General features: G+C 44.1%; 1 long non-coding RNA gene across 2 annotated transcripts; it reads right to left on the bottom strand.

Moving 5' to 3' along the window:
• Window positions 1–49,655: 49,655 nt before the first annotated feature.
• On the bottom strand, window positions 49,656–63,296 carry LOC142698005 (uncharacterized). 2 transcript variants are annotated; one of them, XR_012865637.1, is made up of 5 exons: window positions 62,909–63,296; window positions 54,122–54,356; window positions 53,326–53,528; window positions 51,947–52,041; window positions 49,656–50,160 (listed from the first exon to the last, which is right to left on the bottom strand). It is a non-coding gene; the product is annotated as an uncharacterized LOC142698005 (long non-coding RNA). The 2 variants fall into 2 exon arrangements; XR_012865638.1 differs by lacking the exons at window positions 54,122–54,356; window positions 62,909–63,296 and adding an exon at window positions 53,668–54,108.
• Window positions 63,297–72,089: the final 8,793 nt, after the last annotated feature.

Here is a 72,089-nt window from a genome sequence, read left to right as displayed (position 1 = left end):
GGCCTTAGCTATGTTCGACCAGTGCGGTCGCATAGGGCGCCTGCCGCCAAACGGCAAGGGGGGCACCAGCGTGTGTGTGTATCCCCGCGCCGTTGCAACTACCAGCGGGGATACACACATTAACTGCAGTCGCACCCGGGCACTTCTTCACTTAGTGGCCATCGCTACCGCTGTAGCAGCCATAGCAGTTGCTAGCGGTGACACCGGGCATGAGGGCGGTGGCGCCGCTAGCAGCTGCTGTGGCTGCTATAGCGGTAGCGACGGCACTATGGCAGAGCAGGGAGATATCTCCCTGCTCTGCTGTCTACTAGCGCCACTGTAGCTCCCTTCAGCTACAGTGGCGCTAGTAGACAGCAGAGCAGGGAGATACCTCCCTTGCTCTGCTATAGTGCCCCCCTGTAGATATCAAACCCCCCCCCTTCCAGGATAGCGCCACCGTAGCTCCCTGAAGGAGCGGAATCACCGTGTGACCGGGGATTACGGTCCTAGGGCGCTACTTGATGCCTCTGTCCATATATGGACAGTGACATCAGCGAAAACTCCTGAAGCGGAATCCCCGGTCACAGCATTGCAGACTCTATGATCGGGGATTCCACTCCAGGAGAAGCTAATGACGTCATGGACACAGATGTCAGGAGCATCTCCTGGAGTGGAATCGACGTTCATAGCGTCTGCAACGCTGTGACCGGGGATTCCGCTTCAGGAGTTTTCCCTGATGTCACTGTCCATATATGGACAGAGGCATCAAGCAGCGCTCCAGGACCGGAATCCCCGGCCACACGGGGATTCTGCTCCTTCAGGGAGCTATGGTGGCGCTATCTTTACTGGAAGGAGCGGGGGTTGCTATCTACAGGGGGGCTGTGGGCTGTGTGGCACTACATACAAAGGACAACTGTGCAGGAGCACACAAAATACCCAGCTTTCCTGGGTATAAAAAAAAAAAAAGTGTGGAAATAAACTAAGATATAACTTTTATTTAATCAAGCTAAAAGGATTAATCCTTTACTCAGACTAAATACAATTTATAACTTAGTTTATTTCCAGACATTTATTTGATAGCTGGGAAAGCTGGGTATTCTGTGTGCTCCTGCACAGTTGTCCTTTTTTGAATGTCTATTGCCCACCAGCTATCGGTCATTTCGTAGTCCTTGCACTACCTACAAGGGAGCTGTGGGCTGTGTGGCACTACCAACCAGGGGCTGTGGGCTGTGTGGCACTACCAACCAGTGGGCTGTGTGGCACTACCTACTAGGGGGCTGTGTGGCACTACCTACCAGGAGGCTGAGGGCTGTGTGGCACTACCAACCAGGGAGCTGTGGGCTATGTGCCACTACCAACCAGGGGGCTGTGGGGCACTACCTACCAGGGGGCTGTGGGCACTACCAACCAGGGGGCTGTGTGGCACTCCCTACCAGGGGGCTCTGGGTTGTGTGGTACTCCCTACCAGGTGTCTTTGCGACACTTCCTACCAGGGGACTGTGCGGCACTCCCTACAGGGGGCTGTGCGGCACTCCCTACAGGGGGCTGTGTGGCCCTCCCTACAGGGGGCTGTGTGGCACACTCAACCGGGGGCTGTGTGACGCTATCTACAAGGGGGCTGTGTGGCGCTATCTACAAGGGGGCTTTGTGGCGCTACCTACAAGGGGGCTGTGTGGCGCTACCTACAAGGGGGTTGTGTGGCGCTACCTACAAGGGGGCTGTCTGGCGCTACCCACAAGGGGCTGAGTGGTGCTACCTACAAGGGGCTGTGTGGCGCTACCTACAAGGGGCTGTGTGGCACTACCTACAGGAGGAATCTGTGAGTGGGGGTCTGATGGTCATTTTACTGAGTGGTGGGCTGATGGTCATTTTACTGTGAGTGGGGGGTTGATGGTCATTTTTCTGTGAGTGAGGGGCTGATGGTCTTCAAGTGGTTTCCACCTCTGACCTCCAATTGAAATTAATAGGAGGCAGAAGATACCTGCGGCGCTCGTTTGGAGATATTTTTCCTGCGTCTTTTGCATTCGCTTCAACAGCTGAAGAAAAAACACAAAAAAAAGGTCACACAACGCTGTCAGTTGCTGAAGGAATTTTGAGGCAGATTTTTTTTGCCTAACAAAAAACGTGTGTGAACATGCCCTACGAGTGGAGTGCTTGTTCTTAGCCGTTTTCTGTCTTTCTCAAAACAATTTTTGGTAGGGGGGCCCTGAGGAAATTTTGTTTTTCCAGTGCTGCCTCGAGTCCGAAAAGGTTGGGAAACTCTGTACTAGGGTCCTGTCATGGGAACGGGGCCTAGGTGAGTACAATTTATGTTTTTGTTTGGGGGCACTGTCTACAAGTGGCAGGTGTGGGGACTGTATGGCACAATCTACAAGGGGGAGGTGGGGGACTGTATGGCACTGTCTACAAGGGGGAGGTGTGGGGGCTGTATGGCACAATCTACAAAAAGGAGATGGGGGATTATGGCACTGTCTACAGGGAGGCTATATGGCAAAATCTACAGGGGGGCATTATACTGTGTGGGGGCCACTAAGCGGATATTATACTGTGTAGGGGTACTACAGGGGGCATAATACTGTGGGCACAATTAGAGGACAAAATACTGTGTCCTTGAAGGGGTTGTAATATATTATTAAATATTATTATTATACTGTATGGGGGCACTAAAGGGGCATTATAATTGTTTTATGGGGCATTTTTTTTAATGATGGGGTGGGGCGCCGAAAGATCATTTCGCACAGGGCGCCATCTATCCTAGGGCCGTCCCTGGTTGTAAATGATAGTAAAATTGTTGCCCATTTCTGCTAAGCCCTGCCCATTTTTTGCCCCCAAAAATGTTGACATTTGCGCATTTTGTGAATTTTCTACGCTAGTAAACTGTTGTAGAAAGGTTAATATATTCCCCCCAAAGGCTACAGACCGTAAAACAATATCTTAACGTAAGGATGTGTGCAGCAACGCTTGTTGTCTCCATTCTATGTCAGTGTGGGAAGTAGATGTCCGGCCTTATGATTTTGTGATATGTGATAGACCCAAAATCCCAAGCACCAAACCAAAGAAAGCACAGGCCGGACGGACCCTGCCACAGTGGAGGGTAGGCCAGACATGACGGGGATAGGAGGGAGGATCGTGTCACAGCCAAAGGGGAGGGTTAGTGGAGGGGGTGGGTCTAGGAGAGGGAGGGGATCCGGTGAGGGTTAGCAAGAAGTGCGCTGACTTCCCGTTCTTTTGGTGGGGAGCAGCGCACGGAGTAAGACATCCATCCACGCATCTCCCATCCGGCGGCCATCTTACCTCATGTCAGCGCAGCAGTTCATTGAGCAGATGCGGGCGGCGGCTGCTGCATTCGGCCCCGCCTGGTTGGAGGAACAAGCTGCAGCGGTGGCCAACGGTACCTTCGGCTGTCTCTCCTCCGCTCCGGGCCCGGCGCTCGCATCCTCCAAAAAAGCCTAAGCCCCGACGTTGCTCCTCGGACTCGGCGCCGCAGAGGGAGCTTTGTGAGGGACCCTCCGGCTCGGGCGTCTGGCAGCACTGATACTGCAGCCGGTGCCAGGGTCGGGAGGAATCCCGCTTCGCAGCGGAGTCCAGCGGAGGTGGGGGGGGTGCGGCCTCTACTTCCGGTCACCCCTCCACTCACCAGTTCTACGCCGGCATACCATGGTTCGGACGGCTGCCCCTGGTGATGTGCCGGCTGGGGGTGGAGCCCCACGGCAATCCGGAAGAAACAAGGGACCTGCATTGGGCTGCAGGCCTAGGTCGTCCGTTTCGAGGGTGACTTCCGGGCGGCGAGCTTCCGGACCTCCGGTGCCGGTCGACTGCCAGAGAGAGAGCTTGGGAGCCTGCCCCTCCCCCACCTCGGTTCCGGCCGTTGATCACACCTGTGTGTGCTGCCATGGATCGGGGACCAGATCTGCCGAAGACCTTGAGGATGGGGAGCTTCGTGGACAGGACGGTCCAGCTGATGGGTCCACAGCACCAGTGCAGCTCGGTGAGTCGTTTTCACCGTCTTTACCTTTTTCTGCTATACTTATGTCTCCTGTTTCGTGGGAGGGTTCCATGGTTGAGGAGCCGGTTTGTGATGTGGGGTCTAGGTTTGTGAATGTTGGGGGTGGGGGGATAGTCTGCGAGAGTTGGTCGGTTGCGTCAAGGAATTGTTAGGCAGTCTCCTGTGGCGGCGTGGGTGTGGGCTGGTGGGGTAGGGTTTAATGCCCCGGCGGCGGTCGCTGTGAGTGTAGGAGCAAATACGGAATCGGTGGCGGTGTCTGTTCAGACCGACTCGGCGGCGGCGGTTTATGGTGTTCGGTTGGACGATAAAGCCAGGGGGGAGGTTTATGTGTGTTTTGAAGGACCTTTGGGGGCACACTTGAAGCAGGAAGTTCGGGAAAAAATTTGGAAGGACGAGTACGTGGAAATTTTTTCATTGTTGCCCCTGGAAAAATTTAATCTGGAGAAGGGGAAGCGAGATGAGAGTAAGAAGGAGGAGGAGGAAAAGCATCATTACCGCCTTATCCCTAAGACATTTGTTAACTAGTTGCAAGCGTTCGCCATTTTGGCTAGTGTTATTGGTGAAAAGGCTCCGGAACATTGCTCCCCCCTGTTTTGCTATATGGATGCCATCGGGGAAGCCCATAGGGTATATAGGGGGTATCTTGGCTACGTTATGACGAGCAGTTTAGACAACGGAAGGCGGTTCGGCCAAATATTAGGGTATGTGCACACACACTAATTACGTCCGTAATTGACGGACGTATTTCGGCTGCAAGTACCGGACCGAACACAGTGCAGGGAGCCGGGCTCCTAGCATCATAGTTATGTACGATGCTAGGAGTCCCTGCCTCTCTGCAGGACAACTGTCCCGTACTCTAATCATGTTTTCAGTACGGGACAGTAGTTCCACGGAGAGGCAGGGACTCCTAGCATCGTACATAAGTATGATGCTAGGAGCCCGGCTCCCTGCACTGTGTTCGGTCCACTACTTGCGACCGAAATACGTTCGTCAATTACGGACGTAATTAGTGTGTGTGCACATACCCTTAGGTGGGACCACAAGGATATTGCCCTCTGGTTAAGGGTAACGGCTCCGGTTCGACCGGGCCAGTCCTTTCCCGGGAGCGGGGGGGCAGCAGGCCAATATGGTCAATCGAGCTCAGGGGCAACGCAAAGCTCGGGCTGTGCTGGCAATACAATGAGGGGCAGTGTAAATTTGGTGCAGGTTGCAAGTTCAAGCACCTTTGTTCTCAATGCAATGGGGCGTCCCACGGGGCATCTAAATGCTTGCACAAGGGAAAACGAGGTGGGGGAGGGGGTTTTAATGCCAGTCATGGGGGTGACGCCAGTGACGCTGCAAAGGATGGTCAGGTTTCTAAATAGTTATCCGGACAGGGCCAGCGCGCAGTTGTTGTTTGATGGTTTTAATGTGGGTTTTTGTATCCCCTCCTCTCCTCACAGTGTCCCCTTTTCCATAAAAAAATCTGAAGTCAGCTTACCAGGATCCTGACGTGGTTATGGAGAAATTGGCAAAAGAGGTGGATTTGGGGCGCATGGCGGGGCCCTTTAGTTCTCTCCCCATCCCGGGTTTGGTCGTCTCCCCGCTGGCGGTTGTTCCGAAGAAGGAGGCGAACAAATACCGTTTGATTCACCATTTGTCTTATCCCAAGGGCTTGTCGGTTAATGACGGGATAGATCGGGATCTTTGCTCGGTCGTGTATACGTCATTCGACGCGGCGGTGCAGTGGGTGCGTTTCCATAGTAGGGGGGCGTTAATGGCCAAGACGGATGTCAAGGCGGCTTTTCGGCTGTTGCCGGTTCATGCGGATAGTCAGCGTTTACTGAGGTGTTTTTGGGGGGGAGGTTTTTATGTGGATCGGTGTCTCCCCATGGGTTGTTCCATTTCTTGTGCGTACTTTGAGGCGTTTAGCTCATTTTTGGAATGGGTGGTCAAATCTGTGGCGGGGGTGGATTTGATCATTCATTATTTAGATGATTTCTTGTGCGCAACGATCTTGGGGCCTGCCCGTTCCGTTAGTTGGTTCGGGACATAAAACACGATCTGTTGCACCTGTGGTCGTTGTACCCGAACTTGATCACGGTGTGGTCGGATATTGTGCCTAGAAAATCCTGGCGTTTGGCACGGTCGGTGGAGCGGATCAACAAAGCCAGGATAATAGTTAACAAGGCGGTGTCTGCAGTGGCGGATTATCATTAGGGCGGTTCGGGCGGCCGCCCGGGGCCCAAGGCTCCCAGGAGGCCCATAGCCAACCAAACCCCCTCATGCGCAGTGGCGTCGCTAGCCATGGAGGGAGCCCCGATTCCTGGACTGCACCTGTCATTAGACGAACGGAGCTTCGACGCCTACTTAGCAGCCGTGGTCTGTGCTGCAATCTCTCCCTGTGCTGCTTTAGAAGTTCCCCCTCCAGCCCCCCTTCCCTGCTCTAAACATCTCTCCTCCTGCTGCTAGCTGTCGGGACATGGGGGAGGGGAGACTGTCGGCGGGGTCTGTGTCGGGCTGTGAGCAGGAGAAGAGCTGCAGTGAAGACTCACAAATATCCTACATAAAAGGTAAGTTCATGTGTGTTTACAATGTGTACTTTATATGTGTATAATGTGCATACTCGTGTGTACTTTATATGTGTAGACTGTACATACTCGTGTGTACTTTATATGTGTATAACGTGCATACTCATGTGTACTTTATATGTGTATAATGTGTGTACGTGCGCGTGTGTATGTATATAAAAAGCACCATTTCCTGCATTTTTGCTGCAGAAAATGTTGCATATTTTGCGTTTTCCTCAATGTTGGGAGATGGTGACGCAGCATTTCAGTCACTAGCCGCAGCAGGAATTGACATGCTGCAGTACGAGAAATACGCACCGCAGGACAAAATGTCTGGTCGGAAATTTTACGCAGCTTCTGGATGAGATTTGGTAAATCTCACTCACTTTGCTGCTACCGTATTCTGCGTATTTTCCGGGCGGAAAATACGCAGCAATTCCGATAGGTGTGGACAAGCCCTAATACAGTAGCAGCAGAGTAGATTAGATGTAAACAATTCTCATCACACACTGCGTAAATGATAAGTGGGGAAAAAAAAAGCTCAGAAATTGACCTGCGGTGCGTTTTTTTATTCCGCAGCATGTCAATTGTATTTGCGTAAACGCTGCTCATTTGTTTCGGGTTTTCCCCATTTAATTCAATGGGGAGGTAAAACCTGCAACAGATAACAGATGTTATGTAAAAAGGCAATTTACAAAAAATAAAAATCTTATACTTGCCCAGAATTCTGTTTCTTCGTCCGGGCCGGCCTCCTGGGATGACGTTTCACCCCTTGTTACCGCTACAGCCAATCACAGACTGCAGCAGTCATATTGGATAAAATGTCATCCCAGGGCTGCAGTGTAGCGACGCTGTGTAGCACTATATACAAGGGGGGGGGGAGCTCTGTGTGGCACTATATATAAGGGGGAGGGCTGTGTGATGCTATCTATAGGGGGCTGTGTGATGCTATCTATAGGGGGCTGTGTGACGCTCTCTACAGGGGGTTGTGTGTGTGTGGTTCTATCTACAGGGGGGGTTTGTGTGTGGCTCTAGCTACAGGGGGGTGTGTGTGGCTCTATCTACAGGGGGTGTGTGTGGCTCTATCTACAGGGGTGTGTGTGGCTCTATCTACAGGGGTGTGTGTGTGTGTGTGTGTGTGTGTGTGTGTGAGTGTGTGTGTGTGGCTCTATCTACAGGGGGTGTGTGTGTGGCTGTAGCTACAGGGGGTGTGTGTGTGGTGCTGTCTACATGGGGGGGTTGGGGCTGTGTCCCTGCACAGTGTGATACTGTCAGTATGTAGGGACACAGCCCTGTGAAAGGGGAATCGTAACACCCAATTGTTAATGCTTGTGCAAAAAGGTAGTGTTAGAAATAGTTACGGCGCGGCAGGGTGGCGGTGGAGAAGGGGGTCCCAAGTTTGGATAACAGCCCAGGGCCCATGGTCTTCTTAATCCGCCACTGGGTGTCTGCATTTGTTGCGCGGAATGGTGGCATATGTGTTCGGCATTGGGATTTGGAAGCTGGAGTTGGAGCGTATTGGAGTGCAGATGGTGTCACCTGAATGATGTGGGAACAGATTTGTGGTGCTTGGGCTTGCAGGATGGTATTGAGGGGGCTATTTTGTTGGGGCGGTACTCTCAGGCTTGAGGGGGTCAAGGCCTGTTCACTGTGGATGGGGAGTCCTTGGAGTTAGACAAATAATTATGGGGGGGGATGCATCGTGGGTATGGATCCCCCCGGGTTTTAAAGATGAAAGGACACTGTCTGGCGGTTGGATAGTGTGGTTTCCTTAGGGTGTTATCCCTTGGGAGAGGTGGCAGTTACCTTACGGCATCTGCCAGGAGTATTGGTGCCTCTGAGCCGGGTTTTTACGGCTGGGGGTAAAATGGTGGGGCAGATAGCCGGTAACATAAAAAATTAATGATAGCTCCAAGGACTTCTCCTAGTCTATGCGTTAATGTTTGTTTGTCAGTGGTGTCTGACGTGTTTGGGTTATAATTTATGGTTCGTGCATTATTGATTTATTATTGTTTTTGTTAATAAATAATATGGATATTATTTAATTATGGTTAATTGAGTTAACTAACTTTTATATTTATTTCTTAATAAAATGGCTGCTGTGGCCACTTTATCCAAACCCTCGGTGTCGAGTCTTCATGAGAGAAAGGTGTGGGTTATGAATGGGGAACATATATATAGGTAAGTGTAATTTGCATACACATACATCACTCGACTTACCCCAAGTCATGCAAAATAAAGACACAAAACATTATAATTGGGTGTTAAATGGTCAAAACTTTTATTATATTATATGACCAAACCCAAAATGGCAAACCTCCGACTCACGAAGAGTCACCCTCCAGCACGCAGGAAAGGAAAAACCCCCTGTGGGGGAAACCTCTAGGGAAACCATGGCTGGAGGATTGCCCTTCCTCTGGGCTTAGAAGGTGCCAAAATATCATTTGTAACAGAATTTGTACATTTTCTCAGATTTTCAAGGAAAGACAATACAATGAACGACATAAAACACATAAATCGGCTGATCTGGTTGGCTAGGCGGATGTCTCTCTTCCTGGGCACCCATTAAAATGAATGGGCGATGCTCGGTTGAGACGGGTCCTCCAGAGGGGTCCTCCAGATGCCTCCTTCTTGCACCTGTCTCCGCTCTGGCTAATAGGGGGGGATCTCCTGCTGGAAACCCCCCTCTATTACAGACAACCCGTATGAAGAGGATGGCATCACTGTGATGAAGAAGTGGTCTGGGGTGAAGGGTTTCCCTGCTAGAACCTCCAAATTACATCAGGTCGGCATTGGTGGGGAAGTCAAGCTCAAGGTCCTCAGTCCCATCCAATATGGCGCTGAATGTGGCAGTAAAACCTTCTAATATGGAATCTTCTTTATGTCATAAACATTTGTGTTTATGACATCAGCGCATTCATCATCATTACTACAGGAGTTTCTTACCACTGCCGCCTCTGTCATTGTGACGTCACCCACAGTGGTCAGAAGTGTTAACCCTTTAATGACTGGCAGTGTAGAGGTCATAAAGCTGAATAGAACATACCTAGAATGAACAAACCTGCAATACCAGATACGACCTGTGGATAGGTGTGGTGCTGTTTTTGGAAGAAAGCAGCCATATTTTTCTAATCCTGCACAGCCCCTGTTAGAAATAGTTCAAAAAAAGGGGGGAGAAAATAAATTTAAAAAAGGTAAAAAGAGGAACTCTGAGGTAAAAGAAATCAAACTAGACTGAAAGGAGTCTGCTGGAGGTGCCAGATGGAAAGACAGATTTCTGCCATGGGGACCAGATTAGTTGAAATGTATCTTGAAGGGGGGCTTCAGAGAGTGGGTTTTAACCCCTTCCCGCCCTATGAAGTGCTGTTGCATTGAAAAACTATGCAGTTCATCTTCGAATGCAGCGTCACAAAAACAAATTATTTTGTAAAAAATAAAACTATATAAATTTGGTATCACCATAATCGTAGCGACCCGCAGAATCAAGTTATCATGCAATTCATGCCGCCCGATGATCACTGTAAAATCAAAACAGAAATGGCGGAATTACAGGTTTTTTTTTAATTCACCCCACAAAATGTAGGTTTTTTAAAAAAAATAAATAATTTAATACATTATATGGTACATTAGTCCGCAGGGTAAATTCCACGTAAACAGCGCCATTCATCGGTTAACTATTTAAATGATACCAGTTCAAGTGACCTTTATCGAAAAACACCATAAGAAATTTTTTCACAATTAACCTTCTAATTGGGCCTAGCATGTGTGATACTGTCTGCTAAGCCGTTGTATCTAAGCATATTATATGTGATACTGTCTGCTGAGCCGCTGTCTCCTATCAAGTAGCAGAGCTATCAGGTGTCATAGTGTAATGAAACGGGGTAGGGAGACGGACAGGTGAGCCCTAATCTACACGAAACTCAGTCCCTGCCTACTTGCACGGCCCTTTCTAAGTGACGGCGTACAACTGGGTGACAGTCCCTACACTCAATAAGTGCAAGACAGACAACACAAGACAAGGGCACACAGAAGAAAAAGGGGGAGGTAGGGGCAGTTGCCCATGGAAACACTGTGAGCAACAGGCAGTGGTGAACCAGCCGAGACAAACCAGGAGAGTACAAAGTAGCAAATCAGAGCAGGAGAATAGTCAGTCAAGCCAGGATTAATAAGCAACAGTGGTCAATAAGGTAAATAGCAAGAATCGCAGAGCCAGGAAACCAGACAATCACAGGCAAGGAACATGCAGCAAGTGAGGGTAAACATAGACAAAGGGCGGGAGCTAGAACCGTCAGGCCAGGCTGTGATAGGTTCTCCCTCTCCTCAGCCTGCCAGCCTGAGTGGTAACAGATCGCGTCACTCTAGCAGACCTTGGAGCTGATGAAGGCTGATTAACCCCAGGCGTCGACACAGAACCTGTGTCTGGCAAATCCTTTACACATAGTCTGGATTCACATAAGCACATTACGTTCGTAATGGACGGAACGTATTTCGGCCGCAAGTCCCGGATCGAACACACTGCAGGGAGCCAGGCTCCTAGCATCATAGTTATCTGCGACGCTAGGAGTCCCTGCCTCTCCGCGGAACTACTGTCCCGTACTGAAAACTTGATTACAGTACGGGACAGTTGTCCTGCAGCGAGGCATGGAATCCTAGCATCGTACATAACTATGATGCTAGGAGCCCGGCTCCCTGCACTGTGTTCGGTCCAGGACTTGCGGTCGAAATACGTTCCGTCCATTACGGATGTAACATGGTCGTGTGAACCCAGCCTTTGGATTCACACGCAAAGTAAAAAATGGCTGAAAATTACAGAGCTGTTTTCAGAGAACACAGCCTTTGATTTACAGACGTTTTTGAAGTTGAAGACGTTTTTGGAGGTGTTTAGTTCTAGATGTTTTTGGAGCTGTTTTTCCATTGACACAATGAAAAACATCTCCAAAAACGGCTCAAGAAGTGACATGCGCCTTCTTTTTACGTGCCGTTTTAAAATACAATAGGCAGATATTTGTAGGCATTGGGCTACCGATTTTTCAGTCATATTTGAAGGTGTTTACGCCCCGAAATACGCCTGAAAACACAGCGTGTGAATATACCCTTATAGATACGCTGTCTCAGATATATATATAAGTGTGGGCAAAACATGTCTTGTGGAACAAGACAGTCTGATTGGACAGTCTGATTAGTGGGGGAGATACAGGGTCTGGCTTAGGCCTTTTGTTACACACTCAATGTAAAATTGTACACTAGCTCGGAGCTGCCATTGATTTCTGCTTTACATTACGCCCGTTACTGGCGTAAATTATAGTAAAATTGTACACTAGCTCGGAGCTGGCATTGATTTCTGCTTTACATTACGCCCGTTACTGGCGTAAATGATAGTAAAATTGTCGCCCCTTTCCGCAAAGCACCACACACATCTCAAAAAAGTGCCAAAGGCAGCGTAAACTGACCAAAAACTTTCCCGCAAATTGCAACTTTTGGGACTTTTCTATGCCAGATAAGAGGCTTAGCAAGGTTAATAAATTCTCCTCTAAGGCTACAGACAGTAATACAATATCTTAATGCAAGGATCTGTATACTCAGTGTCTGACTGAGGTACCTTGGACCCACCAAAGGAAATAATTATTGGCGGTCTACACTTCAACTATATAGAAATAATGTGAACACTCTTAACCCTTTCAAGACCGAGCTCATTTTGGCCTTAATGACCAGCCACATTTTCTCAAATCTGACATGTGTCAATTTATGTGTCAATAACTCTGGAATGCTTTTGCCTATTCAAGCGATTCTAAGATTTTTTTCTCGTGACATATTGTACTTTATGTTAGTGGAAAAATTTGGTCAATAAATTTATTGCTTATTTGTGAAAAACACCAAAATGTAGAGAAAATTTGCAAAAATTATGATTTTTCTCATTTTGAATGCATCTGCTTGTAAAACAGATAGTAATACCACACAAAATAGTTACTATTTTACATATTCCATATGTCAACTTTATATTTGCATTGTTTTTTGAACATTATTTTATTTTTCTAGGACGTTACACGGCTTAGAACTTTAGCAGCAATTTCTCACATTTTCAAGAAAATTTCAAAAGGCTATTTTTACAGGGACCAGTTCAGTTCTGAAGTGGCTTTGAGGGCTTTATGTACTAGATAGACCCCATAAATCACCCCATATTAAAAACTGCACCCCTCAAAGTATTCAAAACAGCAGTCAGAAAGTTTCTTAACCCTTTAGGCGCTTCACAGGAATTAAAGCAATGTAGAGGTGAAATTTACAAATTTTATTTTTTTTGCTGAAATTCATTTGTAATACATTTTTTTCTGTAACACAGAAGGTTTTACACGAGAAATGCAACTGAATATTTATTGCCCAGATTCTTCAGTTTTTAGAAATATCCCACATGTGGCTCTAGTGTGATAATGGACTGAAACACCGGCCTCAGAATCAAAGGAGCACCTAGTGGATTTTGGGGCCTCCTTTTTTTAGAATATATTTTAGCCACCATGTCAGGTTTGAAGAGGTCTTGTGGTGCCAAAACAGTGGAAATCCCCCAAAAGTGAGACGGTTTTGGAAACTACACACCTCAAGGAATTAATCTAGGGGTATAGTTAGCATCTTGACCCCACAGGTCTTTTGCTATATTTATTGGAGTTTGTCTGTGAAAGTGAAAATCGACTTTTTTTCTAAAAAATATAAAAAAAAATTATATTTGCAAGGAATAAAGATTAAAAAACACCCCAAAACTTGTAAAGCTACTTCTCCCGATTACGCCAATACCCCATATGTGGTACTAAACGGCTGTTTGGACCCACGGTAGAGCTCAGAAGGGAAGGAGCGCCATTTGGATTTTGAAGCGCAGATTTTGCTGGATTGGTTTTCAGTGCCATGTCGCGTTTGCAACGCCCTGGAGTAAGCAAAACAGTGGAATCCCCCCAAAACTGACCCCATTTTGAAGACTACACCCCTCAAGGAATTTTTTTGCTGAATTTAGTAGAATTAGGCCGTGAAAATGAAAATCTACTTTTTCCTGAAAAAACATAGAAATATTTTATTTTTACAATGAATAAAGGAGAAAAATCACCCCAAAATTTGTAAAGCAATTTGTCCTGATTACAGCAATACACCATATGTGGTAATAAACTGCTGTTTGGACCCACGGCAGGACTCAGAAGGGAAGGAACAATATTTGGCTTTTGGAGCTCAAATTTAGCTGGAATGGTTTTCGGGTGTCATGTCGCATTTGCAAAGCCCCTGAGGTACCAAAACAGTGGAAACCTCCCAAAAGTCCCTTTAGGGGACTGGAACGAGCGATCATTAGGTCGCTGGTACAATACACTGCAATACTAATGTATTGCAGTATAATGTCATTTTACAGGCTCCTGTAACAGCGCGATCGCTGTTCCTGTCCATTAGTCCCGGGTGTCAGCTGTAATACACAGCTGACACCTGCATAATATGGAGTGGGCGCAGTGCGTGAGCCCGCTTTATATATAACCCGTCGCACCACGACATGCTATTAAGTTATGGTGCGCGAAGGCATTAATGCGCAGCGGATGGTGCAAATTGAAAATTTAAATTTTCCACTGATATGCCATTTTAATGCACAATATATTGTGCCCAGTTTGTGCCACTGAAGACAAATACCTCATACAATGTTGAGCGGGTTCTCCCGGATATAAAATATCATATATGTGGACGTAAGCTGGTGCTTGGGCACGCTGTGGGGTTCAGAAGGGAGGGAACGCCATTTGGCTTTTGGAGCGCAGATTTTGCTTGGTAACTGTTCTGTTTGGGGTTTCGCTGGTATTTCAGTTTATAATGTGGGGGGATATGTAATCTGTGCGGGGTACATCAGGACATAATAAGAGGGTATAATAATGGGGTAAATAAATAATAATTCGCAGATATGTGGCCGGTGTCGCACTGATAAATGGCGCCCGATCTTATCCGCTTTTAGAAAACACTGCACATTTTGCATCGCCATATTCTGAGAGCCAGAACTTTTTGATTTTTTTCTCCAACGGAGCTGTGTGAGGGCTTATTTGTTGCGGGAGAATTTGTACTTTTCATTGGTACCATTTTAGGGTACATGTGATTTTTTTTTATCACTCTTAGATTTTTTGGGCAAGCAAAGTGACAAAGAAACATAAATTCTGACAATGTTTTTTGTATTTTTTTTTTTACAGTGTTCACCGTGCGCTATAAATGACATTTTACCTTATTCTGCGGGTCGGTACGATTACGGCGATACCAGATGTATATAGGTTTTTATGTTTTGTGGCGATTGCGCAATAAAATCACTTTTCGATAAAATTATTTATTTTTTGTGTCACCATATTCTGAGAGCCATAATTTTTTATTTTTCAGTCAAAAAAGCGGTGTAAGGGCTTGTTTATTGCGGGACGGGTTGTAGTTTTTATTGGTACTATTTTGGGGTACATGCAACTTTTTGATCACTTTTTATTCTATATTTTGGGAAGGTTGATGACCAAAAAATAGTGATTCTGACATTGTTTTTTAATTATTTTTTTTGCGCTGTTCACCGTGCGGGAAAAATAATATTATAGGTTTATAGTTTGGGTCCTTACGATCGCGGTGATACCAAATATGTGTACTTTTTTTAACATTTTCATTTTTTTCCTATAATAAAATTCTTATTATAGGAAAAAAAACATTTTTTGTTTTTGTAACTTTTATAACTTGTTTTTACACTTTTATAAAAAATTGTAATTACTTTCTTTTTTACTTTTTACTTGTTTTACTTGAAGACCTGCAGCACTGATCGCTGCTATAATACATTACACTACCTAGGTAGTGTAACGTATTATAAACTGTCAGTGTGACGCTGAGAGTCACACTGACAGGAAGCTTATGAGGACCGGCCTCCGGCTGGTTCTCATAGGCTGTCGTGCATGGCAAACCCGGTGGCTGTTATATGGCCCCCGGTTCTGCCTTATAACCGACTGCAGCACCCGCAATCGGTCCCCGGGAAAGTTTGTTGTAGCAACAAACTTTCCAGTTTGTTATAGCAACAAACTTTCCAGTTCGTTGCTACAACACACTTTCCCTGCGATCACATGACCGGGACCTGAACTAATTAGGTCCCGATCATATCTCCGGGACCAGAGGCAGGTGATAACAGCGCGATCCGGGTGTCAGCACTACTCAGAGACACCCGGATCGCGCTTTTAACACCCACCGTGAATTCACGTTGGCGCTGCACAGAGCCCAGCAAGCGCCGACGTGAATATACAGTGGGCGGTCGGGAAGCGGTTAATTGTGTACTAAAAACGTGTCGTGTGTAGTAAAACAAAGACCAATATTCCCCCCATATAGTGACAGATATCAGTCCTACACAGGCTTTCTGCACACCATATACACTACCGTTCAAAAGTTTAGGGTCACTTAGAAATTTCCTTATTTTTGAAAGAAAAGCACAGTTTTTTTCAATGAAGATAACATTAAATGAATCAGAAATCCACTCTATACATTGTTAATGTGGTAAATGACTATTCTAGCTACAAACGTCAGGTTTTTAATGCAATATCTACATAGGTGTATAGAGGTCCATTTCCAGCAACCATCACTCCAGTGTTCTAATGGTACATTGTGTTTGCTAACTGTGTTAAGGCGGATTTACACGAGCGTGTGCGTTTTGCGCACGCAAAAAACGCTTAGTTTTGCGTGCGCAAAAGGCACTTAACAGCTCCGTGTGTCATGTACATATGGTGCGCGGCTGCGTGCTTTTCACGCATCCGCCATCATTATGACACTCCGTTTGTGGTGCTTTTCTGTTTACATTCATTCTTTTACTGCGGTTGCGAGAATAACGCGCGTCCCACGGAAGTGCTTCCGTGCGGCGCGCGTGATTTTCACGCACCCATTGACTTCAATGGGTGCATGATGCACGAAAAACGCCGAAATATAGGACATGTCGTGAGTTTTACGCAGCGGAATCACGCTGCGCAAAAATCACTGACAGTCTGCACTGCCCCATAGGCTTGCATAGGTCCGTGCCACACGCATGAAAAACACGCGGGTGGCACGGACGTATTACACGTTCGTGTAAAGCCGCCCTTAGAAGGCTAATGGATGATTAGAAAACACTTGATAACCCTTGTGCAATTATGTTAGCACCGCTGTAAACAGTTTTGCTGTTTAGAGGAGCTATAAAACTGACCTTCCTTTGAGCTAGTTGAGAATCTGGAGCATTACATTTGTGGAATGAACTCTCCAAATGGCTAGAAAAAGAGAGCTTTCATGTGAAACTCAACAGTCTATTCTTGTTCTTAGAAATGAAGGCTATTCCATGCAAGAAATTGTCAAGAAACTGAAGATTTCCTACAACGGTGTGTACTACTCCCTTCAGAGGACAGCACAAACAGGCTCTAACCAGAGTTGAAAGAGAAGTGGGAGGCCCCGCTGCACAACTGAGCAACAAGACAAGTACATTAGAGTCTCTAGTTTGAGAAATAGACGCCTCACAGGTCTTCAACTGGCAGCTTCATTAAATAGTACCCGCAAAACGCCAGTGTCAACGTCTAGAGTGAAGAGGCAACTCCGGGATGCTGGCCTTCAGGGCAGAGTGGCAAAGAAAAAAACATATCTGAGACTGGCTAATAAAATGAAAAGATTAACATGGGCAAAAGCACACAGACATTGGACAGAGGAAGATTGGAAAAAAGTGTTATGGACAGACAAATCGAAGTTTGAGGTGTTTGGATCACACAGAAGAACATTTGAGAGACGCAGAACAACTGAAAAGATGCTGGAAGAGTGCCTGACGCCATCTGTCAAGCATGGTGGAGGTAATGTGATGGTCTGGGGTTGCTTTGGTGCTGGTAAAGTGGGAGATTTGTACAAGGTAAAAGGGATTTTGAATAAGGAAGGCTATCACTCCATTTTGCAATGCCATGCCATACCCTGTGGACAGCTCTTGATTGGAGCCAATTTCATCCTACAACAGGACAATGACCCAAAGCACACCTCCAAATTATGCAAGAACTATTTAGGGAAGAAGCAGGCAGCTGGTATTCTATCTGTAATGGAGTGGCCAGCGCAGTCACCAGATCTCAACCCCATAGAGCTGTTGTGGGAGCAGCTTGACCGTATGGTACGCAAGAAGTGCCCATCAAGCCAATCCAACTTGTGGGAGGGGCTTCAGGAAGCATGGGGTGAAATTTCTCCCGATTACCTCAGCAAATTAACAGCTAGAATGCCAAAGGTCTGCAATGCTGTAATTTCTGCAAATGGAGCATTCCAAGACCAAAGCAAAGTTTGAAGGAGAAAATTATTATTTCAACTAAAAAATATTATTTCTAACCTTGTCAATGTCTTGACTATATTTTCTAGACATTTTGCAACTCATTTGATAAATATAAGTGTGAGTTTTCATGGAAAACACAAAATTGTCTGGGTGACCCCAAACTTTTGAACGGTAGTGTAAGTGAATACAGTGCAGTGAAATTCAGTGACTCACAGGTGACATCTTCTCAGAATGGAGTCGTTCATGTTCTCTTTTCTTCTTCATCCGGCCCAGAATGCCATGTTGACTTCCAGTCTTCTTCATCTCCAATGCCCAAGCGCAAACCACAGGATATGTCATGAAAGTGTTGATGTAACCTGTATACCACGTTCACGTGACCCAATGTGCCACGTCACAGCTTATTCAAATCATGGAAGCGTTCAGTCTACATGACTACCGCCCGTCACGGTGCGCATACCTTAGATCAAAATTTCGACATATAACTAACTCTAAACCTCATAAGCTAATTTTCTTTAGCTATTATACTAGGATGTACAATTCTATGTTAAAATATTATCATATTAGTCATGTGTCCTAGAATACCCACATCCAGCGATAGATGGGATGGGTGAAACAGAAAAGTTTTGGACTGCGATGTGCTGCTGATCTCTCCTTTTGGGGGTAATATACAGGGAATATGGGGGTTATATAAGGGACTCCCATCATCCCTGTATATACCAGCCATCATCCCCATATATAACCACCATTATCCGTGTATGTACCAGCCCACCATTATCTCGGTATAAAATCTCCATCACCCCTGTATATACCATTAGGGTGGGCACTGTCAGCTTGCTGTGGCGTGCGGGCATTGTGGCTAAACAAGAAGTAAATGGGGTGAGCATTGAGGATACTGTGGACCAATAGGATGCCTGAATCGCCGGTATATGGGAGAAGTACAGCAGAATCTGAAAATATGCCTCCTGATTGCTTAAAGGCTATGTACACCTTTGCTGTAATGATGGGGGTAGGGAAACAGACAAGTGAGCCCTAATCTACCCGCCACTCAGTCCCTGCCTACTTGCAACGACCCGCCCTAGGCGACGGGGTACAACTGGGCGACAGTCCCTATGCTCAGTAAGTGCACGACAGACAAATAGACAAGGGTACACAAAGCTAAGGGAAATGGGGCAGTTGCCTACGGCAACACCGTGAGCAACAAGAGTGGTGAACGAGCCAAGTCAAACCAGGAGTGTACGAGGTACCAAATGCTGAGCAGGAGAGTAGTGAACAAGCCGAGTCAAACCAGGAGTGTACGAGGTACCAAACACAGAGCAGGAGAGTAGTGAGTAAGCCAGGGTCAGTATGAAGCAGGGTCAAATAGTTCAGAAGCTGCAGCAGGGCCAGGAAACCACACGAGAAGAATCACAAGCAAGGAGGAACAGGAAAGGCAGGTATTAATAGACAGAGGGCGGGAGCTAGCTCCGTCTGGCCAGGCTGTGATAGGCTCAACCACTCCTAAGCCTGCCATCCTGAGTGGTGGAAGATGGAGTCAGTCTCACAGACATAGAAGCAGGTGCAGACTGATTACCTATGGGCGTAGATACAGAAGCTGTGCCTGGCAGATCCTTAACAGTACCCCCCCTTTTATAAGGGGCCACCGGACCCTTTCTAGGTGGACCTGGTTTATTGGGGAAACGAAGGTGGAACTTCCTGACCAATACCCCAGCGTGAACATCCCGGGCGGGTACCCAAGTCCTCTCCTCAGGCCCGTATCCTCTCCAATGGACCAGGTACTGGAGGGAGCCTTGGACCATCTTGCTGTCCACAATCTTGGCCACCTCGAATTCCACCCCCTCAGGGGTGAGAACGGGGACAGGAGGTTTCCTCTAGGGAGCCAAGGACGGGGAGCAGCGTTTAAGGAGGGAGGCATGAAACACGTTGTGTATTCGAAAAGATGGGGGCAACTCCAGTCGGAAGGAGACAAGATTGAGGACTTCAATTACCTTATACGGCTCTATAAATCTGGGAGCAAACTTCTTGGATGGGACCTTAAGGCGCAAGTTCTTAGACGATAGCCACACCAGATCCCCGACCATAAACAAGGGGTTAGCAGAACGTCTTCTATCTGCCTGAGTTTTTTGTATGCTCTGGGACGCCTCTAGGTTCTTCTGAACCTGGGCCCAGATTGTGCACAGTTCCCGATGAACGACCTCTACCTCGGGATTGTTGGAACTACCAGGTGAAACGGAGGAGAACCGTGGATTAAACCCAAAATTACATAAAAAGGGGGAGACCCCTGACGAGTTACTGACCCGGTTATTAAGGGAAAATTCGGCGAGGGGAGTGAATGAGACCCAATCATATTGACAGTTAGAGATAAAACACCTTAAATATTGTTCTAGAGGCTGATTAGTCCTCTCGGTTTGGCCATTAGTTTCAGGATGGAAGGCAGAGGAGAAGGACAGATCAATCTCCAACTTTTTACAGAAGGCTCTCCAAAACAATGAAACAAATTGTACCCCTCTGTCAAAAACAATATTGACAGGGACCCCATGGAGACGCAGGATGTGTTTGACAAACAAGGTAGCTAACGTCTTAGCATTGGGTAGTTTCTTGAGGGGCACAAAGTGGCACATCTTACTGAAGCGGTCTACTACAACCCACACCACCGACTTGCCTTGAGATGGAGGCAAATCGGTGATAAAATCCATGGAGATATGGGTCCAAGGTCTCTGGGGAATGGGCAAAGAACGTAGTAAGCCCCCTGGTCGGGACCTGGGAGTCTTGGACCTAGCACAAACCTCACAAGCGGCGACGTAGGCCTTAACGTTTTTAGGCAACCCAGGCCACCAATAGTTTCTGGCAATGAGGTGCTTGGTACCCAGGATGCCTGGATGACCAGATAGTGCAGAGTCATGATTTTCTCTAAGTACCCTTAGCCGGAATTGCAGGGGAACAAACAGCTTGTTCTCAGGAAGGTTGCCGGGAGCTGAACCTTGATCAGCCGCAATTTCAGAGACTAAATCAGAATCAATAGAAGAAATGATTATAACCGGAGGGAAGGTACAAGCAAGATCTTCCTCCGAAGGAGGGCTGGCTATGAAGCTACGCGACATTGCATCAGCCTTAATATTTTTAGACCCAGCCCTATAGGTAACCAAAAAGTTGAATCTGGTAAAAAATAGCGCCCATCGAGCTTGTCTCGGGTTTAGCCTCCGGGCAGATTCTAGGAAGACCAGATTCTTGTGGTCGGTAAGGAACGTTACCTGGTGCCTAGCCCCCTCCAGGAAGTGGCGCCACTCTTCAAATGCCCATTTAATGGCTAAGAGTTCGCGGTTGCCAATATCATAGTTACTCTCAGTGGGCGAAAACTTCCTGGAGAAGTAAGCACAGGGACGGAGATGGGTGAGGGACCTGGTACCCTGGGACAAGACAGCCCCCACTCCCACCTCGGACGCGTCAACCTCCACGATAAATGGCTCCATTTGGTTGGGCTGAACCAGCATCGGGGCCGAGATAAAGCACTTCTTAAGGACCTCAAAAGCCTGGACAGCCTCAGGAGGCCAGTGGAGGAGATCAGCACCTTTGCGAGTGAGGTCCGTAAGAGGCTTAGCGATGACCGAGAAGTTAGCAATAAATCTCCTGTAATAATTAGCGAACCCCAAGAAACACTGTAACGCCTTCAGGGAGGCAGGTTGGACCCATTCCGCCACAGCCTGGACCTTGGCGGGGACCATGCGGAATTCATGAGGAGTGAGGATTTGACCCAAAAATTGTATCTCCTGCACCCGAAACACACATTTTTCCGTCTTTGCAAACAGTTTGTTTTCTCGAAGGACCTGGGGCACCTTCCTGACATGCTCAATGTGGGAGGACCAGTCCTTGGAAAACACAAGTATGTCATCAAGGTACACTACAAGAAATACCCCCAGGTAATCTCTTAAAATCTCATTTATGAAATTCTGGAAGACCGCGGGAGCATTACACAACCCAAAGGGCATGACGAGGTATTCGAAATGACCTTCGGGCGTGGTAAACGCAGTCTTCCACTCATCCCCCTCTTTGATGCGGATAAGGTTATATGCCCCCCGTAGATCAAACTTAGAGAACCATTGGGCCCCCTGAACCTGATTAAAGAGATCAGGAATCAAAGGAAGGGGATACTGGTTCCTTAAAGTGACCTTATTCAAGATACGGTAGTCAATGCATGGCCTAAGACCACCATCCTTCTTCCCCACGAAGAAGAAGCTAGCACCTACCGGAGAAGTAGAGGGGCGAATGTAACCCTTGGCCAGGCATTCCTGGATATACTCTCTCATGGCTCACGTTCGGGACAAGAGAGATTAAATATTCTACCCTTAGGGAGCTTAGCTCCTGGTACCAAATCGATAGCGCAATCGTATTCTCAATGAGGAGGAAACACTTCGGTTGCCTCCTTAGAGAAAACATCAGCGAAGTCCTGTTCACCTCCTCAGGGGGGGAAATAGAACTAACAGAAAAACATTACGTCAAGCATTCATTACCCCATTTGGTAAGATCCCCAATATTCCAGATAAAACGTGGGATTATGCATCTGCAACCAGGGAAGGTCAATAACCAAATCGGACGATAATCCCTGCATGACCAGTATAGAGCACTGCTCCAAATGCATGGAGCCCACAAGGAGTTCAAAAACAGGGGTATGCTGTGTAAAATAACCATTAGCAAGAGGAGTGGAGTCGATACCCACTACCGGGACAGGTTTAGGCAAATCAATCAAAGGCATAGCTAGAGACATAGAAAATTCCACAGACATGATATTAGCAGAAGACCCTGAATCCACGAAGGCACTGCCGGTAGCAGACCTACCACCAAAACAGACCTGAAAGGGAAGCAAGATTTTATTACGTTTCATATTTACGGGAAATACCTGTGCGCCCAAGTGACCTCCCCGATGATCACTTAGGCGCGGAAGTTTTCCGGCTGCTTATTCTTACGCCTAGGACAGGTGTTCACTTGATGCTTGTCATCCCCACAATAGAAGCAGAGACCATTCTTCCTGCGGAACTCTCTACGTTGTCGGGGGGACACAGAGGCCCCGAGTTGCATAGGTATCTCCGAGTCTTCCGTGGAAGAGCGAAGCAACGGGACCTCGGGAGGCATCATGGGGGAGTCAGAGGGGAAAACACAAAAACGTTCAAGTTGTCGTTCCCTGAGACGTCGGTCAAGTCGTACCGCTAAAGCCATAACCTGGTCTAGGGAGTCAGAAGAGGGATAGCTAACTAGCAGGTCTTTCAGGGCGTTCGACAGACCCAACCTAAACTGGCACCTTATGGCAGGGTCATTCCACCGAGAAGCTACGCACCACTTCCTAAAGTCAGAACAATACTCCTCAACAGGTCTCTTACCCTGACGTAAGGTCACCAGCTGACTCTCGGCAAAGGCAGTCCTGTCAGTCTCGTCATAAATGAGTCCGAGAGCAGAAAAGAAAAGATCAACGGAGGAAAGTTCAGGGGCGTCAGGAGCCAAGGAGAAGGCCCATTCTTGGGGCCCTTCCTGGAGCCGGGACATAATTATACCCACCCGCTGGCTCTCAGAACCTGAGGAGTGAGGCTTTAAGCGAAAGTAGAGCCTACAATTCTCCTGAAAGGAGAGAAAAGTCCTCCGGTCCCCTGAGAACCGGTCAGGCAACTTGAGGTGGGGTTCAAGAGGTGAGGGGCACTACCATAGTAGCGTCAGGCTGGTTGACCCTCTGAGCCAGGGCCTGGACCTGTAGAGAGAGACCCTGCATTTGCTGAGCCAGGGTCTCAAGGGGGTCCATAGTAGTGTGAGGGACCAGGGTAGCCTAGGTATATGGGCTTGTGATTATGTAATGATGGGGGTAGGGAAACAGACAAGTGAGCCCTAATCTACCCACAACTCAGTCCCTGCCTACTTGCAACGACCCGCCCTAGGCGACGGGGTACAACTGGGTGACGGTCCCTACGCTCAGTAAGTGCACGACAGACAAACAGACAAGGGCACACAAAAGAAAAAGGGGGAGGTAGGGGCAGTTGCCCATGGAAACACCGTGAGCAACAAGAGTGGTGAACGAGCCGAGTCAAAGCAGGAGTGTACGAGGTACCAAACGCTGAGCAGGAGAGTAGTGAACAAGCCGAGTCAAACCAGGAGTGTACGAGGTACCAAACGCAGAGCAGGAGAGTAGTCAGTAAGTCAAGGTCAGTATGAAGCAGGCTCAAATAGTTCAGAAGCTGCAGCAGGGCCAGGAAACCACACAAGAAGAATCACAAGCAAGGAGGAACAGGAAAGGCAGGTATTAATAGACAGAGGGCGGGAGCTAGCTCCGTCTGGCCAGGCTGTGATAGGCTCTCCCACTCCTAAGCCTGCCATCCTGAGTGGTGGAAGATGGAGTCAGTCTCACAGACATAGAAGCAGGTGCAGACTGATTACCTATGGGCGTAGATACAGAAGCTGAGCCTGGCAGAGCCTTAACATTTGCACTGGTTTTTTTTTTAATTGCCTTGTATGTATTTTGCTAAATAAATCACATTTCTAATTGGTCTACCATTTGTCTTCTGTACCTGCAGTATATTTCAATTTATGGCCAGCTGCTGTATTCAGTTATCTCTCTAAGGCCCTGTTTTACACCTGCGTTGGTGTGTTTGTTTCGTTGTTCTGCTCCGTCAGTGGTGCAGAACAAAGGAATAACGGAAGCAACGGTTCTGTCGCACAACGGACACCTCCACCTGTCGACGGAACCCATTGACTTTAGTAAGTTCCATTGGCTTTCCGTCAGGCGGGGGGCCGTGATTTTACCAGAGACAATAGTGCAGATGTGAACGAGGCCTTATCCGTCAGTCATCACCCTAATGGCAAACTGAGCAGCTCCTCCTTTGCAGGCTCATGAACAAGCATTTACTGTGGAATCTGCGCATGTGCATGGTCCTATTTACTGCATACCTCCTAACCGTCCCGGATACAGCGGGACAGCCCAGGATTCTGGGCGGTGTTATGCTATCCCAAGCGGCCGGTGGTATGTCTTGGTGTCAACTGTATCTGCGTCCTCAGGATGCAGATACAGTTGAATCCAATGCCAATGTAAGGGATCGTCAGCTCCCTGCTTCAGTATTAGTACCACTCGCCGAGGAATTCCCGGGCACAACGCTACTTTAAGTGCGGAGCCCCTTGTCTCACTATCCATATATGAACATTGACGTCGGGGACTACTCCTGCAGCGGAATCCACTGCCTTTGCATTGCCGATGGTCTGGCCGGGGATTCCGCTCCTAGGCGGAACCCCTGACGTCAATGTCCATATATGTACAATTACATCAAGGACTCCTGTCAGCATGGCCGACGCTCTGGACAGGGATTCTGCTCCCATAGGGAATGCCTTACATCACTGTCCATATATGGACCGTGACAGAAGGAGCTCCTCCTGGAGTGGAATCCCTGGGGGCGGGGGGTGGCACCATCTACATGGGCACTGTGTGTGACACTATCTATATGGGCACTGGCGCTTTATATGTGTGCACTGGTACTAGGGGTAGCTAAGGGGGCATTAAACTGTATGGGGACAGCTATTTGTCATTATACTGTGTGGGGGGGGTCCTATGTGAACATAATACTGAGTGGGCTGAACCGGGTATGTGTGGGCGGAGATTACTTAGATTAGATACTTGAAAGTTGGTAGGTATGTTTACTGGTGTGTACTGGGGCAGAGCGAGTGTGTCTACTTCAAATTTGCAGCATAAGGCAATGAGGTTGCTTTACCACATGCCGATGCTGCAATTTTGGGAATTGCTCCCTCTAGTGACCAGCACATGGAAATGTTATAAATTAGAATATAATTTATAATATTTCCTGACTTTTGAAAAAAATTGAAAAAATTAAAACAATGTGTAATCATTTATATACTAACTGTTTAACTGAAAAAAAATATATATAATTTCTAGCGACACATTCCCTTTAATACTGGCGTTTCATACACCAGTCCTATTAAACAGTTTGCTGGAGTAAGATGCAGCACATTTATTAACAGGCGAACGACTCTTAATAAATGTGTCGCATCTTTTAGCTGCAACGCGGCCTGTCAGCAGTACTTTCTACGTGCTGCGGCCTGCTGTACATTTAAAGTACATTTTTAAAATGTATTTTATTGTCTGATTGGGGGGGGCAAACAGTCTGATTGGGGGGGGAGGTATGGGTCTGGCACGGAGCTTTGCCTTGTTAAGCCCCCCAGAGATAAATCTGGGCCGCATTATACATATAGATTTCTGCTATAATTTACATCAGTTACTGGCGTAAATTATAGTAAAATTGTTGGCCATTTCTGCTAAGCCCTGCTCATATTTTGCCCCCAAAAATGTTTACATTTGCGCATTTTGTGAATTTTCTACGCTAGTAAACTATTGTAGAAAGGTTAATATATTCCCCCCAAAGGCTACAGACCGTAATACAATATCTTAATGTAAGGATGTGTACACTTAATTGTGCAGCAACGCTTGTTGTCTCCATTCTATGTCAGTGTGGGAAGTAGATGTCCGGCCTTATGATTTTGTGATATGTGATAGACCCAGAATCCCAATCACCAAACCAAAGAATGCAAAATAAAGACACAAAACATTACAATTGGGTGTTAAATGGTCAAAACTTTTATTATATTATATGACCAAACCCAAAATGGCAAACCTCCGACTCACGAAGAGTCACCCTCCAGCACGCAGGAAAGGAAAAACCCCCTGTGGGGGAAACCTCTAGGGAAACCATGGCTGGAGGATTGCCCTTCCTCTGGGCTTAGAAGGTGCCAAAATATCATTTGTAACAGAATTTGTACGTTTTCTCAGATTTTCAAGGAAAGACATTACAATGAACGAACGACATAAAACACATAAATCGGCTGATCTGGTTGGCTAGGCGGATGTCTCTCTTCCTGGGCACCCATTAAAATAAATGGGTGATCCACGTATGAGACGGGTCCTCCAGATGCCTCCTTGTAGCACCTGTCTCCGCTCTGGCTAATAGAGGGGGATCTCCTGCTGGAAACCCCCCTCTATTACAGACAACCCGTATGAAGAGGATGGCATCACTGTGATGAAGAAGTGCTCTGGGGTGAAGGGTTTCCCTGCTAGAACCTCCAAATTACATCAGGTCGGCATTGGTGGGGAAGTCAAGCTCAAGGTCCTCAGTCCCATCCAATATGGCGCTGAATGTGGCAGTAAAACCTTCTAATATGGAATCTTCTTTATGTCATAAACATTTGTATTTATGACATCAGCGCATTCATCATCATTACTGCAGGAGTTTATTACCACTGCACAACTCATACATTGTGACGTCACCCACAGTGGTCTGAAGTGTTAACCCTTTACTGACTGGCAGTGTACTTACCACAGAGGCCATAAAGCTGAATAGAACATATCAGCGGCCATAAAGGAAAAGGGATAATGCAGGGGGCATCTCCGCACAAGAACTATCCATAACAAAGGGTTGTCCAGGATGAGAGAACTTATCTGCTTTCTCCAAAAACCAGCACCACACCTGTCCATAGGTTGTGTGTGGTACTACAGCTCATTACCATTCACTTCAATGGAGCTAACCTGCAATACCAGATACAACCTGTGGATAGGTGTGGTGCTGTTTTTGGAAGAAATGAGCCATATTTGTCTAATCCTGCACAGCCCCTGTTAGAAATAGTTCAAAAAAAGGGGGAAAGAAGAAATTAAAAAAAGGGAAAAAGAGGAACTCTGAGGTAAAAGAAATCAAACTAGACTGAAAGGAGTCTGCTGGAGGTGCCAGATGGAAAGACATATTTCTGCCCTGGGGACCAGATTAGTTGAAAAACTATGCAGTTCATCTTCGAATGCAGCGTCACAAAAACAAATTATTTTGTAAAAAAATAAAAAAGTGTTTTTATTGTGCAAAACTAGAAAAACTTTGACATCCATGTTGGTTCAGGAGTCCTGGTGGTCCTCCGTGGGCTTTACCCATGGAGTGTTTGGAGACATGTTGGAGCTGTGGGGGAATGGTAGGTACGCTTACTGACATCTGATGGGATTGTAGGCACATCGCACCATTTTGGTTGGCAATAAATGCTCTCTTGGAACATGCCCTCTCCGCTCCATTCTCTCCAGATCTATTTCTTTCCAGAAGAAGGTTCTCCTCCATTTATTCAGACTAGGTTGTGCCTAGACATTGGAAGTCTACAATTCCCCGGTACAAATCTAAATGTTTGGCCACATTCACTGATATTCAGAATCCAGCAACTCTGCCGATTGTTGAAGTAATCTCAGGCATTTTCTGAGTAGTTGACCGCTAACCCCCTCCACTCTGCTACCTCGCTGTAGTGCCCGACCATTACATTGTTTTCTTCTCTCTCTGTAATTGTCGTCTGTCTATTGCTTGTTGTAATAAAGATTGAGCAGAGTTACTGCAGTTAAGCGGTGATAAATATTCTTCTACGTCCTGCTCCTGAGGTGACCTCAGGGAGAACAGAAGCCTCCCATGGAGCAGAAGGGACCGGGGTGGTGGACATTGTTAGGTAAAGGTTAAAGGGAACCTGTCACCAGCATTTGACTGATTAAACCAGCAATACCAGGGGGGGGGGGGGGGTGAAATATAATTTCTATTTAACCTAAAACTGTCTTCTTAGTCGGCTCTGTAGCTTTAGTATTCAGTTTTTGAGTTCTATTCATTCCTCAAGTCTTCCCGAGTTTACCCCGCCTCCTTACTTTTGATTGACAGCTCCTCTCCTTCCCCCAGCACACAAAATCCCGCACTTGTGCATTGATGTCCTCTTCTGGGGTGAGCGTACAACGGGACACCGAATTATTACGATAAAAGGCGCAACATGTTTACAGACCGTTATTTACAGTCGGAGGAGGAGTTTAGGAGAGGGGGTAACGGCAATGACATTTTGATAGCATCGGCCAGTAAGGGATAAGTAAATTTCAATAGGTGAAATGCTGGTGTCGGGTTCCCTTTAAGTTATAGACTTACCATCAGGGGTGCTCAGGGATATGCCGCTAATCCCCAAGTCAAGACTAGCTAGGAGGTCAAGGCTTCCTGAGCCCTGCTCACACCATAGTCAGGAGCCCCCAGCTTGACTGTGTCTGATTTGGGACAGGTAGTGGCTCAATTACTGGCTGGTGTTAGAGAGGCTTTGGTGCAGCGTGAGGTCCCACCACCTGTGGTCCCCGTTGCTCCTTCTCCTGTGGCGGCGTGTTACGGTTCGGTATCTGGGGCTGTGGCGCTAGGTTCTAAAGTCACTGGGAGTGCTGGTGGGTCTGGCGCTCCTGTTGAGGTTCAACTGCATGGAGTTCGGTTATCTAAATGTTTGTTTTGAGGGCTCCCTTAAGACGGAGATTAGAGATCGTATTTGGCGTGATGAATATGTTGAGATTTTCTCTCTTTTGGCGTTAGAGAAATTAAATTTGAATAGAGGAAAGTCTGACGAGAGTAAGGCTGGATTCACACGAGCACATTACGTCCGTACAAGTCCCGGACCGAACACACTGCAGGGAGCCACAATAAGGCTGGGTTCACACGTGGCAGAATTTCACTTAAATTCCGCTGCGGACACTCCGCAGCGTTAATCCGCAGCGGAGCCGTTTGTCCATTGACTTACACTTTAATTTAGAAGTGTTCGTTTAGACGAGGCGTAAAATTCTGCTGCGGAGCATAGGCTGCGGAGCGGAATTTGGTGTCCGCAGCATGCTCTGTCTGTTGCGGAGCAGTGGCGGACTCATGGCGGAATTTCTCCATTGACTTCAATGGAGATTCTAATTTCCGCAATGAAGTCCGCAGCTGTCATGCACATATTATGTGTGCTGCGGATCCGTCTTGCTTTTTTAACTTGACATTTCTTCATTCTGGCTGGACCTATGTATTTCTAGGTCTACAGCCAGACTGAGGAAGTCAATGGGGCTCCCGTAATGACGGGAGCGTTGCTAGGAGACGTCAGTAAATAGTCACTGTCCAGGGTGCTGAAAGAGTTAAGCGATCGGCAGTAACTGTTTCTGCACCCTGGACAGTGACTACCGATCCCAATATACATCTATCTGTAAAAAAAAATGAAGTTCATACTTACCGAGAACTCCCTGCTTCTGTCTCCAGTCCGGCCTCCCAGGATGACGTTTCAGTCTAAGTGACGGCTGCAGCCAATCACAGGCTAATAACAGGCTGCAGCGGTCACATGGACTGCCACGTCATCCAGGGAGATCGGGCTGGATGCCGAAGGAGGGACGCGTCACCAAGACAACGGGCGGTAAGTATGAATTTCTTTGACTTTCACAAGGGAAAGTGCTGTCCCTTCTCTATATCCTGCACTGATAGGGAGAAGGGAAGTACTTTTACCGCAGTCCGCAGCAGCTAGTCCGCATCAATTTACTGCACATTTTGTGCAGATCCGCAGCAGAATCTGCAACGCAGATTCTGTGCGGCATTGATGCGGACAGTTGCGGAGGAAATCCGCCACGTGTGGTCATGCCCTAAGTGTCAGACAATATTAGCACCATACAATACAATACTGCTGTAGTACAGCGCCCTAATAATACAGTGTACTTAACACTAAATGAAATTTACTACATATTTCAAGGAATTTTCCAGGAACATTTAAATGGGTTTATATGGCCACAAAACATAAAAAAAACAAACAAAAACCTTTACAATATACTGATGTTCTCCCTTCCAGGCTGTATCACGTGCTTGTATTGTCAGGTCAGTGTGATCGCTCTAGTATCTGATCCCATCAGGGGAAAGCAGGAAAAACCTTCCCACATCTCTCCCTTATGGAAACGTTTTCCCTTCATTCCACTAATGGGAACCATATAAAAAAGACACAATTGCCTAATACAACAGACTACATACAGGAGAAAATAAGAAAACAGTGTCTAAGCTTTACAATATAGTACTGGGGGGGATTATGTACAAAAAGGAAAAATAAGATGTACGGCCACCAAGACGAGCCGGAGATCCTTCAGCTTCAATTAGAGTCTGTTCACATGTGGATTTTCACCACATTTTATTAAATTGGCATTAGAATTTTAGTGATCTGAATAGTAATCTGAAAATTGGTAACTGTTTTCCTGCCATTTGTTTTTTCATTTTTCAAAGGTTTAATTTATAATTTTGCCCCAAAAAAAAAAACGGACAGAAAAACTACAAAGCATGAAAAGCAAATAATAACACATTGAATTCTATTTAACCAACAAACCCAACCAGTCACACAGAGAGGCGTCCATTTCCTCATCTAAGGCTTCGTTCACATCTGCATCAGGGCTCCGTTCAGGGGTTCGGTCGAACTTTTCCGTCAGAGGAACCCATGAACGGAATCCAAACTGAAACAAACGGAAACCATAGGTTTCCGTTTGCTTCACCATGGATTTCAATGGTGACGGATCCGGCGCAAATGGTTTCCGTTTATCACCATTGTGTGAGGGTTTTGACAGAATGAATAGCACAGTCGAATACGGTATTTATTCCGTCAAAATAACAGAACCCTTACACAACGGTGACAAATGGAAACCATTTGCACCGAATCCGTCACCATTAAAATCGATGGTGATGCAAACGGAAACCTATGGTTTCAGTTTGGAGTCCGTTCATGGGTTCCCCTGGCGAAAAGGTCCGACGAAACCCATGAACGGAGTCCCAGCGCCGATGTGAACGAAGCCTTAGTTGTAAGGATAGATAATGATTTCCTTCACATTTGAGCTACATGTTACGTAGCCGTTTCTTTCAGCTTAACCCATCGGGACCAAATCTTTTCTAATTTGTAGGGACATTTCCTACTCATATATAAAATGTTATACAGGAGGACATATTTATTGACAAGTTGTAACCAATAGTAAAGGGCAGGGGGGAAGGGTCTGTGGATGTCCAGGTCATATACCCCTGTGTTTTTTATATGTTGTAAGAATCCTCGAAGGAAACACCACGTTGGTACATATCGTATAATCTGTCCCTGAAAAATCTGAGAAAAGCTCAAAGTATGCATGAAAAGATTTAGGCCTCGGTCACACAGCGCAGAACATGCACTTCTATTAAATACAGGATTGCTCACAACATGTCGCCAACTGGAGTTTCGCCATAGCAGTTTCATCTGGGGCCAGTGTGAGGAATGGGGGGAACCACTTTGTCTATTTTGCTGCAGGTGGAGAGAGACTTTTTCTGGGACTTTTTCTGTTATTTGCCCCTTGTCCTGAGCTCAGGAGGTTCTTAATTCAAATGAGACAAGCAGCCAATCAAACTGGGAATCCAGTGAACCAGTCCAAACCAGTGTAGAAGTGTGTGAAAATAATCCTCTCCACTGTCACCTTCAGACTGTCCGACCACAATGGTGAGGCTATGCGTAGCAGCCGCCGCAGGTGGGCATGAATTATACATTTATAGTTGATGATACTTTTGATTGTTGTGTTTTTATTTACAAGTTAAAGCACCAAGCGCGCCGCCTATGTAAACATGTATGCCGTCTATGTAAACATGTATGCCGCCTATGTAAACATGTATGCCGCCTATGTAAACATGTATGCCGCCTATGTAAACATGTATGCCGCCTATGTAAACATGTATGCCGCCTATGTGAACGTGTATGCCGCCTATGTAAACATGTATGCCGCCTATGTAAACATGTATGCCGCCTATGTAAACATGTATGCCGCCTATGTAAATATGTATGCCGCCTATGTAAACATGTATGCCGCCTATGTAAACATGTATGCTGCCTATGTAAACATGTATGCCGCCTATGTAAATATGTATGCCGCCTATGTAAATATGTATGCCGCCTATGTAAACATGTATGCCGCCTATGTAAACATGTATGCCGCCTATGTAAACATGTATGCCGCCTATGTAAACATGTATGCCGTCTATGTAAACATGTATGCCGCCTATGTAAACATGTATGCCGCCTATGTAAACATGTATGCCGCCTATGTAAACATGTGTGCCGCCTATGTAAACATGTATGCCGCCTATGTAAACATGTATGCCGCCTATGTAAACATGTATGCCGCCTATGTAAACATGTATGCCGCCTATGTCAATATGTATGCTGCCTATGTAAACATGTATGCCGCCTATGTAAATATGTATGCCGCCTATGTAAACATGTATGCTGCCTATGTAAACGTGTATGCCGCCTATGTAAACATGTATGCCGCCTATGTAAACATGTATGCCGCCTATGTAAACATGTATGCCGCCTATGTAAACATGTATGCCGCCTATGTAAACATGTATGCCGTCTATGTAAACATGTATGCCACCTATGTAAACATGTATGCCGTCTATGTAAACATGTATGCCGCCTATGTAAATATGTATGCCGCCTATGTAAACATGTATGCCGCCTATGTAAACATGTATGCCGCCTATGTAAACATGTATGTGTATATCATTTTAGGGCTTTGCTCCCATCTAGTGACCAAACTGCATAGATAGTTTGTGTAGTGCTGTTGTGTTATGTGTGCAGGACCTGTGATCACATGACCAGAGAGGCAAATTCTCAAGTTCGTGCAGGTGCTGCGCAGCTACTCAAATAGGGGAGAAGCTGAATCTTTATTTAACAGGAGTTTAGCACCATATTTAAATATGCAATATTTTAAAAACAAATCGCCATAAAAGTCGTCAAACTGCATATTATGAGGAAAATGACTGTTATGCTATGTCGTTGATATATACATTGTGTATTACGTGTTATTCCACTTAAGTAAACATATAACAGATCATTCCTCCAATTAAGAGCCTTCGGGAATCTTGTATGAAGCTGCAGATCGCAGAACGCCTCCCTATTCAGGAAGTGTCTTCTCCAATCTCCACCCATCTTTGGTTTCTTAACTTCTTCAAGGCCATAAAAACATTGGGACATAATGTAAAATAAAAAATAAGTATAATCTTTTCTCCGCTTCTCTTCTTCCCCCTTGATCCCCTAAGGCTCCCTGCTGCCCATACAATGCACTGACACCGAGCAGCGTCAGGTCCTTTATATGTGACACAGCACTCAACGTCATCAGTGCATTGTATGAGCCGCAGGCTGCGGAGAGAACATGAGGGGACCAGAAGAGGAGTGGTGAGGTGAGCATTCATTTTTTATTTAATTGTCCGATAGAGGGGACGGAGAGGAGCCTGGCATGGGCCTCTACCTTGCTACGCTCCACATAGTGACATTTTTGACAATTATTAGCAGGCGGAGATTTCCACTATAGTTTACGCCAGGTGTAAATTATTATAAATTTGTTGGGGTGCTGTCACCCCCCCCACTTTTGGGAAGCCCCCTTTTAGAAAACTGGCGTAGAAAGGTTAATACATTTCCCCATAAGCTTTAAAAATTACCATTATGTGTTTCTAAGAAGTGTTTTTCTGCACCGGGAGGCATTAGTGTTTTTTTTGTTTTTGTATCTGAAATGTGTTCTACAATGCGCGTTTTGAAGTTTCTAATCGTGCGCACTACAGATGTAGCCGGCTTTATCTTGACTTTCAACGCATTAAACAGGCTCTGTCACCACATTATAAGTGGCCTATATTGTACGTGATGTGATCGGCGCTGTAATGTAGATAACAGTGGTCCTAGTAATAAAGAGGCTCTGTCACCACATTATAAGTGCCCTATATTGTACATGATGTGATCGGCGCTGTAATGTAGATAACAGTGGTCCTAGTAATAAAGAGGCTCTGTCACCACATTATAAGCGGCCTATATTGTACATGATGTGATCGGCGCTGTAATGTAGATAACAGTGGTCCTAGTAATAAAGAGGCTCTGTCACCACATTATAAGTGCCCTATATTGTACATGATGTGATCGGCACTGTAATGTAGATAACAGTGGTCCTAGTAATAAAGAGGCTCTGTCACCACATTATAAGCGGCCTATATTGTACATGATGTGATCGGCGCTGTAATGTAGATAACAGTGGTCCTAGTAATAAAGAGGCTCTGTCACCACATTATAAGTGCCCTATATTGTACATGATGTGATCGGCGCTCTAATGTAGATAACAGTGGTCCTAGTAATAAAGAGGCTCTGTCACCACATTATAAGCGGCCTATATTGTACATGATGTTATCGGCGCTGTAATGTAGATAACAGTGGTCCTAGTAATAAAGAGGCTCTGTCACCACATTATAAGTGCCCTATATTGTACATGATGTGATCGGCGCTGTAATGTAGATTACAGCAGTGTTTTTTTATTTAGAAAAACGATCATTTTTGACAGAGTTATGACCTTATTTAGCTTTATGCTAATGACTTTCTCAATGGACAACTGGGCGTGTTTTACTATATGACCAAGTGGGCGTTGTACAGAGGAGTGTATGACGCTGACCAATCAGTGACAAATCAGCGTCATACACTTCTCCCCATTAATTTACTCTGCAGATAGCGATATATCTATATCGCTATGTGCAGTCACATAAACACACTATAACGCTACTCATGTGTCATGACCATGAATATACATTACCTCCAGCCAGGACGTGATGTGTATTCATTCTCCTGACCACTTCTCTGCACGTCTCTGTGATTTACAGCACAGCACAGCGTAATCTCGCGAGACTACCCCTGCTATGCTGTAAATCACAGAGACGCTACAGAAATGGTCAGGAGAATGAATACACGTCACGTCCTGGCTGGAGGTAATGTATATTCATTGTCATGACACATGAGTAGCGTTATAGTGTGTTTATGTGACTGCAAATAGCGATATAGATATCTGCAGTGTAAATGAATGGAGAGAAGTGTATGACGCGGATTGGGCGCTGATTGGTCAGCGTTATACACTTCTCTTTATAATGCCCACTTGGCCATATAGTAAAACACGCCCAGTTGTCCATTGAGAAAGTCATTAGCATAAAGCTAAAATAGGTCATAACTCCGTCAAAAATGATCATTTTTCTAAATAAAAAAAACACTGCTGTAATACACATTACAGCGCCGATCACATCATGTGGAAGATAGGCCACTTATAATGTGGTGACAGAGCCTCTTTATTACTAGGATCACTGTTATCCACATTACAGCGCCGATCACATCATGTACAAGATAGGCCACTTATAATGTGGTGACAGAGCCTCTTTATTACTAGGACCACTGTTATCCACATTACAGCGCTGATCACATTATGTAGAAGATAGAGCACTTATAATGTGGTGACAGAGCCTCTTTATTACTAGGACCACTGTTATCCACATTACAGCGCTGATCACATTATGTAGAAGATAGAGCACTTATAATGTGGTGACAGAGCCTCTTTATTACTAGGACCACTGTTGTCTACATTACAGCGCCGATCACATTATGTAGAAGATAGGGCACTTATAATGTGGTGACAGAGCCTCTTTATTACTAGGACCACTGTTATCTACATTACAGCGCCGATCACATTATGTAGAAGATAGGGCACTTATAATGTGGTGACACAGCCTCTTTAAATACACAGAGGCAGTGTTTTTTCAATGACTTTTTAACGACTTTTGTTGTGTGATATCACGCTGCAGCAAGTTATCCGAGTCAAGATAAAGATGGCTACATCCGTACATACACGCGATCACATTGTTTGCATTTAATGGCATAAATTACATGATTCTTAGTACAATTTTTATAAACGCATCAATATCGTATTTTGGGAAAGTCAAGTTTTGTTGTTAGCGACACTGTAGAAAAGACTTGTGACAACATGTAACTAAGAGATCTCATCCTCTAGGTGACCCAAGGGCTGCCTTTACCCACAATTTGTGTCAGGACTGGATCCGGATTTAACATGGGTTCGTTTTATCTGAATAATTTTTTGATATTTCTCCAAACTTTTGGCTCTATGCCGTTGAAGAAACCGGTAATTGGTCTCTCGTGGTTCAGTATTATTAAACAAGATGGATTCTTGTGTCCTTTGTTTTGATGCCCTTCTTAACATCCATTGTTAATACCCTGTAAGATGTAATCCACGGTCAATATTTATACATTGGTTGTGAAATGTCTTGTCATTTGAGCAGGCTACCCTACTTCTTATAAGGTCCCCTGTAGGTATTGCCTAGATGGTGTGAGCTGGGTGACAGCTCCTAGCATTAAGGATGGTAGTGCCCGAAGAGGGTTCACAAAATGTTTCCTTTTCTGTATTACAATTCCCCTGTAACGTAATCTCGAAGAAGGTAACAGAATCCATGGATGCCGAGCCTGTAACATTCTAAATTAAATGTATTGGTTTTATTGTATTCCATAAATGGTGGTACAGACACCACATCACGACCCCTAAACAAAAAAAAGATTGTCGATGTAGCGTCTGAAAAAATGTTGTTCTCCCACCAGGTTATAAACAAATTGTCCATGGAGAGGGAGATTTTGACCCCATCAGGGCGTCTTCTATCTGCAATAAAATAAAACTATCAAGGCACAAGTAATTATGTGAGCGCAGATACTCCACTGACATTAAAATAAATTATTGTAGACATTTGGAATACCTGGTGTATTTCCTCAAATGGAATTCCATTGCCTTGATTGCCGGAATATGTGTTATGCAGGCAGGCCCGCCATCAGAAATGTCTGGGTCTCATACAGTCAGTGGAATTCCATTTGAGGAAATACATCTGGGTCCCCCATTATTAGGGGATTTGGAAGGTGGCAACGGAAAGTCGTGGGATGGGAGCAGGACGCAAAGTGCCATTGACTCTGTGAGCGGGCGGAGGAGTAGGCTAAGAGAACGGAAGGTGGCCGAGGCGGGAGTTGGGCCAGAGTGGATATGACGCTTGACCGGGGTCTGGGGAGGGGAAGGGGAGGGACACCAGTGGGAAGGTGGGAGAGAAGGGGCAACATAAAAAAATAATTAAACTGAATCTACTGCTTTAAAACAGAGTCACTCACCAAGTTGCAGAGCTGGCCGCTGCTTCTGGCCCCTGCATGGGTCCCATTCCTTTCTACAAACCAATTACCACTAATCATAACCTTGATGAGCGGCGGCTGCCCACTTTATTTTACTATTTGGCCAGGCCCCTGACAGTAGTACCAGCGGTACTACCATGATGGCAGGCCTGTTTGCAGGGGTACTAGCCAACTACGTCACAGATAACCCAAGTTTCAAGACCATGCAAAGTTATGGATTTTTGGCATCCCATGAATTATGGGAACAATAGGGAATTCTATCAGTAAGTATTCTGCCTGTTTGTTGGCTAATACTCCTAATCCAATTCCTTCTTCTAGCAGATTTTTTAAAGATTCTTTACATGCGGTGCTTGGTTTCGCCACAAGTTTGCGATATGTCAATTCATTGTCTAAAATGGTATGAACGTGTCTGGGACATAAACAGGAATCTAGAACAACTCCTGCTCCGTAAGATTTGGAGGACACAGTTATACGCTGGATATATGGTGAGCACCTCTGTGTTTTCACCTTTAGCCCTTATGTGTATATATGAACCTTTTAGATGGTTAACCCCTTAGTGACCACCAATACACCTTTTCACGTGAGTCACTAATGGGCTTTAGGCTAGGCTGACACCTTTTCACGTCAGCCTAGTCTAAGTCCTGCACGGGTCTCCCGTGCAGGCTGGAGCCGGGGCTCAGCTGTCTGATGACAGCTGAGCTCCTGCTCCAACGCCCGCGATCGAAGTTTACTTCAATCGCGGCCGTTTAACCCGTTAAATGCTGCCGTCAATAGCGACCGCGGCATTTAACTTTGTTTACAAAGGGAGTGAGCTCCCTCTGGTCGCATCGGTGGCCCGCAAATTGAATCACGGGTCTCCGATGGGGTGTCATGTCAGCCGGGGGCTTGATAAAAGCCCCCAGGACGGAGGCACGTCCTAACAGATTGCCTGTCAGATTTACACTGACAGGCAATAATGCTCTGGTATACGAAGTATACCAGAGCATTATAGCAGCGATCTGAATATCGCACAGTAAAGTCCCCTAGTGGGACTAATAAAATAAGTCATCAAAGTGAAATAAAGATTATTAATAAAAAGTACAGTAAAAAAATAAATAAAATCATTTTTTTCCATAAAAAGTGGTTTTATTTAGTAAAAGTGTAAAAAAAAAAAAAAAAAGTACACATATGTGGTATCACCGCGACCGTAATGACTCCATTAATAAAGTTAATAAGTCATTTAAACCGCAAGGTGAACACCGTAAAAAAAAAACGCAAAAAACCATGGCGAAATTGCAATTTTTTTCCATTGCCCCTCAAAAAAGTCATAATAAAAATGAATCAATAAGTCCCATGCACCCCAAAACAGTACCATTGAAAACTATGTCTCGTCCCGCAGAAAACAAGCCCAAAAAATCACTACATTGATGGAAAAATAAAAAAATTACGGCTCTTGCAAAGCGATGATGCAAAAACAAATAATTTTAGTTCAAATGTGTTTTTATTGTGCAAAAGTCGTAAAACATAAAAAACCTCTACATATGTGGTATCGCCGTAATCGTACCGACCCATAGAATAAAGGTAACATGTTATTTACGTCGCATAGTGAACGGCGTCAATTTAAAAACGCATAGAACAATGGCAGAATTTCAGGTTTTTGTTATAATCCCCCCCAAAAAGGTTAATAAAAGTTAATATAAAAATTATATGTACCCTAAAATGGTGCTATTAAAAAGCACAACTAATCCCGCAAAAAACAAGTCCACATACAGCTATGTAGACGAAAAAATAAAAAAGTTATAGCTCTTTGAATGCGACTATAGAAAAACGAATAAAATAGCTTGGTCATTAAGGCCTAAAATGGGCTGGTCACTAAGGGGTTAATCTTTACCCGCTAAGGTGGAAGGGTTGGTTCCAATGCCTAGTTATGGTGGTGTCTGAGGAAATAAAGGTCCTTTTAGACGTCCCGATACTGACCATGAAAACCAGCTCCAATCGACGATACAGCGTATCACAAGGAGCAATCATCGTTAATGTATGGGGGAAAACAATCGTTACTACACCAGACCCCGCACCGGTCTGCCAGTCCAGCTGCCTCCGGGGAATGGACAACACTGCCGGAAGCAGATGGCTCAGATCACTGCATAGCGGCCGTTCGGCAGAACTGCAGCTCGGCCTCTATTCTTTGACCGGAGCCATCTGCTTCCGGCAGTTTTGTCCGGTGCCCGGAGGCAGCTGGAGTGGCGGATCGGTGCGGGGTCCAGGTGTCGGACACTCGCCGATCATATACTGATGACCTATCCAGTGGATAGGTCATCAGTTGTCAGAACGTGGAAAACCCCTTTAAAGGGAAGGTGTCATGAATTTTTATTTTTTTTTATATATATAATATTGCTTTTAGTATGTCATTAAAATAAATTGTATTTATTTGTCTTTTGTGTTGTACTTTTTACTTTTTTCTTTCTTTTACTTCTCTATGGGGGCTGCCATTTTTTTTCAACTCTGTATCTGTCCATTAACGACACATACAGAGATGGAATACGGCACATACATCCCCATAGAGAATGCGAACGGGTGCCGTTCCATTCACTATAGCATACACCATCTGTGTGGGAACGGCGCAAACGCCGCTCCCACACAGACCAAAAGGAAGGTCTTTGGTAGAGCGACATCCAGCTCCATTTTCATGTGGACCGGAAGCCACAGTCGGATAGTAAGATGACGACTTCCGGTCGCGGCTTCCGGCCATATGTTTAAGGCAGCGCAGATGCAAGGACTAGGAGCGGCAGGGCGGAGGCGGCAGCGGCGGCAGGAGCAGGTAAATTATGTTTGTGTATGTGATGTGTGTGTTTGTTAGGGTATGTTCACACACTAGCTGTAATTTACGGCTGAAATGACAGCCTGTTTTCAGAAGAAAACAACTGCGTCGTTTCAGCCGTAAATGCTCCTCCTCGTAATATACGAGGCGTCTGTGAGTTCAATGAAGAACGGCTCAAATTACATGGCAAAGAAGTGTCCTGCACTTCTTTGCCGAGGCAGTCAATTTACGCGTCGTCGTTTGACAGCTGTCAAACGATGACGCGTAAATGACAGGTCGTCTGCACAGTACGTCGGCAAACCCATTCAAATGAATGGGCAGATGTTTGCCGACGTATTGTAGCCCTATTTTCAGGCGTAAAACGAGGCATAATACGCATCGTTTACGCCTGAAAATAGGTCGTGTGAACCCAGCCTTAGTGTTATACTGTCTGCTGAGCACTGTATCTATTCCTTCTACACTGTGCATTAGCTCAGAAAATGGCGGCACACAGTGTAGGAAGTTTGAACATTCAACCCCCTCCTTTCTCCTGGCACTAGCCAGGATAAAGGAGGGGGGATTCTGTGAGGGCACTAAAGCGAGTGTGTCTACTCCAAATTTGCAGCATAAGGCAATGAGGTTGCTTTACCACATGCCAATGCTGCAATTTTGCTCCCTCTAGTGACCAGCACATGGAAATGTTATAAATTAGAATCTAATTTATAATATTTCCTGACTTGTGAAAAAATTAAAAAAAATTAAAACAATGTGTAATCACTTATATACTAACTGTTTAACTGAAAAAAAAAAAAAAAAATTCTAGTGACACATTCCCTTTAATACTGCCGTTTCATACACCAGTCCTATTAAACAGTTTAATAAATGTGTCGCATCTTTTAGCTGCAACGCGGCCTGTTATCAGTACTTTCTACGTGCTTCGGCCTGCTGTAACAGCCTGAGGGAATCCGGGAGGGAGAATCGGAGCGGTGAGGTAAGTACATTTTTAAAATGTATTTTATTGTCTGATTGGGGGGGCAAACAGTCTGATTGGGGGGAGGTATGGGTCTGGCACGGACTTTTGCCTTGTTACGCCCCCAGAGATAAATCTGGGCCGCACTATACATATAGATTATTGTAGTATAGGAACAAAGAGAAACCTCCAGCTCACCGGTCTGCGTCTTCAGATAGCGTCAGTCGGATCCCCGCGACGGCCCGCGGTATGTAGTAGTAGAGAAGAGGAGAGATTGATCCAGCGCTAGTATAGGTTTAAAAGGGAAAAACACGTCCCATGTTTATTGTAGAAATGATTAAAATTGGAAGGGAGACGCAGTCCCAAGGCAAAAAGTAGGAGAAGTGTGGGTGAGTGCCCAAGCTTGTGGCTTGGGCACTCACCCACACTTCTCCTACTCTTTGCCTTGGGACTGCGTCTCCCTTCCAATTTTAATCATTTCTACAATAAACATGGGACGTGTTTTTCCCTTTTAAACCTATACTAGTGCTGGATCAATCTCTCCTCTTCTCTACATATAGATTTCTGCTATAATTTACATCAGTTACTGGCGTAAATTATAGTAAAATTGTTGGCCATTTCTGCTAAGCCCCGCCCATTTTTTCCCCCCAAAAATGTTGACATTTGTGCATTTTGTGAATTTTCTACGCTAGTAAACTGTTGTAGAAAGGTTAATATATTCCCCCCAAAGGCTACAGACCGTAATACAATATCTTAACCCCTTCCCTCTTTAGCCACTTTTGACCTTCCTGACAGAGCCTCATTTTTCAAATCTGACATGTGTCACTTTATGTGGTAATAACGTCGGAATGGTTTTAGCTATCCAAGCGATTCTGAAATTGTTTTCTCGTGACACATTGGACTTTATGTTACTGGCAAAATTTGCTCGATATGTTCAGTATTTAATTGTGAAATATACCAAAATTTAGCGAAAAATTGCAAACATTTGCATTTTTCTCAACTTAAATGTATCTGCTTGTAAGACAGGCAGTTATACCACACACAATTGTTGATAACTAACATCCCCCATATGTCTACTTTAGATTGGCATCGTTTTTTGAACATCCTTTTATTTTTCTAGGACGTTACAAGGCTTTCAACTTTAGCAGCAATTTCTCACATTTGAAAGAAAATTTCAAAAAGCTATTTTTACAGGGGCCAGTTCAGTTGTGAAGTGGTTTTGAGAGCCTTATATATTAGAAACCCAAAAAAAGTCACAACATTTTGAAAACTTTCACCCCTCAAAGTATTCAAAACAGCATTTAGAAAATTTGTTAACCCTTTAAACTTTTCACAGGAATTAAAGTAAAGTAGGGGTGAAATGTACAAATTTCATATTTTTTTGCAGAAATTAATTTTTAATGCAATTTTCTTTATAACACAGAAGGTTTTACCATAGAAATGCAACTCAATATTTATTGCCCAGATTCTGCAGTTTTAGGAAATATCCCACATGTGGCCGTAGCTGCTACTGGACTGAAGCACCGGCCTCAGAAGCAAAGGAGCACCTAGTGGATTTTGGGGCCTTATTTTTATTCGAATATATTTTAGGCACCATGTCAGGTTTGAAGGGCTCTTGCGGTGCTAAAACAGTCAAAATCCCCCAAAAGTGATCCCATTTGGGAAACTACAAACCTCAAGGAAATTATCTAGGGGTATAGTGACCATTTTGACCGCACAGGTTTTTTACAGAAATTATTGGAAGCAGGCCGTGAAAATTAAAATCTACATTTTTTCAAAGAAAATGTAGGTTTAGCTATTTTTTTCTCATTTCCACAAGGACTAAAGGAGAAAAAGCACCACAAAATTTGTAAAACAATTTCTTCCGAGTAAAATGGTACCCCACATGTGGTAATAAACGTCTGTTTGGACACACGGCAGAGCTTAAAAGGGATGGAGCACCATTTGGCTTTTGGAATTCACATTTAGCAGGAATGGTTTGCGGAGGCCATGTAACATTTACAAAGCCCCTGAGGGGACAAAGCAGTGGAAATCCCCCGCAAGTGACCCCATTTTGGAAACTACACCCATTGAGGAAATTATCTAGGGGTATAATGAGCGTTTTGACCCCACAGGTTTTTTGCAGAAATTATTGGAAGTAGGCCCTGAAAATGAAAATCTACATTTTTTCAAAGAAGATGTATAGTTACATAGTTACATAGTTACATAGTTACATAGTTAGTACGGCTGAAAAAAGACACATGTCCATCAAGTTCAACCAAGGGAAGGGAAAAGGGAAGGAAAAATTTCTACACATAGGAGCTAATATTTTTTTGTTCTAGGAAATTATCTAACCCTTTTTTAAAGCCATCTACTGTCCCTGCTGTGACGGCTCCTGCGGTGTCTACTGTCCCTGCTGTGACGGCTCCTGCGGTGTCTACTGTCCCTGCTGTGACCAGCTCCTGCGGTAGGCTATTCCATAGATTCACCGTTCTCACAGTAAAGAAGACTTGTCGCCTCTGCAGCTTGAACCTTTTTTTCTCCAGACGGAGGGAGTGCCCCCTTGTTTTTTGAGCGGGTTTTACAAGGAACAGGATATCACCATATTTTTTGTATGTGCCATTAATATATTTATATAAGTTAATCATGTCCCCCCTTAGTCGTCTTTTTTCAAGGCTAAATAGGTTTAATTCTTTCAATCTTTCCTCATAACTTAAATTCTCCATGCCCCTGTAATGGCAGGAAGGAGGTGAAGGGAAAGTGAGCCCTAATCTACCCACCGCCCTGTCCCTGCCTACTTGCAACGACCCGCCCTAGGCGACGAGGTACAACTGGGCGGCGGTCCCTACGCTGTCTAAGTGCACAGGAAAACAAACAGGGAACATGCAAGGGAAGGGGCAGTAGCCACGGAACGCCACGAGGAAACGGAGCGGCGAACGGACAGTCAGGACCAGGACGAAGTGAGTACACCCAAGCGGGCAAGGAGACAGAAGCAAGCCAGGGGCAAAGCAAGCAGGTCAAGCAGAACTGCAGCAAGGCAGAAGCACGGCAGAAGCAGGCTGGAGCAAGCAGCAGTGGGGCCAGGAATCCAAAAGAATTACAAGCACTGAGGGAGAGAACAGGGCAGGTAATAAAGGACAGGGGGCGGAGCTAACTCCGACAGACCAGGCCGCGATAGGCTCTCCCACTCCTGAGCCTGCCAACCTGGTTGGTGGGAGATGGTGTCAGTCGAACAGGTCTGGCCTCAGGTGTGGATTGATTAATCCCAGGAGTATACCTAGATGAAGTACCTGGCAGATCCCTAACAGCCCCTAATTAGCTTCGTTGCTCTTCTTTGTATTTTTTCCAACTCCAGGGCATCCTTTCTATGAACTGGAGCCCAGAACTGAACTGCATATTCTAGATGAGGCCTCACTAATGCTTTGTAAAGTGGTAATATTACATCCCTGTCCCGCGAGTCCATGCCTCTTTTAATACACGACAATATCCTGCTGGCCTTTGAAGCAGCTGATTGACACTGCATGCTGTTATTGAGTTTATGATTTACAAGTACACCCAGATCCTTCTCAACAAGTGAATCCGCCAGTGTAGCGCCCCCTAGGACATATGATGCATGCAGGTTGTTGGTACCCAGATGCATAACTTTACATTTATCTACATTAAACTTCATTTGCCAAGTGGACGCCCAAACACTTAGTTTGTTTAAATCTGCCTGTAATTCATGAACATCTTCCATAGTCTGAACTATATTGCATAGCTTGGTGTCATCTGCAAAAATAGAAATAGTGCTATTAATCCCATCCTCTATATCATTAATAAATAAGTTGAATAATAGTGGTCCCAGCACTGAACCCTGGGGTACACCACTTATTACCGGGGACCATTCAGAGTAGGAATCATTGACCACAACTCTCTGGATACGGTCCTTGAGCCAATTCTCAATCCAATTACAAACTATATTTTCTAAACCTATAGTCCTTAATTTACCCATTAGGCGTCTATGGGGGACAGTGTCAAATGCCTTTGCAAAGTCCAAAAACACTAAATCCACAGCGGCCCCTCTGTCTAGACTTCTGCTCACCTCTTCATATAAACAGATTAGGTTAGTTTGACAACTTCTGTCCTTAGTAAAACCGTGCTGGCTGTCACTTATAATGCTATTTATTGTCACATAATCCTGTATATAGTCCCTCAATAGCCCCTCAAACATTTTCCCCACGATGGATGTTAAGCTTACTGGTCTATAATTACCCGGCGAAGACCTAGAGCCCTTTTTGAAAATAGGCACCACATTTGCCCTGCGCCAGTCCCTTGGCACTATACCAGTCACTAGAGATTCTCTGAATATTATGAAAAGGGGGACAGAAATAACTGAACTAAGCTCCTTAAGAACTCTAGGGTGTAACCCATCTGGTCCCGGGGCCTTGTGCACATTTATTTTATTTAATTTAGCTTGGACCATATCTACATTCATCCAATTCAGTATATCAACTGATATATTAACAGCACTGGCTGCGGCTACATCAGCTGCTCTTTCTTCTGTTGTATATACAGAGCTAAAGAACCCATTTAGTAACACTGCCTTCTCATGATCCCCTGTGATCAACTCCCCATTACCATTATCTAGGGGTCCTACATGTTCAGACCTTGGCTTTTTTGCATTTATATGCTTGAAGAATTTTTTGGGATTTGTTTTACTATCCTTGGCCACCTGCCTTTCATTTTGTATTTTTGCTAATTTTATTACATTTTTACAGATTTTATTAAGCTCTTTATATTTTACAAAAGCTACAGATGTACCCTCAGATTTGTATTTTTTAAATTCCCTTTTTTTGTCATGTATTGCCCCTTTCACAGAATGTGTAAGCCATGTGGGGTTTAATTTGAGTCGTTTATACTTATTACCTGTAGGAATACATTTTGCACTATAATAACTCAAAGTAGATTTGAAAATCTCCCATTTATCATTTGTTCCATTATTTGACATTAGTTCTTCCCAGTCTATATCCTGAATTGCAGCCCTCATCCTGGGGAAATTGGCTTTCTTAATATTAAATGTTTTTGCCCTCCCAGCCTGCGTTTGTTTTTTACAGTATAGGTAAAATGTAACTATATTGTGATCACTGTTACCGAGGTTTTCACGAACATTGACATTCCCAACAAGATCTGCATTATTAGAAATGACCAGATCCAACAGAGCTTCATCTCTAGTCGGGTCTTCCACAAACTGGCCCATAAAATTTTCCTGCAACAGGTTGAGGAAATGTCTCCCCTTTGCAGTTGAAGCCGAACCATGACACCAATTAATATCCCGGAAATTAAAATCTCCCATTATCACTACAGTACCCGCCTGTGCAGCCCGCTCCATCTGTTTATATAGCTGATCTTCCACCTCCTCAGTTATATTGGGGAGTCTATAGATTACACCAAAAGTAATTTTTTCAGTGTTTACCTCCCTTTCTAGTTCCACCCACAAGGTTTCAACCTCCTCACAGTATTCACCCACTATTGTCTCTTTCACGCTCGCCTTCATATCACTTATCACATACAGACATACACCACCGCCTTTCCTATTTATCCTGTCTTTCCGAAAAAGTGTAAAACCCTGTAGATTTACAGCCCAGTCATGTGAAGAGTCCAGCCATGTTTCAGCAACACCATCTATATCTATATTTTCTTCCAGTACCAAGGCCTCCAGCTCCCACAGAGAAAAAAAATAAAATGTCTAACCAACCTGAGTCCATATTTGGACCATCCACTCCAGTTATCAGTTATTTTATTAACCTCTAATATATTAAAGTTGCCAATTAATGTAGTGAAGCTCAATGCTCCATTTAAATGAAACATTTTTCTTAATTTAACCCCAATTTCATGCATCATATATATTGTTGGACACTCCTTACAATTTCTCAATTGCCCGGACTCCATTACCTCAAGTATATTCTGAAGATGGCCCCTACTAGACTTAGTAATATTTTGTATAAATGGAGATTGTTTCCCACTCAAAATATTTCTCCACTGTCCTGACAAAAAATATATTCTCAAGTCAGGTACTGCCAGTCCACCCTCTTCTCCTCTATCCATCAAGTATTTTAACTTTACCCTGGGTTTCCTTCCTCTCCAAATTAGCTCCCTCATTAAACTTTCTATGTCTTTTCTCCTATCCACATGGGACTGTTAATCAGTGGATACAACAACTGGGGTAATACTATCATTTTATTTACGGCTATTCGATCTGCCATAGAAGGGGGTAACCTATTCCATATCTTAATTTTTGGGTGAGAATTTTGTAGCGGTTGTCTATCCACGTAGGGTAGTCTCTTCAATCAACCCATCGGGTTGACCACCAGATCATGGGCGCAGGGGATTTAACAGGAGAGTAATGGCTGTTTTTTCATTTCAAAACATTCCATGCAACGAGTTTAATTTCTCGGACAATCCTTTTAAGGAAATATTTATTGGGGCACAATGCACCATTTCTGGGCGCTGTATCCAATGTTTATCTGGACAGTCGCCTGGTTATTTTTCTGGACTTTGTATGCACTATTTACCTGGATGCTGGGTAATAATTATGTGAGTTAGAAACAGGCGGACCTGCAATCTCATCAACATTGTCCTTTCCTCATAAAATGTTCTTCTTGAGACATCTGATGGATTACTCTGAAAATATGGTGTACGTGCCAATCAAGGTCCAAAGGTTGACATACTCAATGGCCTCCAGGATCTGAATTATACCTTTTTCTTTCACTAACCCATTTCTCTAGGAGTCATATATAAAGGTTGGATCTATGGAGCCCAGATGAGCTACATTAGCAACTTTGAAAGAGCAGCCTCAGAGATATTCAGCTCCAGGATGGTCTGTGCCAGATAAGTAGTAGTTCAGAACGCACTGGACGATGTAGGTGCACGAATAGGCTCCCAACCCAATCGTAGTCAAAATAAGTATTCGGCACACAAAGCTGAAGTTTAAAGAAGAAATCTTGATTTTATTTCAAGTGGTTGTAGATGACAGAGGCTAAGGCTGGGTTCACACGAGCATGTTACGTCCGTAGTAGACGGAAAGTATTTCATCCGCAAGTCCCGGACCGAACACACTGCAGAGAGCCGGGCTCCTGGCATCATAGATATGTACGATGCTAGGAGTCCCTGCCTCGCTGCAGGACAACTGTCCCGTACTGTAATCATGTTTTCAGTACGGGACAGTAGTTCCACGCAGAGGCAGGGACTCCTATCATCATACATAACTATGATACTAGGAGCCCGGCTCCCTGCAGAGTGTTCGGTCTGGGACTTGCGGCCGAAATACGTTCCTTCCATTACGGACATAACATGCTCGTGTGAACTCAGCCTTAGTGCGACGCTTCGGTCATTACATGACCTTCATCAGGCAAGGTGCCGTTCTGGTTGCTGGTACATACAGTAGTTGGCGCTTCGTTCCGAATGGCGGCTGACCACTGTAGTTGGCGCACTTGAGATTTCTTAAAACTTTAGCTTTGAGTGCCGAATACTTATTTTGGTCTGTGTCAGATGTTAGGGATGAAGTCTACAACTGGCCAGACCACATATCTTTCCTTCGCTCTGGAAATATAGGACAGTCCACGAGGCAGCACATCATGTCTGGTCAATTCCCCTACTACTCTGTACACTAACATCTTCAAAAGAGAAGAGGAAGGTGCAGATGTGACGTTCAGGTTAGGTATTTGCAGTATTGAAGTTGTATTGTGCTCCCCTTGGAGCGCTGTGCAAAGGCAAAACTCCTTTATTGGCATGATGTGTAGATGGTTGGTACTCTATTTGGGTGTGCAGGCTTACTTTTTTGTGTGCTCACTTGGCTAGGTCAGCATTAATGAGTGAAATGTATACAGTACCTTAGGAAAATACAGTGTGAGAAAAAGATGTTAACAGGAGCGCTCCCTAGGGTAATACCTTGAAAAAAAATGTAAATTAGTCTTCCCACCTTTTAAACCTCTTGGTTGATAAGAACATCGACTGGATGCAGTTGTCTCTCTTTTTGTAGCTTCTTGTTCTTCTGACACGGAGTACAGTATGTCTCAGGCTGGGGGATCTCTTTGCTGGACTTTGTTGTATGGTGGTGTACGTTCGTCCTGATTATGACCTCTGTTTTTGTAGCAGGAAGATGTCTTTCTTGTTTGGATGTTACTCCACGGGTTACCCAGCCTACTCATTCTTCAATGAATCAGTGACCATGTCCACAATTGATTACACAGGTATAATATAGATTTCATGATTGTTCTTTGGAATTAAAACAAATTATTTTTATGTATTTGTCTATCCATTTTTATTAGAAATACAATAAATACATTGAGGTATGTTTTTATTGACATGTGTTGCTATCAGCCAGACAGGAAAAAAATATGGATGGCCTTGGGAATCTGTAGGGGCAGCTGTTCTACAGGAAAGGGAGTGCAGAGACCCTACCAAACAGGACGAGGGGAGGAAGTCCATTGCCGGGCATCTGAAGAGACTTGCCATTAAACACCCAAAACCATTGTACTTCACCGCAGCCCTGCAAATCATGGACAAGGCTTCATTTTCAAAGACTTCTGGACAGTTGTCTTTTAATTGGATGGATCTTAAAATCCCCTTCTGGACAGTGGGGGATGGGAAGGAGGAGGTGTGGACGGATGACGTTCCGGCATTCTTAGATGGACATTAGTGGTTCATATCTGCTGCCTCTTTAGCTTTCAGGCCTTGATCTGGCACATCCCTTTCCATGGCTGACGTTCTCGACACCGGGGCTTCCTCCTGCTGATGTACGGTACATTCCCTTCAGTTCTGAAACAAGAATAAATAAAATGTCCTAGTGAAGAGTTGCTCTCTTGAAGATATTCCCCGTGACCCACACCAAGACCCTTTGTCTGCCAGGTAGGTAGGTAGTGCGTTCTATGTTCAACTAAGATACAAAATTCACAAGTAAATCTGCTCAACTAAGATGCGGTTAACACAAAGGTTTCAAAACGGGGACAGATAGGGCGCCAAGTGATGGTAGAATTTTATTTAAATACACGTTTCTGGCACGACTGGTCCCTTTATCTGATCTTAACCTGACGAAGGGACCAGTCAAGTTTAGTCCCGGACCTGTCCGGTCCAGAAACACAGTCAAAATAAAATGGGCTTTACTTTACTGTCCCCGTGTGAAGTATTTGTGTTACCCGCCGCTTACCAATTTTTAAAGGGGAACTCCAAGAAAAATTTGCCATGCAATCAAAGGCGCAGTGCCCACCCAAACTACATCGCAGGATTTTATTTAAAAAATTAGCTGTTATCTATTGGATTACTCCAATATGTAAAGGCCAATATCACTAACAGCTCCTGGCTCAGCCAGCAGAGGTGGGGTCCGGAGCCGAATGGGACCCAGAGCTGCTGAAGGAGCGGGAAGCACATAAAGGGGATTTGTCCGGGGTCTGAATACATTTTAGGGTTTGGTATTAAAGGGGTTTTCCAGGCTTTATAAAAATTGTAATTCAAACTGAAAATTGCACCATTTAGCAAATACCCACCTTCTAATTCTCTGCGGCTCCAGTGCCGGCGGTTCACAATCCCCTGCCGGCCTGTTTACATAGGCTGGACCAGTGATGTCCCGTATCGGCACATGATCGCACTAGTCAATCACTGGCCACAGTGGTCACGTGCCATACTTACTTAGATCACTTCTGCAGGCGATACCCTCCCTCTATACTGTCCTTACTGCATGGTTTTTATAGTGAGGACAGAATACAGGGAATATCTGGTACACAAAGACTTTGTGCTGTCAGTGCAGGCAGAATAAAGCTGACATGGTGACCATGTAATGTTTTCTATGTACTACTACTCCCTGTACTGACTGATAGTAGAGAGAATGGACTAAGCTGAAGGATTCCCGACTCTTATCAATTCTTTAAATAGGGAATATGCCCTGAATACTAACCCCAAATTTATATTACATTCATAGTAGGGCAGATTTACTATTCAAATTGAGCCAGAATTATGGCGTGCATGTTGTGCGCCATATTTATTAATTGTTTTAGACACATTTTGCGGCGTTCTTGACAAGGGGTGTGGCCTAGAATAAAGGGGCGTGTCTTAAACTAAGCCAACCAAGAGGTGGTATAAGGAAGAGAAAAGTGTCTAACATGTCTAGTAAAATCTATCATACATCGTGCACCACTGTGATAAATTTGGCGCAGTTTCTGACTTCCTTGTATCAGTTTACACTGTGTAAAACTCAGATAGTTTTAGGCCCCATGCACACTAACTTATTTTTGCGGCCGCAATTCACCCGCAAATCTGCAGGTGAATTGCGGCCCCATTCATTTCAATGGGCCCATGCACACGACCTTGGTTTCCACGGTCCGTGCATTGCCCAGGAACCGGGACCGCAAAAACAACGGACATGTCTTATTACGGTCGTGTTTTGCGGTACAGGCTCATAGAAAATAATGCACGCGGTCATATGCACGGCCCGCGATTTGTGGGCGGCCGTGGGTGACACTCCGCGGACGTACGAGCCGTAAGTCACAGTCAATGCACCTCACTACGGTCGTGTGCATGAGGCCTTAGTAAATCTGCCCCATGGTAATACCAGTGACAGCCCGCTCTTTCCCGGTGGGGTACAGTCCTCCGCACATCTTCATCCACGTCTCATCTTGTCTGTGCCGGATACTTTTCTCCTTATACCTGAGAAGTAACAAAAATAACATCAGAAATGAAAAAAACACAAAGTATTTCTCCCCATTTCTAATAATAACATTTCCTGCAGGTGAATAATGGAAAATATAAAGATATAAATATATTCAGGCCTATGTGTCTGTCCAGGGGGTCAGTGAGGGTCCTGCCTGTTATATGGGGGGAGGTCTCGCTGCACAATAACGGGGGGGGGGAAATGTCTGTACATCAATATATATTTGTCTCTAGGAGCCCCTACAAAGTCTCAGTGAGGGGCCTGTCTGTTATACGGGGGGAGATCTCGCTGCACAATAACGGGGGGGGGGGGGAAATGTCTGTACATCAATATATATTTGTCTCTAGGAGCCCCTACAAAGTCTCAGTGAGGGGCCTGCCTGTTATATGGGGGGAGGTCTCGCTGCACAATAACGGAGGGGAAAATGTCTGTACATCAATATATATTTGTCTCTAGGAGCCCCTACAAAGTCTCAGTGAGGGTCCTGTCTGTTATACGGGGGGAGCTTGTATACAGCGTTAGTAACACGCATGTCACTCCAGTATAGATATTTTGGGTGCGGGTTCTTCGCCCCCACTGTCCATAGTTTAATTAACACCTTAAGAAAATGGATCATCACCAAGAAGTTTTATTTAAAGGGGTACTCCCATCTTACTATTTCTCTGGGACTCACACCGATGTGGAAAACGGAGGTCTCTCCCTGACCCTGTCCTGCTTTGTTCCCAGATCCCTGTCCCGTCTAATGGCTGCTGATTCCAGGTGGAGAATGACTTGGGAAAGGCCTCGCACGTCCCTCTCTCTATTCTGTTCTATGGAAGTTTCGGAAACAGCTGAGCGCTGTTGAACTATTTGTGTAACTCCCATAGTACAGAACGGAGAGATCTGCGTGCATGCGCATAGGTGGATATCACATAAACGTCTGAGATGGAGAAAACCCTCTAAAGAGATTATTTCATTAAAGGGGTTGTACATAATCAGAAAAATAGAGCTGACGTCTTCCAAAAACAGAGCCAGACCTGTCCACAGGTGATGTGCGGTGTGTGGACAGCTTAGCCCTATACATTTCAATACAGAAAAGCTGCAATACCACACACAGCCTCTGGACAGAGGTGGCGCAGAGCTTCCATTTGGGTCATAGAGAGGGTCTCCAGCGTGATACCCCCTCTATGATATCTAAATACCCTTATAGGGCATTTCAGGTGTAACCAGAAGTTAAGGTGATACAAAAAAATATTCCATACATGAGATTTCCTTAATGGAGATATTGTAACAATAATTACTGAAAATATGTAATTGACTTTTTCCTCCATTGTAGGAATAGAACCCGAGAAGCCACGTTTTGGACTACGGAACAGTCGATCCTCCGGATGAAATGCTGTGTGGTTGGAGCGCAGTCCCAGGAGCGCTGGTGTTGTTGTGCTGATCCATGTTCTTCTTATCTGGAGCTTGTATACAGAACACGCGATCCTTCTGGTCCGACCTACTAACATATATAAGCACAGCCTAAACACACACGTAATTATATATAATGACATCACATTAACATAACATTACTATGTATCAGCCCTGATACGTCAGTCTCATCATATTTCTGGGGTCCCCGCACACAGGATATACGTTACCTCCTGTGATGATGTCACTTCCTGTATTTCCTGTATGACATGGCTGCTCTTCCTCTTCCCGTTTCCCTCTCTGATGTATTTCCTCTTCCTGTGTGATAAGACGTGTGCTGTTACCTCCTGTGATGATGTCACTTCCTGTATTTCCTGTATGACATGGCTGCTCTTCCTCTTCCCGTTTCCCTCTCTGATGTATTTCCTCTTCCTGTGTGATAAGACGTGTGCTGTTACCTCCTGTGATGATGTCACTCCCTGTATTTCCTGTATGACATGGCTGCTCTTCCTCTTCCTGTTTCCTTTCTGATGTATTTCCTCTTCCTGTGTGATAAGACGTGTGCTGTTACCTCCTGTGATGATGTCACTCCCTGTATTTCCTGTATGACATGGCTGCTCTTCCTCTTCCTGTTTCCTTTCTGATGTATTTCCTCTTCCTGTGTGATAAGACGTGTGCTGTTACCTCCTGTGATGATGTCACTTCCCTGTATTTCCTGTATGACATGGCTGCTCTTCCTCTTCCTGTTTCCCTTTCTGATGTATTTCCTCTTCCTGTGTGATAAGACGTGTGCTGTTACCTCCTGTGATGATGTCACTTCCCTGTATTTCCTGTATGACATGGCTGCTCTTCCTCTTCCTGTTTCCTTTCTGATGTATTTCCTCTTCCTGTGTGATAAGACGTGTGCTGTTGCCTCCTGCTGTGTATAACACGAGATGTAACATGTCTTATAAAACATGTCAATAATAATCACAGAAAGCAAAAAAGATTTTGTTCATTTCCATTCACATCAATGGTTATTTGTTTGCAGCCGTTTTTCTGAGCCGTACTTGTCTGTTTTTAGAATCAACTACAGGGAGATTTGAGATGTGGTTTGAGAATTTCTTTCCTATGTAAATGCCACCCATAAGGACAGCTAAGAAGCCTCAGTTATCAGCGAGCGACCCCATCATTAGAGTAAGCAGAGTGCCCCCATACAGTGCCAGCAGAGTATTGTCCCTTAACCCCTTCCCTCTTTAGCCACTTTTGACCTTCCTGACAGAGCCTCATTTTTCAAATCTGACATGTGTCACTTTATGTGGTAATAACTCCGGAATGCTTTCACCTATCCAAGCGATTCTGAGATTGTTTTCTCGTGACACATTGGACTTTAAGTTACTGGCAAAATTTGCTCGATATGTTCAGTATTTAATTGTGAAAAACACCAAAATTTAGCGAAAAATTGCAAAAATTAGCATTTTTCCCAATTTAAATGTATCTGCTTGTAAGACAGATGCTTATACCACACAAAATTGTTGCTAATTAACATCCCCCATATGTCTACTTTAGATTGGCATCGTTTTTTGAACATCATTTTATTTTTCTATGACGTTACAAGGCTTAGAACTTTAGCAGCAATTTCTCACATTTTCAAGAAAATTTCAAAAGGCCATTTTTACAGGGGCCAGTTCAGTTGTGAAGTGGTTTTGAGGGCCTTATATATTAGAAACCCCCAAAAAGTAACCCCATTTTAAAAACTTCACCCCTCAAAGTATTCAAAACAGCATTTAGAAAATGTCTTAACCCTTTACACATTTCACAGGAATTAAAGCAAAGTAGAGGTGAAATTTACAAATTTCATATTTTTTTGCAGAAATAAATTTTTAGTACAATTTTTTTTATAACACAGAAGGTTTTACCAGAGAAATGCAACTCAATATTTATTGCCCAGATTCTGCAGTTTTAGGAAATATCCCACATGTGGCCGTAGCGTGCTACTGGACTGAAACACCGGCCTCAGAAGCAAAGGAATACCTAGTGGATTTTGGGGCCTTATTTTTGTTAGAATCAATTTTAGGCACCATGCCAGGTTTGAAGGGCTCTTGCAGTGCCAAAACAGTCAAAATCCCCCAAAAGTGACCCCATCTGGGAAACTACACACCTCAAGGAAATTATCTAGGGGTACAGTGAGCATTTTGACCGCACAGTTTTTTTACAGAAATTATTGGAAGTAGACCGTGAAAATTAAAATCAACATTTCTTCAAAGAAAATGTAGGTTTAGCGATTTTTTTTCTCATTTCCACAAGAACTAAAGGAGAAAAATTTGTAAAGCAATTTCTCCCGAGTAAAACAATACCCCACATGTGGTAATAAACGGTTGTTTGGAGACACGGCAGGGCTGAGAAGGGAAAGAGCGCTATTTGGCTTTTGGAGCTCAAGTTTAGCAGGAATGGTTTGCGGAGGCCATGTCACATTTACAAAGCCCCTGAGGGGACAAAACAGTGGAAACCCCCCACAAGTGACCCCATTTTGGAAACTACACCCATTGAGTAAATTACCTAGGGGTATAGTGAGCGTTTTGACCCAACAGGTTTTTTGCATAAATAATTGGAAATAGGCCCTGAAAATGACAATCTACATTTTTTCAAAGAAAATGTAGGTTTAGCTAATTTTTTCTCATTTCCACAAGGACTGAAGGAGAAAAAGCACCGTAAAATTTGTAAACCAATCTCTCCCGAGTAAAACAATACCCCACATGTGGTAATAAACGGTTGTTTGGACACACGGCAGGGCTGAGAAGGGAAAGAGCGCTATTTGGCTTTTGGAGCTCAAGTTTAGCAGGAATGGTTTGCGGAGGCCATGTCACATTTACGAAGTCCCTGAGGAGACAAAACAGTGGAAACCCCCCACAAGTGACCACATTTTGGAGACTACACCCATTGAGGAAATTATCTAGGGGTATAGTGAGCGATTTGACCCCACAGGTTTTTTGCAGAAATTATTGGAAGTAGGCCCTGAAAATAAAAATCTACATTTTTTCAAAGAAAATGTAGGTTTAGCTTATTTTTACTCATTTCCACAAGGACTGAAGGAGAAAAAGCACCACAAAATTTGTAAAGCAATTTCTCCCGAGTAAAACAATACCCCACATGTGGTAATAAACAGCTGTTTGGAGACACGGCGTGGCTTAGAAGGGAAAGAGCGCTATTTGGCTTTTGGAGATCACATTGAGCAGGAATGGTTTGCGGCGGCCATGTCACATTTGCAAAGCCCCTGAGGGGAAAAAACAATGAAAACGCCCAAAAAGTGACTCCATTTAGGAAACTACACCTCTTGAGGAATTCATCTAGGGGCGTAGTGAGGATTTTGACCCCACAGATGTTTCATAGAATTGATTAGAATTGGGCAGTGAAAATAAAAACAATCCTTTTTCTTCAATAAGACGTAGCTTTAGCGCACATTTTTTCATTTTCACAACAAATAAAGGAAAAAAAAGAACCCAACATTTGTAAAGCAATTTCTACCGAGTACGGCAATATCCCACATGTGGTCATAAACTGCTGTTTGGGCAAACGGCAGGGCTCAGAAGGGAAGGACCGCCATTTGGAGTGCAGATGTTGCTGGATTGGTTTTCGGGCGCCTGTGGGCCCAAAACAGTGGAAACCCCCCAGAAGTGACCCAATTTTGGAAACTACACCCCTCAATGCATTTACCTAGGGGTGTAGTGAGCATGTTAACCCTGCAGGTGTTTTGTAGAAATTAGTGTGAACTCGATGTTGCAGAGTGAAAATGGGATTTTTTCCACAGATATGTGGACAATATGTGGTGCCCGGCTTGTGCCACCATAACAAGACAGCTCTCTAATTATTATGCTGGGTTTCCTGGTTTTAGAAACATCCTACATGTGGCCCTAATCTCTTGCCTGGACAGTCGACCAGGCTCAGGAGTGAAAGCGTACCATGTAAAATTGAGGCCTAATTTGGCGATTTACAAAGTATTGGTTCACAACTGCAGAGGCTCAGATGTGAAATAATAAAAATAAACCCCTGAGAAGTGACCCCCACTATGGAAACTGCACCCCTCAAGGCATTTGTTAAGGGGTGTAGTGAGCATTTTCACCCCACGTGTCTTTTCCATAAATGAATGCTCTGTGGATGGTGCAAATTAAAAATTTATATTTTTCTCTAGATATGCCATTCAGTGGCAAATATGTCGTGCCCAGCTTATGCCACTGGAGACACACACCCCAAAAATTGCTAAAAGGGTTCTCCCGGGTATGACGATGCCATATATGTGGAAGGAAACTGCTGTTTGGGCACGCTGTAGGGTTCAGATGGGAGGAAATGCCATTTGGCTTTTGGAGCGCAGAATTTGCTTGGTAATATTTTTGTTTGGAGTCTTACTGGTGTTTCCGTTTATAATGTGGGGCATATGTAAGCGGGGCGGAGTATATAAGGGGCATAGTCAGGTGGTATAATAATGGGGTAAAAAAAAACAATAAAATGATCCATAGATGTGTGTTACGCTGTGAAGCAATCCTTTCTACACAGGCCAGTGTCGCACTGATATATGGCGTCCTTTATTATCCCCCTTTTGGTCCACACTCCGCGCCTTTGCAGTTTGGGGAATTTTGCTGTGAAGTGTTGTCCTGGTATAATACGGGCACCGTCGCTTCCAGCGGATATGTTTGGGCCCTCCCTTTCCTGGTTCCCTAATTTTAGGTCCTTGATAAATCGCCTCTTCAAACAGAAGAAATGTTCCCCTCGGGCACAACTGCATATTTTTTTATTTCCTGACTTATTGGAGCCATAACTAATTTTATTTTTCATAGACGTAGCGGTATGAGGGCTGGGTGGTTGCGGGACGAGCTGTAGTTATTATTGGTACCATTTTGGGGTACATGCAACTTTTTGATCACCTTTTATCCTATTTTTTGGAAGGCCAGGTAAACAAAAAAACGCAATTCTGGCATAGCTTTTTTTTATACAGTGTTCACCATGCGTTATAAATTACATGTTACCTTCATTCTGCGGGTCAGTACGATTCCGGCGATACCTAATTTATAGAACTTTTTTATGTTTTACAACTTTTTGCACAATAAAATTACTTCTGTAAAAATAATGTATTTTTTCTGTCGCCAAGTTGTGAGAACCATAACTTTTTACTTTTTTTGTCGACGGAGGTGTATGAGGGCTTGTTTTTTGCGAGACGAGCTATAGTTTTTATAGGTACCATTTTTGGATACGTGCGACTTTTTGATCACTTTTTATTCCAATATTTGTAGGGCAAAGTGACTAAAAAACAGAAACTCTGGTAACGTTTTTTACGTTTTTTTTACGCTGTTCACCGCGTGCAATAAATAATATAATATTTTGATACCTCAGGTCGTTACGGACTTGATAAGTGTAAAAGGGCGATTGTGTTTTATTTGATTACTTGAAACTTTTATTGTTTTCAAACTTTTATTTTTTGCACTTTTTTTTACACTTTTTTTACACTTTTTCTCAAGTCCCACTAGGGGACTTGAAGGTCCAACGGTCAGATTTTTTTTTTTCTAATACATTGCACTACCTATGTAGTGCAATGTATTAGATCTGTCAGTCATTCACTGACAGCAAGCCGATTAGGCTTCGCCTCCCGGCGGGGCCTAAATCGGCTTCCGTAATGGCAGAGCAGGAGACCATTGTGTCTCCTGTTGCCATAACAGCAGTCGCCAGTCCTGATTGCCTGTCAGGGCTGGCGATCTGCTAGTAACCGCTACGATGCAGCAATCGCTTTCGATTGCTGCATCGAAGGGGTTAATGGCAGGGATCGGAGCTAGCTCCGGTTCCTGCCGTTACAGGTGGATGTCAGCTGTACAGTACAGCTGACTTCCACCGCTGATGACGCCGGATCAGCTCCTGACCCGGCGCCATCTTGCCGGCAGCTACGGAAGCCGATCAGGCTCCGCCGCCGGGCGGATCTTGACCGGCTTCGGTGCTAGGCAAACCGGGAGGCCAGTATTAGGCCTCCGGTTGCCATTGCAGCCACCGGAACCCCGGCAATTTCATTACTGGGGTTCCGATGAGCTGCAAACACCTTAAGTGCAGCGATCGCGTTTGAGCGCTGCACTTAAGGGGTTAATGGCGGGGATCGAAGCTAATTTCGGTCCCCGCCATTACAGCCGGATGTCAGCTGTAAGATACAGCTGAGATCCGGTGATGATGGCACCGGCTCAGCTTCTGAGCCGGTCCCAAACATTCGGCGTACATGTACGGCAAGATGCGGGAAGTCAATGCTTTCCATGACGTACATGTACGGCAAATGTCGGGAAGGGGTTAAACAGGGCCAGTATACTGCCCCTTCATAAACAACACTACCAGCAGAGACCCCTCAATAACCCATATTGCCAGCAAAGTGCCTCCAATAATTAGTGCCAGCAGACTGCCCCCAATAACCTCTACAAGCAGAGTTCCCACTCACAAATAGTCCCAGCAGACTGCCCCCAATAACCTCTACAAGCAGAGTTCCCCCTCACAAATAGTCCCAGCAAAGTGCCTCCAATAATTAGTGCCAGCAGAGTGCCCCCAATAACCACTACAAGCAGAGTTCCCCCTCACAAATAGTCCCAGCAGACGGCCCCCAATAACCTCTACAAGCAGAGTTCCCCCTCACAAATAGTCCCAGCAGACTGCCCCCAATAACCTCTACAAGCAGAGTTCCCCCTCACAAATAGTCCCAGCAGAGTGCCCCCAATAACCTCTACAAGCAGAGTTCCCCCTCACAAATAGTCCCAGCAGAGTGCCCCCAATAACCACTACAAGCAGAGTTCCCCCTCACAAATAGTCCCAGCAGACTGCCCCCAATAACCTCTACAAGCAGAGTTCCCCCTCACAAATAGTCCCAGCAGACGGCCCCCAATAACCACTACAAGCAGAGTTCCCCCTCACAAATAGTCCCAGCAGACGGCCCCCAATAACCACTACAAGCAGAGTTCCCCCTCACAAATAGTCCCAGCAGAGTGCCTTCCTTTATGCAGCTACATCAAGTAAGATCTTCCCTAGTTTGGAAGTCTCCAGGACAATCTGGGAGAGAAGACAAGTGTGATGTAACCTGGTTGCAGCGTGTAAATGTAGCCTGAAACATCACGTGTAGCCCCTAAGTCTATGTTCACATGTTACATATTTATTGCAGATTTCCATGGTCAAATTGACACATGAAGTATGAATGTGAATAGGGTTCTAGAAAACTCCATAAACTTGCAGCAGTAACAATCTGCAGTAGATGTAATGCAAAGGATGCACAGCCAAATATGCTGCAAAATCCACATGTAATATATGGAGAAATATTAGGCCTAGTTCACACAGAGTTTTTGGAGCGTTTTTGACGTGGAAACCGCATCGAAAACCGCATCAAAAAACGTCCGAAAACTAATCTTATTGATTTCAATGGGAAGCAGAGGCGTTTTTACCACGAGAAAAAAACACTCACAGGAAAAAGCAGCGTCAAGCCCTTTCTTCAAGCGTTTCCGTCTCTGACCTCCCATTGACATCAATGGGAGGCAAAGAAAACGGTTTTCGCAGCATTTTTGCATGCGGTGCTCAATGGCCGTGGTCGAAAAAGGCGTCAAAAAAGAGGCAGAAGGAATTTTGAGGCAGATTTTTCCACCTGCAAAAAACATGGTGTGTAAACAGGGACTTCGTGTCCACATGTGACCTACTCTATCCAATCCCAGCTGTAATTCCAGCCAAGGCTGCCTAAGATGATGTTCACACCCCCCACTTCTCCTGCGGTTTGGCCGCTGCAGCCCGATGAGGAGGGATTATAACTAGAAATTGTGGATATAAAGAACATGCAGAGGTTTCTGTGTGACAGTCTAAGGGCATGACCAGACGTGGCGGAGTTCTGCACACACTGTCCGCATCAATGGCGCACATAATCTGCGTTGCAGATTCTGTCGCGGCTTTGCCTAAAATGGGCATTAAATTGATGCGGACTGGCCGTTGCGTATTGAGGGGGAAAGGGCTTCCCTTCTCTCTATCAGTGCAGGATACAGAGAAGGGACAGCCCTTTCCCTAGTAAAAGAAAAATAAATTCATACTTACCGGCCGTTGTCTTGGTGACGCGTCCCTCTTTCGACATCCAGCCCGACCTCCCTGGATGACGCGGCAGTCTATGTGACCGCTGCAGCCTGTGATTGGCCTGTGATTGGCTGCAGCGGTCACATGGCCTGAAACGTCATCCCGGGAGGCCGGACTGGAGGAAGAAGCAGGGAGTTCTCGGTAAGTATGAACTTCTATTTTTCTTACAGGCTGATGTATATTGTGATCGGAAGTCACTGTCCCGGGTGCAGAAACAGTTACTGCCGATCGCTTAACTCTTTCAGCACCCTGGACAGTGACTATTTACGGACGTCGCCTAGCAACGCTCCCGTAATTACGGGTGCACACACGTAGTCACCCGTAATTACGGGAGCCCCATTGACTTCCTCAGTCTGGCTGTAGACCTAGAGATACATAGGTCCAGCCAGAATGAAGAACTATCATGTTAGTAAAACCAGTACGCTCCGCAGCACACATAACATCTGCGGACTTCATTGCGGAATTTTCACTCTCCATTGAAGTCAATGGAGAAATTCCGCAATGAGTCTGCAACAAGTCCGCTACACGTCCGCAACAGCCAGTGTATGCTGCGGACACCAAATTCCGCACCGCAGCCTATGCTCCGCAGCGGAATTGTCCGCAACGTGTAAACGAACCCAACTAAAAAGCTGTGGAAAGCAATGGAGAAACGTGTACGCTGCGGATTTCTGCTGCGGACTATCCACAGCGGAATTTCAGAGCAATTCCGCCACGTCTGGTCATGCCCTAAGGCTCTGTTCACATCTGCATTGGGGTCCCGTTCTGACGTTCCCGTCAGAAGTTTCCGTCAGAACAGGACCCTGAGCAGACACAAACTGACACCGACGGAAACCAGGGGTTTCCGTTTCCATCACCATTGATTTCAGTAGTCGACTACGCTATTGCTTCCGGCAAAACTACGGGTCCGGTGCACAAAAGAGACAAACGGAAACCACGGGCACCGGCTCCGTCACCATTGAAATCGATGGTGATGGAAACGGAATCCCCTGGTTTTCATCGGTGTCTGCTCAGGGTCCCGTTCTGACGGAAACCTCCGACGGAACGTCTGAACGGGACCCCAACGCAGATGTGAACAGAGCCTAATATGGATGAGAAAGGGGAGGTGGGACTACTCATTGTTTATTATGCCCGGATACTGAACTGGTATTACTAGTATTATACCCTGTTCTATGAACTCTACCCGCTGGAGTACCCCAAAGATGCTTGTACCACTGATCCAGGTGCCATGTGTTTTGTAGTAAAATTTAATTGGTATTTGATTATTTTTTTTACAGTTAATATTTATTAAAAATTAGGTTTTAAAGTCTTTTGCCTGGCAGTGATGGTATGATATTCCATTTTTCATGGATATTATGAGGTGGGACAACTCACCTAACCAGTATGTTCCTGACGGGGGCTGAATGCGTCCATCTCATCAAGTCTCCGATCTCCTGGCAGCTCCACTTTCTACAGATCCTACAATGAAAATCTATGCAAAAAGTTTACACCAAAAAAACAGAAAATTCTACTGCGGAACCAGGATTGTTGTTGTGTGGCAGGGCTGCACCTCGCCCTTCTGCTGCCGGAGGTAAACAGTGAAATAGCGCCCCCACCTGCATCACCATAGAGTGGCCATGTGGGGTAGAGAGAAGATAGCAAAGAAAATATAGAAAACCTTTATGTTTACATGTAGTAGAAATCTATTTAATACAAGTGAATAATATTTATAAAAATCGTAATCACATGCTGCGTTAGGCCTCATTCCCACGACAGGGTTTCCCGGCCGGGTGACGGCTGTTCATAAATCGGCTGGCACCCGGCTGCATTAGGAATAATAGACCCCTAATGGGGCTATTCACACGACCGATTTTTTGACGTCCGGGGAAACCGGCCGTCAAAAAATAGGACATGCTCTATCTTCGGCCGGGTACCCGGCCACCCGGCTCCCATAGAAGTCTATGGGGCCGGGTAATACCCGGCCATCACCGGGATGTGTCCCGAGTGATGGCCGGGTTTTCCGGCGCTTGCGCTCTATCTCCTCCTCCTCACAGCGCAGAGTGCATGTGAGGAGGAGGAGTTGATGCCATTCTGACGAATGGCATCGCTGTACACTGTGTGGCAGGGCCGGGGTGTACAGCAGGTGGAAGGGAGCGCTGCGCTGGCTCCCTTCCCCTGCTTGTTTTAAAAGCGCCCTGGCCCGGCGACACCTTCGATGGCGCCGCGAGCAGCTGCTGCGGCTGCTACTACTGCAGCAACGCCGCTATAGCAGAGCAGGGAGGTATCTCCCCGCTCTGCTATGTGCTAGCCCCACTTTAGCTCCTTGAAGGAGCGGAATCCCCGTGTTTTCGGGGATTCCGCTCCTGGACAGAGCGCTTGATGTCTCTGTCCATATCTGGGCAGTGACATCAGGGGAAACTCCTGAAGCGGAATCCCCGAACACATGGGGATTCCCCTTCAGGAGTTGCCGCTGATGTCACTGTCCAAATCTGCCCGGCCCGGCACGGATGCAAAACTTTATGCAAACCGGCCGGGCAGAATGGCCGATTTTACCGGCCGGCACTCGGGCTTGGGCGCGACCCGGTCGTGTGAATCCCGCCTTAGTCCTCATTCACACGACAGGGTCCGAGTGTCGGGCGGGAAAATTTTCCCGGCCGGTTTGCATCCGTTCCGGGCCGTGTTGCCGTTTTTACCGCCCGATTTGCATCCGGTTTTTTCCCTGATCGTTTTTTAATCGGATTAATTTTTTGCACTTTACTTATTATTTTATTACTATGGTCTGTCCCTCAAAGGTCAAAAAAGACCTTTTTGGAACTTTTAATATTTTTTTTCTTTCTTTTACACCATGTTTTTCCCTGTAACTGGAGCTGCACAGCAGCCCCAGTTACAGGGGAAATCAGCCCTCTCACAGTGACGATTGTCACTAATAGGACTGTGCTAGGTCTAGTAAGACCCAGCAGCAGCCTGCCACTAACGGCACCCGGCGATCATGTGACCAGTCACATGATCACCGGGAGGAATAGAGACAGCGCCGCTGCTGCTGCCTCTATTCCTGTACACAGCGTTCATTGAGCGTTGTGTAAAAAGACATCGTAGAAGACAGAAGCAGTGAAAGCTGCTTCTATCCTCTCCTCAGGGTCCCCGGCAGTCACTGACAGCCGGAGACCCGACATTCAGCTGCCCGATCGCGCGGGCAGCAAGTTAAAACCCGAGCCGTAAAAAGTCTATGGCTCGGGTTTTAAGGACCCTGCCGTAAAAACACAGCCATCGGTCGGGAACCGTAACAAGCAGGGGAAGGGAGCCAGCGCAGCGCTCCCTTCCACCTGCTGTACATCCCGACCCTGCCACACAGGATCTCCAGCGTAACCATTCGTCCGAATGGCATCAACTCCTCCTCCTCACATGCACTCTGCACTGTGAGGAAAAGAGAGTGCGCGAGCGACGGTTGACCCGGCCATCACTCGGGACACATTCCGGTGATGGCCGTGTATTACCCGGCCCCATAGACTTCTATGGGAGCCGGGCGGCCGGGTATCCGGCCGAAAATAGGGCATGTCCCATTTTTTGACGGCCGGTTTTCCTGGCCCGTCAAAAAATTGGTCGTGTGAATAGCCCCATTAGGGGTCTATTATTCCTAACGCAGCCGGGTGCTGGCCGATATATGAACGGCCGGCACCCGGCCGGGAAACCCTGCCGTGTGAATCCCGCCTTAATTCTGCAGTGTATTACTGACATACCTACCTACCTGCACTAATTATATTACACTCATACATTATATACCTACCTGCACTAATTATATTACACTCATACATTATATACCTACCTGCACTCACTATATTACACTCATATATTATATACCTACCTGCACTCACTATATTACACTCATCCATTATATACCTACCTGCACTCATTATATTACACTCATCCATTATATACCTACCTGCACTCATTATATTACACTCATCCATTATATACCTACCTGCACTCACTATATTACACTCATACATTATATACCTACCTGCACTCATTATATTACACTCATACATTATATACCTACCTGCACTCACTATATTACACTCATCCATTATATACCTACCTGCACTCATTATATTACACTCATCCATTATATACCTACCTGCACTCATTATATTACACTCATACATTATATACCTACCTGCACTCATTATATTACACTCATACATTATATACCTACCTGCACTCACTACATTACACTCATCCATTATATACCTACCTGCACTCACTATATTACACTCATACATTATATACCTACCTGCACTCATTATATTACACTCATATATTATATACCTACCTGCACTCACTATATTACACTCATCCATTATATACCTACCTGCACTCATTATATTACACTCATCCATTATATACCTACCTGCACTCATTATATTACACTCATCCATTATATACCTACCTGCACTCATTATATTACACTCATCCATTATATACCTACCTGCACTCACTATATTACACTCATACATTATATACCTACCTGCACTCACTATATTACACTCATCCATTATATACCTACCTGCACTCATTATATTACACTCATCCATTATATACCTACCTGCACTCATTATATTACACTCATCCATTATATACCTACCTGCACTCATTATATTACACTCATCCATTATATACCTACCTGCACTCATTATATTACACTCATCCATTATATACCTACCTGCACTCACTATATTACACTCATCCATTATATACCTACCTGCACTCACTATATTACACTCATCCATTATATACCTACCTGCACTCATTATATTACACTCATACATTATATACCTACCTGCACTCATTATATTACACTCATACATTATATACCTACCGGCACTCATTATATTACACTCATCCATTATATACCTACCTGCACTCATTATATTACACTCATCCATTATATACCAACCTGCACTTATTATATTACACTCATACATTATATACCTACCTGCACTCACTATATTACACTCATCCATTATATACCTACCTGCACTCATTATATTACACTCATACATTATATACCTACCTGCACTCATTATATTACACTCATCCATTATATACCTACCTGCACTCATTATATTACACTCATCCATTATATACCTACCTGCACTCATTATATTACACTCATCCATTATATACCTACCTGCACTCATTATATTACACTCATCCATTATATACCTACCTGCACTCACTATATTACACTCATACATTATATACCTACCTGCACTCACTATATTACACTCATCCATTATACACCTACCTGCACTCATTATATTACACTCATACATTATATACATACCTGTACTCTTTATATTACACTCATCCATTATATACCTACCTGCACTCATTATATTACACTCATCCATTATATACCTACCTGCACTCATTATATTACACTCATCCATTATATACCTACCTGCACTCATTATATTACACTCATACATTATATACCTACCTGCACTCATTATATTACACTCATCCATTATATACCTACCTGCACTCATTATATTACACTCATCCATTATATACCTACCTGCACTCATTATATTACACTCATCCATTATATACCTACCTGCACTCATTATATTACACTCATCCATTATATACCTACCTGCACTCATTATATTACACTCATCCATTATATACCTACCTGCACTCACTATATTACACTCATCCATTATATACCTACCTGCACTCATTATATTACACTCATACATTATATACCTACCTGCACTCATTATATTACACTCATCCATTATATACCTACCTGTACTCACTATATTACACTCATCCATTATATACCTACCTGCACTCACTATATTACACTCATACATTATATACATACCTGTACTCTTTATATTACACTCATCCATTATATGCATACCTGCACTCATTATATTACACTCATACATTATATACCTACCTGCACTCATTATATTACACTCATCCAATATATACCTACCTGCACTCACTATATTACACTCATATATTATATACCTACCTGCACTCACTATATTTCACTCATACATTATATACCTACCTGCACTCATTATATTACACTCATCCATTATATACCTACCTGCACTCATTATATTACACTCATCCATTATATACCTACCTGCACTCACTATATTACACTCATACATTATATACCTACCTGCACTCACTATATTACACTCATCCATTATACACCTACCTGCACTCATTATATTACACTCATACATTATATACATACCTGTACTCTTTATATTACACTCATCCATTATATACCTACCTGCACTCATTATATTACACTCATCCATTATATACCTACCTGCACTCATTATATTACACTCATCCATTATATACCTACCTGCACTCATTATATTACACTCATACATTATATACCTACCTGCACTCATTATATTACACTCATCCATTATATACCTACCTGCACTCATTATATTACACTCATCCATTATATACCTACCTGCACTCATTATATTACACTCATCCATTATATACCTACCTGCACTCATTATATTACACTCATCCATTATATACCTACCTGCACTCATTATATTACACTCATCCATTATATACCTACCTGCACTCACTATATTACACTCATCCATTATATACCTACCTGCACTCATTATATTACACTCATACATTATATACCTACCTGCACTCATTATATTACACTCATCCATTATATACCTACCTGTACTCACTATATTACACTCATCCATTATATACCTACCTGCACTCACTATATTACACTCATACATTATATACATACCTGTACTCTTTATATTACACTCATCCATTATATGCATACCTGCACTCATTATATTACACTCATACATTATATACCTACCTGCACTCATTATATTACACTCATCCAATATATACCTACCTGCACTCACTATATTACACTCATATATTATATACCTACCTGCACTCACTATATTTCACTCATACATTATATACCTACCTGCACTCATTATATTACACTCATCCATTATATACCTACCTGCACTCATTATATTACACTCATCCATTATATACCTACCTGCACTCACTATATTACACTCATACATTATATACCTACCTGCACTCACTATATTACACTCATCCATTATACACCTACCTGCACTCATTATATTACACTCATACATTATATACATACCTGTACTCTTTATATTACACTCATCCATTATATACCTACCTGCACTCACTATATTACACTCATACATTATATACATACCTGCACTCATTATATTACACTCATCCATTATATACCTACCTGCACTCATTATATTACACTCATACATTATACACCTACCTGCACTCATTATATTACACTCATCCATTATATACCTATCTGCACTCATTATATTACACTCATCCATTATATACCTACCTGCACTCACTATATTACACTCATCCATTATATACCTACCTGCACTCATTATATTACACTCATCCATTATATACCTACCTGCACTCATTATATTACACTCATCCATTATATACCTACCTGCACTCATTATATTACACTCATCCATTATATACCTACCTGCACTCACTATATTACACTCATCCATTATATACCTACCTGCACTCACTATATTACACTCATCCATTATATACCTACCTGCACTCATTATATTACACTCATACATTATATACCTACCTGCACTCATTATATTACACTCATACATTATATACCTACCGGCACTCATTATATTACACTCATCCATTATATACCTACCTGCACTCATTATATTACACTCATCCATTATATACCAACCTGCACTTATTATATTACACTCATACATTATATACCTACCTGCACTCACTATATTACACTCATCCATTATATACCTACCTGCACTCATTATATTACACTCATACATTATATACCTACCTGCACTCATTATATTACACTCATCCATTATATACCTACCTGCACTCATTATATTACACTCATCCATTATATACCTACCTGCACTCATTATATTACACTCATCCATTATATACCTACCTGCACTCATTATATTACACTCATCCATTATATACCTACCTGCACTCACTATATTACACTCATACATTATATACCTACCTGCACTCACTATATTACACTCATCCATTATACACCTACCTGCACTCATTATATTACACTCATACATTATATACATACCTGTACTCTTTATATTACACTCATCCATTATATACCTACCTGCACTCATTATATTACACTCATCCATTATATACCTACCTGCACTCATTATATTACACTCATCCATTATATACCTACCTGCACTCATTATATTACACTCATACATTATATACCTACCTGCACTCATTATATTACACTCATCCATTATATACCTACCTGCACTCATTATATTACACTCATCCATTATATACCTACCTGCACTCATTATATTACACTCATCCATTATATACCTACCTGCACTCATTATATTACACTCATCCATTATATACCTACCTGCACTCATTATATTACACTCATCCATTATATACCTACCTGCACTCACTATATTACACTCATCCATTATATACCTACCTGCACTCATTATATTACACTCATACATTATATACCTACCTGCACTCATTATATTACACTCATCCATTATATACCTACCTGTACTCACTATATTACACTCATCCATTATATACCTACCTGCACTCACTATATTACACTCATACATTATATACATACCTGTACTCTTTATATTACACTCATCCATTATATGCATACCTGCACTCATTATATTACACTCATACATTATATACCTACCTGCACTCATTATATTACACTCATCCAATATATACCTACCTGCACTCACTATATTACACTCATATATTATATACCTACCTGCACTCACTATATTTCACTCATACATTATATACCTACCTGCACTCATTATATTACACTCATCCATTATATACCTACCTGCACTCATTATATTACACTCATCCATTATATACCTACCTGCACTCACTATATTACACTCATACATTATATACCTACCTGCACTCACTATATTACACTCATCCATTATACACCTACCTGCACTCATTATATTACACTCATACATTATATACATACCTGTACTCTTTATATTACACTCATCCATTATATACCTACCTGCACTCACTATATTACACTCATACATTATATACATACCTGCACTCATTATATTACACTCATCCATTATATACCTACCTGCACTCATTATATTACACTCATACATTATATACCTACCTGCACTCACTATATTACACTCATACAATATATACCTACCTGCACTCACTATATTACACTCATCCATTATATACCTACCTGCACTCATTATATTACACTCATACATTATATACATACCTGCACTCACTATATTACACTCATCCAATATATACCTACCTGCACTCACTATATTACACTCATCCATTATATACCTACCTGCACTCATTATATTACACTCATACATTATATACCTACCTGCACTCATTATATTACACTCATACATTATATACCTACCTGCACTCATTATATTACACTCATACATTATATACCTACCTATCTGCACTCACTATATTACACTCATCCATTATATACATACCTATCTGCACTCACTATATTACACTCATCCATTATATACATACCTGCACTCATTATATTACACTCATACATTATATACATACCTGTACTCTTTATATTACACTCATCCATTATATACATACCTGCACTCATTATATTACACTCATACATTATATACCTACCTGTACTCATTATATTACACTCATACATTATATACCTACCTGCACTCACTATATTACACTCATACAATATATACCTACCTGCACTCACTATATTACACTCATCCATTATATACCTACCTGCACTCATTATATTACACTCATACATTATATACATACCTGCACTCACTATATTACACTCATCCAATATATACCTACCTGCACTCACTATATTACACTCATCCATTATATACCTACCTGCACTCATTATATTACACTCATACATTATATACCTACCTGCACTCATTATATTACACTCATACATTATATACCTACCTGCACTCATTATATTACACTCATACATTATATACCTACCTATCTGCACTCACTATATTACACTCATCCATTATATACATACCTATCTGCACTCACTATATTACACTCATCCATTATATACATACCTGCACTCATTATATTACACTCATACATTATATACATACCTGTACTCTTTATATTACACTCATCCATTATATACATACCTGCACTCATTATATTACACTCATACATTATATACCTACCTGTACTCATTATATTACACTCATACATTATATACCTACCTGCTCTCATTATATTACACTCATCCATTATATACCTACCTGCACTCATTATATTACACTCATACATTATATACCTACCTGCACTCATTATATTACACTTATCCAATATATACCTACCTGCACTCACTATATTACACTCATATATT

This window comes from Rhinoderma darwinii (genome assembly GCF_050947455.1).
Source record: "Rhinoderma darwinii isolate aRhiDar2 chromosome 11 unlocalized genomic scaffold, aRhiDar2.hap1 SUPER_11_unloc_14, whole genome shotgun sequence".
Classification (NCBI taxonomy): Eukaryota; Metazoa; Chordata; class Amphibia; order Anura; family Rhinodermatidae; genus Rhinoderma; species Rhinoderma darwinii.
The sequence above is the reverse complement of the archived record's forward strand: the minus strand, read 5'-3'. Positions and strand labels throughout refer to the sequence as shown.